The sequence below is a fragment of the Mytilus galloprovincialis genome, chromosome 8, assembly GCF_965363235.1.
Source record: "Mytilus galloprovincialis chromosome 8, xbMytGall1.hap1.1, whole genome shotgun sequence".
NCBI lineage: Eukaryota > Metazoa > Mollusca > Bivalvia > Mytilida > Mytilidae > Mytilus > Mytilus galloprovincialis.
The window spans coordinates 48,700,936-48,773,024 of record NC_134845.1 but is presented as its reverse complement, the minus strand read 5'-3'; the positions used below and the strand labels follow the sequence as shown (position 1 = coordinate 48,773,024).

The 72,089-nt window shown below is 33.0% G+C and overlaps 3 protein-coding genes across 4 annotated transcripts; all 3 read right to left on the bottom strand.

The window, feature by feature from the left end:
• Window positions 1-4,538: 4,538 nt before the first annotated feature.
• On the bottom strand, window positions 4,539-16,409 carry LOC143042111 (uncharacterized). Its single transcript, XM_076214368.1, has 7 exons — window positions 16,105-16,409; window positions 13,137-13,263; window positions 12,551-12,778; window positions 11,708-11,833; window positions 8,161-10,535; window positions 5,702-5,865; window positions 4,539-4,844 (listed from the first exon to the last, which is right to left on the bottom strand). The coding sequence occupies exons 2-7, from the start codon at window positions 13,219-13,221 to the stop codon at window positions 4,589-4,591; spliced, it is 3,234 nt and encodes a 1,077-aa protein (XP_076070483.1). The 5' UTR covers window positions 13,222-13,263; window positions 16,105-16,409; the 3' UTR covers window positions 4,539-4,588.
• A 6,473-nt stretch (window positions 16,410-22,882) lies between these two features.
• On the bottom strand, window positions 22,883-27,831 carry LOC143042110 (perivitellin-2 67 kDa subunit-like). The gene is made up of 4 exons (XM_076214367.1): window positions 27,548-27,831; window positions 25,918-26,498; window positions 24,273-24,432; window positions 22,883-23,748 (listed from the first exon to the last, which is right to left on the bottom strand). The coding sequence occupies exons 1-4, from the start codon at window positions 27,770-27,772 to the stop codon at window positions 22,984-22,986; spliced, it is 1,731 nt and encodes a 576-aa protein (XP_076070482.1). The 5' UTR covers window positions 27,773-27,831; the 3' UTR covers window positions 22,883-22,983.
• A 16,928-nt stretch (window positions 27,832-44,759) lies between these two features.
• On the bottom strand, window positions 44,760-57,218 carry LOC143042109 (uncharacterized). Of its 2 annotated transcripts, none has more exons than XM_076214366.1 (5): window positions 57,011-57,218; window positions 48,373-50,035; window positions 47,895-48,000; window positions 46,755-46,931; window positions 44,760-45,314 (listed from the first exon to the last, which is right to left on the bottom strand). In XM_076214366.1, the coding sequence occupies exons 2-5, from the start codon at window positions 49,501-49,503 to the stop codon at window positions 45,016-45,018; spliced, it is 1,713 nt and encodes a 570-aa protein (XP_076070481.1). In that variant the 5' UTR covers window positions 49,504-50,035; window positions 57,011-57,218; the 3' UTR covers window positions 44,760-45,015. The 2 variants fall into 2 exon arrangements, with proteins under 2 accessions (XP_076070481.1, XP_076070480.1); XM_076214365.1 differs by having other exon boundaries at window positions 48,373-50,021.
• Between the last annotated feature and the right edge of the window lie 14,871 nt (window positions 57,219-72,089).

Below are 72,089 nucleotides of genomic sequence, written 5' to 3'. Positions count from 1 at the left end.
TGTTAATACATACAACAAATACAGGCAATGCCTTATTGGTATTTTTAGTCAAACTGTTTATGCAATTACAACTTTTATTTGTTTCTAAAATATGGTATCTTTTTACTTCGACGTTTCAAACGATTAAAAAATATAATAAACACTTTTACGATATTTTATATTTGCTTTGGTTAATTTACTTTGTCACATTTATCGAAAACACGATAGCTGACCTTACGTCATTTCCAAATATTTTTTCATTGCTCTAAATTTATGTTAAAGACGAAAATGTTACATCAAATGTTATCTTACAATGACAGCACATTCTATTCTGATTGTCCTTCCCATTTAAAAGTTCTTAATTTTGCAACAAATTACCGTTTTACGGTGGGGGTTTTTGTTGACGTTAAACTTCCAATTTTAAGTGACTGTGTGAACTTAAATTTTACAAACATACATGTTCAAACATGTAAACATAAGAAATAGCGTCGTTCTTTGTATCATTGTTGAGAATATTTGGTCGAATCCAATAGACTGTAGACATGTTCTAAATTTATATTAATAACTAATGTTAAATGGTTATTACATTCCAGCAAATCTTTCGCATAACGTTGAAATTTTAGTTTTTATCTGGTAAATCTATTTAGGTATGCAAATTGTTTTACGATCTTTAATTAAAATATTTTATCGGAATAAGGTTTAGTACGGAAACTACGGAAGCCCATGTTGAACGTCCCCAAAAATATAATTTGAATTTCATATCCCAAATTAAAATTGTTGTCACGAATTGTAGAATTCGTTATCACAGATTGAATTCGTAATAACGAAGGTGTGTTATGTGGTATTTTAGTTATTTTTTTTTTTTGTATTATTCTTGATTATTAATTAAATTCGTTATCACAGATTTTTTAAATTCGTGTATACGGTTAAAAAATCGTTGTGAACATGTTTAGTATTGGCACAAAGTTGACCAGCTTCTAGCACTATTAAAAGTTGATGAGCATATACTCAGTCTAGAAAGTTTAGTAACTGGCTATAAAATTGAATATGAAGATTATTTTGATATGAACTATTTTTTAACTATAATTTACTTTTCAATTTATAAAGCATATTACATGTCTGACAAGAAAGACAAGGTCATTGATATTTTTAAAATATTCCAAAATGAAATCAGGGACATAATTAACATAAATAAAATTAGAGAAAAAAAAATAAGAGAATCATACTTAAAACTTTAGAATATTTCGAATTTCTATAATCAGATAATTGCGAAGCAAATTCAAGCTGTCACCTAGTAACTTTTGTAGTTCATGACGGCACATGAAATGTGTCCGGTCAGGAGATATGAATCAAATGAAACTCGCTATTATACTCTTTTGTCATGTTTATATATAATTTATCATATCTATTATAGCTACACTGAATTAGTATTGTTATTAGTTTACACAATACAATGATTGGATACTGCATTCATGTATCGTTAATTATACCACGTGTACTTTCGATCTTTTTTTGATCTTTGGTTTGATCGCAAAAAATACTATTTACTGAAAAAAAATTATGTTGTTTATATAATGCGTGAAAAAACAATTATCTTACCTAATCATTTAAGACTCATATTCACAATTACACGGAGTAAGGGAGCTACCATTTGATTTTTATGGGGGGCTAGGATGAACAATTTTGTCCTGCTTTTTTTTTAGCTGTAATCTCTGTCCTGCCTTTTTATTTTTCACTCTGTTCGGTCCTGCCTTTTTTTTTTTAGTTTATCCTGACTTTTTTTTTACCTAAATTGCATCGTTAGTTTTCTCGTTTGCATTGTTTTAACATTTGCAAGTCGGAAAATTTTAATAACCGACTATAAGGTATAAGGATTTCCTTGTTGAAGGCTGTACAATTTCTTACACTAAAATGTATGAAAGACATGAACCTAGGACAACCACATTACTTCAGGCTCATGACTTGAGACAGGCACATACAGATTTATATATTAAAGGCAGTTGGTTATGAAATAGCGAGTACTCTTATTTCAGTGCTCTCTGTATAATATGCACAACAAATACCATCTTTATGATATTTGCTGACATAATCAAACGCAGTTTGCATAATTAAATGTGAAACGTTTAACTAACTGAAAGATTAACAATAAAATAATATGCCTCATATTAATATTACAGGAACTGGTTCAACCTTTACTATCTGGGGACGGAAGCAATGTCCAAATAATACGGACACAGAACAAGTGTACTCTGGTAAAAACAAATTGGGTTACTTCGAATTTAAGACACAATGAAAGCAACATTATTTGAGGTCGGAAATTTACATATCTTCAGAAAGTTACCATTAGTTTAACATAAGTTATATATATAACTTGTACTTTTATTATCTATTTGATTATTGCATTAAATTTTAAAAAAATACTACAAATAAAACATGCCGAAAATAGGTGTCCAAATACAAGTATTATAGGGCTTCATAATATTTTAATTTTTTTAAAGAAAATATGCTCACACAGGAAACCCATTTATGATAATCTCCGCTCTGTTAAAAAAAATGAGGTCAATGGTTTGTTTGTTATTGTTATTAATTAGGCAAAGTTGCGCCATCGGATATATTAGGCTATTGTTCTAGGTTCTACTTTTATGTATAGCACTTCACGTGCTTTGAAACTTATACAAATTGGGTTTCAAATATTTGGCTTTGAACATTCCTGATGACAATCTTGATATTTTTTTAGTATTATAGTACCAATCACAACTTTTTGCTTATCTGTGCAGTATCGTCCATCATTCTTAACGATCCGATTCATTTTATATTTGCTGGTTGCTCTTTTTATAGACATACACATATAGTTTTGTATTTGACATGAATATTGATTTATCTTTTTAATTTATGAATACATCTTAACTTGCTTTTCTCAGTCCTCCTTTGAAATCTTACTCAATTCTAGGATATGCCGGCGGTGGATTATTCAGCCATTCAGGTTCTGCATCAGAATATGTTTGTTTGCCTCCAGACTTCCAAAAACAAGTGGTTATAATGGTGGTTATATGTATGGTGCAGAATACGAGTCAACCTTTTTCAGTACCCCGAATGAAGATGTTCCATGTGCTGTCTGCAGAAAAACACGTTCAATTTCAATCTTAAGAGTTAAGGTATGACTCCAATAAGAAGTTAAAGACGATTTCTGCGATGAAATTTTATTTGTAGATGCTGTCAAATATAATGCAAAAAAAATTTAAAAGGGCAGTAATTCAATGTTGGATGGAATACGTCTTCTGATTGTCTGAAAGTTATATATATTTCAGCTCATATACATAATTTTGGTATGTGATCATGACATCATCAACGATATTTCATCGATTATTCCTTCAATTCGAATTTAGAATTTAAAAACCTGTCTATTCGAAACAACCTTAGTGCAAACTTATAAATTTCAAGTTACGCGGGTTCTTCAGTGTGCACCACATTTTTCATGTTATTTCTTCATAGACAGGATATACTGTCATTTCTAAGATAACTTGAAATAAAGTCTTCAAATGATTTGGGCCATGCTTACTAATTTGAAGATATTATTTTACCGATCATGGTTTCTTATTTAAGTTTCTATCGGTCTATTTTAATTTTTCAGATATAATGCAAATTAATACACAAAATCATAAAAATCGTCATTAAATGTCATTTACTCCAATATGGAGTTAACTTAGGATTTGGGTCAGGTATGATATTATGTGTAGATCGTCTTTTCCTGATAATTTTATGCCAAAACAAAAAACTGTTTTTTAACTCATCATTCTACACCAATAACTCCTATAAGAAGTCGTCTAACAATGTAAATAGACAATACATAGATCTCACAATTCTGAACATTTAAATACCTGTTTGATCTTCATCTTTGGATAGATGTGATAGTAGTTTTTAAGATATAGACTAAACTTGCATTTTACTCAAATGTTCTAGTTTTAGTCATATCGGTCATGTTGGGTCGCAGATGAAATCAACTAAATACCCTTATTATAAGTGTGGCAAAGTTTATAAACATTTGGTCTAACAGATTCATATCAGAAGACCGACTACGCAGACAAACTACCGCGTTGTCGACAGATTGCGGATGCCAAATGATCAGAAAAATTCACTTGCTACTTTGAGCCGGTTGAGCTAAAATGAGTGAAGCAACAAATGATTTTAGTTTAACATAATGTATCTTAATTATAATCTACTTATACATAACAAAATAATGTGTTATCATAACAAAGACAGTAAACAAAACATGGCGATTTTACACGACATAAAAATTGATTATAAATATGTTTATTTTGGAAATTTTTGCAATTTCTTTTTTTTTAAGAATATATGTTGCTGAACATGTTTTGCTCAGTATAAAACAATGTTGTGTATATCAGTTTATTCATTTTTTCATCGTTCAAAAATAAAAGACTGCTTAAAAAGAGAAAGAATCCAATCATTTTCATATTATAAAGCTACATGGTAAATAGGTGAAGTTAGGTTTTTTTTGGGGTGAGGATAGACTGGATAAGCAAGATTTAAAAAAAAAACAATTTAATGCTATCAACAGATTATATTTTGGTAATAATGGACATGGCAGGTTTTATGTTTTGTTGCCTTTGTTCGACAAAAGTCGCACTTTTTCTTTGTCCAGTTCTAATCGTTCTTTCTCCACTTCAAGTCTTCTTTTGTCTACATCAAGCCTCTCAATTTCCACCTTAAGAAGCTTCTCGTGCATCTCTTCGATTTTAGCTACAATATTCTGTTCAAGTCGATCAAGTGTTGAAAGGATTTGTTTTCTTTCTTGAGATTTCTCTTCCATAGCCATATCGTCATTTGGTGTTGTAACATAGTCGTCCCTAAATAATGAAAATTTATAAACATGAACCTTACTGGACCTTCTTTTACTTTAAGGGTCCCCATACTTTAGAGTAAGGGTTCATTTATGGTTATGGTTAGATATGGGGAAGTTCTATGTTAAGGTAAGGTTTTATGGTTAGTGCTAGTTTTAGATTTAGGTATGGGTTAGGGTTAGGTTTGGGGTTAGGGATAGTTTGGTATTGCTCTATACGGGTTGGGACCCCTAAAGTAAAAGAAGGCCCCTTACTGGGATAGTATTTCTATTCCGCAACAGGAAGTCCTCCAGACTGGATATAAATGATTCACTAAAATTGAATCTTCCAATACTTTGCGAATTTAAAATACGTTTTGCCTCAAACATTCCAACAGTACACATATAATATATTAATTGTAAAGACAATGAAAATCGTCTAAGAAAAACATTGTGTGCAATGCCAAAATATAAATACATAATATCGACTGGATTATAAGTTTTCATGTTTTAATGTTGAATTGTTTATCACTTGATTGTTTCAATATTTTAAAAATATCTGACTAAATGTGTTGTATTTAACCGTTAGCAGTTGTATATTCATGTGTGTGTATGTTTGTTGTATGGTAATCAGGTTTTATAGCAGTATTTTTTTTTTCATTTATTTACCTTTTATTATGTTGTATTGCTTTTATTTCAATGGTTTTATTATTTTTCAAACTTGAACGCGATCATGGCGTTCAGGGCTAAGAATTGTTTCTTTAACATACTATAAATATAAATATTTACTGATTAATATAGTAACCTAATTCCCATCCTTTTATTCCTGCTATTAATTCGCTTAAGTTAACAGACTTCACTATTAAAGAAACTTGTGCACATTACCTCACGCTACTGATAGTATCTGTGGAACTTTTTGCTTTGTCGGACAATTCTTCAACTTTTTGTTCATCTTTATTCTCTGTCTCTGTGTCCTCATTACTTGAATATGTACTAACATCGCAAGTGGCCAATTTATTGTCGAGACCATCTGAAAGTCGTTTTGATTTCTGAGAGAGAGAAAACACATTTTGCCTTTTTAATACATAGTTTTTCAAAACAAATAAATGTGGTATGATTGTCAATGAGACAACTATCCACCAAAGTTAAAATAATGTAGCTGTAAGCAGTTATATGCAACAGTACAGCCTTCAACAGTGAAAAAGTCCATACCGTATACATGTAGTCAGCCATAATAGGCCCGACATTAAAAATATGAACCAATTCAATTGAGAAAACTACAGGCCTAATCAGACATCAGCCGACAACAACCACTGAACTACAGGCTCCTGACTTGAGGCAGACACATGCAGAATATGGCGGAGTTAAAAATGTGTGTGCACGCTCAACCCTACTACGAGGCAGACAGAGTTGTTACAGCCCAATTAAGAACACGAATTGAAAATCGTTGCAAAATGCTTTACTGAGCAAATCGATACAACAAAAAACATCAAACAAAAAGACTGACAGAACGTGACATGGTATATCTCTCCCCCTCATCTTAAACAAAAAAAGGAAAAATTTGAGAGTATTTGTAGTTACTGACAGCTAGTTCAAAGCCAAACACAGTTAGTAAAAACCCATGTATCTCAAGACTAGTCTATTTAAACCAACGGTGTGGGGAATAAAAAGAATAAAAAGAACAGATTAGAAAAATTTTTAAAAAGATCTACAAAGAATAACAACGGAAAATCAAAGCAAATGATAAGAAAGTCCCGCAGTAGTAGTTGAAACGCATAACACGTGCTTTTTAAAGAAAATAAACCTTTGAGGAGATTGCACGCTTAAGAAACTCAAAAACATAAAGTGTTTTCAAGGATAAATACAAAAGGTCATTAAAAGAACAGACAAAACTCAGATTTTGCTTCGTTTGAGGGATTTATAACCACAGCTTTAGAACAGTTACGTCATTTTATGAATGGGAAATTCACAATCAAAACATATCGTTCTAATTATGCTAAGATCGTAGCACTTGTTACCTTTCTGTTGAGGGGAGCGTTTGACGTCTTCCGTGTGTGCAGGTCAATTCATTTTCGTTTCTTTAAGTATTATGATTTAATGATAATATTATGTGACAAAGTCGATTTTTCATAGTAGCTTCTTTGAGAATCTTCTGATTAACTTCAAGTTATAATAACAGACTGCTGTTAGTCACCATTAAAAAAAGAATTGTTATGAGCAACAAGACGGGTGTTATTAGTAACAGTATATGTTTACTCTTCCGGAGGGCATGATATCAACCCTGGTTTTAGGTGGGGTTCGTGTTGCTCGATTTTTAGTTTTTTTTTGTGATTTGTATACTGTTGCTAATTTTTTATCGTTTTGGGGGGTGGTTTTTTGTTTGCCATGGAATTGTCAGTTTAGATTCGACTTGTATCTTGTGTCTCTCTTTTATTAGGAAGCGATGCAAATTATTCTCATAATTATTCCATATATATGAGATACTACCGATAGGAAAACACTATCCAAAACCATGTGCACTAAACGTATTTTCATTAACCAGTAAACAAATACGTTATAGTGACAAAAATGTATACAGCAATGCATGGCGTTGTCAGTTTATTTTCAATTGATGAGTTTGACTGTCCCTCTGGTATCTTTCGTCCCTCTTTTATCTAAATATACTACTACTTTTTGAACCACAAATACAACAATTAGAAAAAAAAGTACTTATCATTTCATGACAGTGATAACTTTAGATGTGTGTAAAGTATGAGTGTCGGAAAACTTACAGTTTATTAGATTTTCAAAAATAAATGCCGCAATAGCTGTGGTATTAGCGCACATGAGACAACTCTCAATCCACGTCATAATTTGTAAAAGGTAAACGATTATAGTTCAAAGTACGGCCTTCAACGCGGAGCCTTGGTTCACACCGAACAGCAAGCTGTAAAGGGTCCTAAAACTTTAATTTTCAAGTGAGGCAAAAACTTCTGAATGTTATCAGGTTTAATATAGTTCTTGTGTGGCGTAAACTAACCATTTGGAAAACATTGAAAGTCAGCTTGTAACAAAGAATCATCATTGCTTTGAAACAATTCGGGACCATTTCATTTCTTTCGACTAGGTTTTGTGACATATAATGTATTTTATCTGAATGAGATACTATGAGATCTTTCGTTATTCTCTGTTTAATTAGCTGTAAAACGTTATGATAAACTAGTTTCACGTCGCAGAGTGAAAGATCTGATTTTGATAACTTTGAAATAACGACTGAAGACACAAATTTGTCTCCTGCTGTTTCGAGAAATTGTTGGTCATAAGTTATAGTACTATATATGTTTTTTGAGTTTAATCATTCTTACCTCTTTACGAAGATTTTCAATAGAGTTTTCTATAAACTTTTTCTGTTCATCTTGAGTAGCTTGCCTCAGTACCTTTTGACTGAAATGTTCTGCCAATACAAAGTCTTCGACTTCACCTTTTTGATAACAAAATCGAACAAAGCTTTTATATGCTTTAAGTTTGTAGCGGGTTGGTAGTTCTTGTTTCTCAAAGGCCATTTTGAAATGATGTTTTGCCTTTTCGGCGCGCGGTGATACCACTGTCATGTACGTTTCTGCAATGTCTAAATGAACGCTTGTTAAAGCTATCCAAGGCTCCATTTCCGAAAGGATAGATTCCATTTTATCACAATGGAATAATGCTTGATGTATGTAATGTTCTTTTTCAGTCGGTACTTGCTCAGATAGAACCAGATTACTCATACGTAATATATTTTGTATCATACATCTTTGATAAAGATCATAATTCTTACACATTTTCAAAACCCCGAAGTCAAAATATAGTTTTTCACTACCAGACTTTATCATTTCATTTAAAGTTTCGATTACTTCAAAAGTTATTTCTTTACTTTTCAGTCTGCGCATGAAATAATAAATACCACCTCTTTTCGTCAAAATATATCTTACAGAATGAAGATTCGTACTAATTTCCTTGATGTAGTCATCAAGTTTTGCGGCAATGTTCAAAGCATAATGATATTCATGCAAGGCTTCCCTGTTAACCCTATATTCAGGCGTATGTGTTTTTGAATTAATTGAGCTATCTTCATTTTCGTCTTTTGCCTCATCAATAAATACCATATTTTTACTATGGTTATACATGATTGTTGCGAATAACTCAGCAAGAAAAATTTCTTTAACATCTTCTAAAGGCAGAATAACTTTGCAGTCTATGAGTTTCTGTAAACACTGCTCAGGAATTTGGTTCTTAGGAATATCTGTTTCACTTAGTTTACCATATTCCCTTAACAATCTAATATCTCTACAGCTTCTATATTTCATCAGAACAAATTTCTTTATCATATCATCAGGAATTTCTCTTGCTTTTCTAGTCAGCGTCCGAAATAGTTCATTGGATTTTGATTTGATCTCATCGTTGCCTCTCAGGAAATTTTCAACGCTTGACATATCCACGTTACGTTCCTTTAATCCTTCGTATATTTTGAGTTCGTAAGGAATCAGTTTAAGCAAAAACATTTTTGCCTTTTTGAAAAAGTAATCGGCAGATACTTGTGTGTTTCCATATAAATGAAATGTGACACCCACGCTGCAACACAGGTAGCATTCAAAAAGTTTTGTTTCAAAGCAACTATATCCGCCATTTTTCTCAAGACTCCTCAATAAACAACATGCATGCTCAAGAAACTTTACATTCCGATTCATTGTTTCTGTAAGTCTCGCATCATTGTCAATATAATAACAAAAATGTCGCAACAAAAATAAACGCTCTTCTTGTCTTTCGCTCTCAGATTTACGCTTGTCCAAAAACCAAACTGTAACGCTATGGAAAGCTATGATACGCGTGACTCCTTTTCCACTGATGGCTGCCAGTGAATAGTCATGTAAAGCAGCTAACAGGGTATTTACGTCGGTCTCTGTTGATGAAGAATCATATTCTAACAAGCTTTCTAACAATTGAATAGGAATGGTGTTGTTGTTTAGATAAGGTATGTATTGCAAAAGGTTTTTGGAACTCTCTGGTAAATCTTTCTCTAGCTTTTCTAACGTGAGAATGTATGATGCATCAAACTTCTTACCCTCTGTCGAAATTTCATGTGCTTGTTTTTGCAGCTCCGACCAATTTCTGTTGTATTGACCAATGCTTGTTTTTGTAATTCGTATGTATGACGCTGCTAGAGCCAGACACAATGGTAAATAGTCCATTTTTTTCGCTAATTCCTTGATTTCGTTTATATCTGTAGGATCATTAGTATTATTGTCCAGTTTGAATAATTCTATTACCTCATTATCCGTCATTTTAGAAACTTCTGTTCCGTATTTGTACGTAAGCATTGGTGAATACCGATGTTGTGACGTGCCTATGACATATATGTTTTTGGCAATAATGAAATATTCCATCATCTCGTGAACCTCTTGCGCAGTTTTGGGTGATTCCATATCGTCCATTATAATCAAATGTGTATGTTGTGTGTACTCGTCTTCAGTTAACTTTTTATAAACCCGATCAAACATCATTCGAATACATTCATTTATGTCAGATTCGCTGTATCTTATGACTTCGCGTATGCCCAGACGTAACATCAAATTTGTATAAGACAAATGCATTTCCCGGGTAGACTTGCAATGTACTCTCCATACTATGGATTGCTGATGTTCTTTTCTAAATTTATTTGCATAGTGAAATGCATTTTGCGATTTTCCTGCTCCAGGTGGTCCTGAAATAGAGCATGCGTAGTGTTGTTATTTTTGGGGGTGAACTCTTTATGGTAAATATTGAACCAACGGTTTCATTGATATAATAATTCAGAATTTAATTAGTCTCATCGGTTCTTTTTTTTTTTGTTGTTTGTTTGTTTGCTTTCATTCTTTTTTTGTTGCTCTGTGGCTTACTGAATTAAAGATTTCACTGTTCTTGTTTACGTTTTTGATGTTTTTAGGGGTGTTGTTTTATTTTACTATAAATAATAACGGGTAAATTTTAAATCGGGAATTTATTTCTTTTTATAGACAATAGTATTAGATGTACATTAAAGGCAACCCCAAAAAAAAAGATACATCGAAAACATTTGTTTTAAACCAAATAAGCATGAAGCATGATGTATATAAGCATTCAAGCATACGAAAGAATTACAATGCTATGCAGTAGCTGATCTAAAAATTGAATATAAACGTAGATCTGATACGTCCAAACGTATAACTTAACTCGGACAATAGTTCAGACCTACGCTTAATGGAAATTTAATTTAAAAAATATGTAGTTTATGCAGAAACTGAAGTATTAAGCTAGTGTAATGCATATGAAACAAACAAAACCACAAGCACAGGTGAAAATTATAACATTTCATTATGCAAAATTTATAAAAGATATGAAAATAATATCTCAGTAATGAATAAAAAAAACTACAATGGTATAGGTTGCACTTTGTAAATACAGCTGTTTCTCAAAACACGCCTCTTTTGGGGAGTAATTGAATATTCATAGAAAATTAATTTTGTTTACATACTGGTTCCCAGTTATGCTCTCTGTGTTCCATATCGCAGAGACAGAACTTGGGAATGTTACCAGTAAATAAACACGTGCATATTGTTTACATTGAAATCTGTGGTAACTTTTCATTCGAGGTAGGGGTAGTTAAGAAAATTAGTGTAAGTTTAAACTCTGAGAAGTTCAGGGCATATAAACGTTGAAAATATGCCGCACAGCCCTATATTTTGACCTTTGAAAAAAATTGTGGTGCATATGAACTTTCAATTCTAGGATAAGATTTTTTTCAAAACTTCATAGTAAAAGTGGTACAGTTTTAGCCGTAAAAGGAGTTCCTATGGGAAATTGCATTGTCAATATTTACAGAAATGCAACCTATAGTAACAATATTTGATTCCGAACCTTTGACAAGAACTGCTCCTTTTCTGTTAATAATTTCCTCCATTCTTCGATAATTCTCCGTCTCCACAAAGTTCTGAACTATGGTCATCGAATGCGTTGCATAATTTCTTGCAATACCTTCAGATTCTTGATAATAAACATATTATAATAAAACGTGTATTGGTTAATAAAAGAGCAGTGATATTCAGTTAAGGCATGGCATTCCGTGTTTAAAGATTTCATTGATCTTCAACTAAAAAAAACACTATTGAACCATGCGAATAAAAGGTATATAAAGCTTTTGAATTTTCTACCACGACTTTATATCAATTGTTTAACCATTTTGTTAGATATTTAATAATATTGCATAAGCAGAATAAGAATAAACGTGTAGGATAGATATGCTTTCATAAATTACTCTTAACACGCCTGAAGCCTACTTGCTTAACTTACTTTCCTCTTTTTAATCTATTTAAGGAATGACTGTAATATTGTTTCTGTCTATGAAGAAATAACATAAAAAATTTGTTGCACACTGAATAACGCGCGTAGCGGGTTATTTACATTGTAACAGAGTGCTCCACATTTTTTATGGTATTTCGAATTGACAGAAAAAATATTACAGTCATTTCTTATAATTTAATTCCAAATTCCATTTTAAACCGTAGAAAACCATGGGAATACGTTGATGACGTAACGGTCACATGACTAAATTATGTCTATGGGCTGAAAACAAAATAACGTCAGCCAATCAGAAGACGTGTTACATCCTAAATTAAATTATTTACAAATAAAAACAAACAATATCCAAGAGTTTCATTACATTCTGAATTGAGTAAGAAAAGAATCATAGTTTTTTTTTACCATCTATCTTCAGCATTCTAGGTATACAATCGTTATACTGTCGTACAACTGTTGCTAGTGTAAACAATTTGACATCAATGAAAAGTTTTTCTAGTTTAGTAACTTCATTTCTGGTAAAATATTCACGTCTCTCCAAAACTGTTACAAGATCTTTTCCGTCTTTTATATTCTCCCATGTTGCTTTTCCTATGTCAGCGCGTAGCAAAAATTTTATTTCTTTTAAATCTTCTGAAAGAATAAATAAAATCAGTTGCGATTAACTTTGAAAAAAATCTTCTTTTTTTTTAGTCCGAAATTGCTTTGTTTATAAAAACTGAAACCAGTTTAAACCTCCTCTTTTAATTTGAACAGCTAAAAAAACATTATCAGAAATTTTCATTTGTTTCGAAACTTCGAAAACCGAAGACAGATTTAAACCAAATAATAAACAATTCAAAATTTGAAATATTAAACTGAATTATTAAGTGTGTTGCTACAAATACGTCATTTTGATGGCCGATAACTCGCGTACAAATCAAAATGCTCAAAAGGATGTCAGTGCACGAATTCTTTTTGCCTATCCAGTAATGTTTGATAAAAGTGTTACCTGTAGTCAGCTCTTTTGCTATTTTATTGCACATACTGTCGTAGTCTATACGAAGTTCGGCATCAATTTCACTGTGTTTCTCCATATTTATTGAAACTGATCAATTATTGTACTGGTCTTCTTCTACCTATGTATAAAAATAAATTAATCAAATAAACAGGAAATTGGAATTTAAATCACTATCCAATGCAAGCTACGATTTTACAACTGTTGGCAGGAACCATGGTGTGATGTAGACAAGGAACTGACCGTAATTTGACCAGTTTGACAATAATATTTGTATACTACGAAGGCATATTGAATATTATTCAGAGATAACCAACCTAGGTATAATGTTACATAGAACAGTATAACAAGTGACAAGATACAAAGGTTATATCAGCCAGTCAAGGTCGTTAAAAAAACAACAGACAACAAGACGGTCAGTACCAAAAATAATGACAAGGGAGGAAAACATCTATATGAAAAGTCTGAACCCGTTTGAAAATTTAGTTCAAATGATATCCCTACAAGACAGACCAAAATTCACCTTTTATTTCGCATTAGAAGGTTTCAAAATCAATCAATGTCTTATATAGATATAAGAAGATGTGGTATGAGTTCCAATGAGACAACCCGCCATACAAGTCACAATTTGTTAAAGTAAACCATTATATGTCTATGTACGGTCGTCAACACGGAGCCTTAAGTTAGTTCACACCAAACAGCAACCTATAACGGACCCAAATGACTAGTGTACAACCATTCAAACGGAATAATCTACATTTATACATACACTTAAATAAGAGAAATTTTTATGTGACACAGCTCATATATATCATATATAAGCATTCGATACGTTACATTTCTACTAATGGTGCAATTTTAATTATTCTAACTATCAAAATTTATAGAGCAGTATTTTGATTGGTTGTTTTTTTACGTCGGTTTAAAGAATTAAAAAGTTTAAAGTTCTGACTGAATGCGGCTGGATTTTATAGAAATTACTTTAACATTGTGGTATGATTTATGTCCTTGCTTGACGTTTAAAAGAACTTATGCTGTAATCATTAACGATCTATCATACCTTTTTAATGGTAATTGTAATAATGAGTGTTCTACTAGCTAGTTTATTTCGCCCACAGTTTTCGGCAAGTTTGGGTACCCTTTATACATAGACGAGTATATAACATTTCCATTTAAGATAGCTCGATCAACGGTGTTATTCAATAAAATTAGGGGATATTTAGATAGCTGTGACTTTGTCAGTTCAAAAATTAGATATTTGAACAAATAGAAAAACAATATTGAAGAACAATTGATACGAGAAAACAGTAATTTTAAAGCGCTCTAATCTACTTATTTTCTGTTACGTACTCACTCTAGTTCATGTTACGGATATATGTGATCTTAGAATATTTTCCATTTTAAAGAAAGGACATTAAATATTTACAATTTTTTCATTTATGTGTAATTGTAATTGTAAACTGTGATATGTATATATAAATTGTGAATATAATAAAGATAAAAAAAATGTCCATTGATATTTCGAGTTAGATATGATGAAGTTTTCTATAATTTTGATATAATTTGTCCCAAAAGTAGTACAACACACTATAAAAAATATTATTGAGAAAGCGCTTGTTGGATTTTTTTTTTTTTTTTTTCATTTATTCTCTAAAAGAAATACACTACGAAATAACTGTAATCTTGGACCCTGTTGTAGTAATCATGATAGTAAGATTGTCTACAAACACTTCAGTAATCACAATATCAAACAATAAAGGGCTAAATTGTAGCTTATTCCATAATAAAATTGTTGTGAGTTCCTGAAATTTGATTCTGTGTTTTTAATTTTCCTGACCTTATTCTACTGGAGTCGGTTTCACAAAAAAAAAATACAACTAAGATTGATCGTAAGTCATGAACAATTCAGTATACTCTATATTGAGTATAGATATTCAAACTGTTTATGAAAGAGTAAAACGCTCAAAATATCCATTTCTACTCAAACGGTGAAATAGCATAGAAAGACGTTAGACTGATTCCCGGTTCTTTATCTGTTTGGCTCTGACAGATATACAACAAGGGTGGTATAGGTACATGTGTGTTGCACGGCAGAAAACAGCATAGGAAAGGAAACTTTAATCTGGCTGTTGTCTTACATAAATATTTGTGTTTATATCTGGTTATTAATCTTCTCTTTTTGATTCAATCGTCTTTTTTAACCTCGGGCTTACTTTACCGTATAGAAGTTTCATCAATTTTACAGTTACATATTGTAGTTATAATCCTTTTTATTTCATAAGAACTTTCGTGCTACATTATTTAAAAAGGTTTGGATTTAACAGAAGATCCCTTTTAGCATTTATTTGTGTTTATTTTAGTTTTTATATTCAAGTTTCGAAATTATGACCGAATCTCCTATCCTCAATACTGAAGACTATTCAATGAAAGAGGAGATATCTTCGACTTTTTTTTTCCTTTTCTATGTTGTTGTGGAAGAGTAAAGAAGAACTGTCAATGTTATAATCTTGTTCCTTTAGTCCTACACGGAATACCGGATAAGATGGAATAGGTTTCTTGTGGGAATTTTACAATGTTTTCCATTTTCTATTTTTAGATACATTTATACGTAGTAGAGACAAACTTTACCTTCTTCTCTATTTATATTTATGACACAAAATGTTCTGTATAGAGAGGATTACATATTATAATATTTATAGTATTAATTTTTTTATAATTATTATCAAGTTTGTGTAAAATTATTTGTCATTAATTACGTAAAATAGATTTTCATTTTTTATTTATTTAATTATTTTTTTTCGGGGGGGGGGGCAGTGTTTCAAAGCCCACGTCGCAATCGCGAAAATCGTTTTTGAGAGGTATTTTATTATGTTAAAATAACGGAACAAATTAAAGTAAAAAACAAGCCACCCCCGTCATAGCAAAAACAATATTAGAAAACGAACGTTACATAATAGCTTACTAGCACATCTGTTGTATACTTCTTTCTCGTGTAAGTTTCTTTAGAAATTCACACAATGTCATATTTAAACAAAATCTTGTTGTTATACTGCATTGGTAGTATTACACGAAATTTCTTATATCCGCCATGTTTTCTATTCGGTACAAGTCGCTGGTTTACCCAGTATCCTAAGTGTATATTTCTCATGAAGTATGTTCTGAGATAACCATGCTGGAACCAATTCCACAGAAAATATTAATGAGTTACATGTAATATACATGAACAAAGTAATATCAAATTAAATCCCAACATGTCCGATATCCTTCTTCCTGTATCGAATGACATTACATATTTTTATATATATATATATATATATATATATATATATATATATATATATATATATATATATATATATATATATATTAAAGTAAACAACTTTTATACTTGATTGGTCATGAATGAAGCTATAAATATAATTTCTTTTGAATGTTTTTTTAAACGGTTTTCCTAATGGTTTAAATAGAGGTTTTAAGTGTGGTATTTAAAAACTTATTGTGGTGACAAAAGTATTACCTCCCTTTCAAATTTGAACTTTTATTTAATGTTCGTTCCCCTTCTCTACTCTTACAAGCTTTGTATATGTGTTATGAAAGAAAACAAAATGGAGAAAACAATTTAACAAGTGCTGATAATGAATAAAAAATCAGTGACGGACTCAAGATTTTTATTAAAAGGCCGGGACTCAATACGGATATTGTTCGGCTTTTTTTTTTTAATTTCCCGTTACCATTTGTTAATACCAATTCAAAATTTTAAATTTCAAACTTAAACAGGTCGAGAACTCTAGATTTCCAGACGTCAGAATATATTTGCATAGTAATTTCCAAAACACAAGGCCAATGATTGCCTTGAAAAACTGACCAATCGACTCAATGAACTACATTGCATTGTGGGCTACTACGAGTTTACTATCACATGAAAACACGTGGAATTAGTGGAAAAAGTGAAAACTAATATAGTGTCTGGGATTCTCAAAATAAATGTTTTTGTTCTGCGAATATGTTTATTGAAATATATATAACATAATCTTCAGTGTGCATGCTCAGATTAAAAATTGTTTAGGAAGTACACCACTAATTCATGGTCCCATTGCTTTCTATGTTAAATTCCTTCATTTCAAGCAGGCACACCTCCTTCATTTTAAGTTCAAATAAAGTGGCAATCATTGCATGTCAAAGCAACACTTTATGGTGTCTTCTACTGAAAAAATCAACATACCTTTAACGGCATATAAGAAAGAACTGGTTCCCGGAACATCGGATGTACCAAAACAGGTACTTCAGATCTGACAAACAGACAAAATGTATCCTCTTTTTAAAATTTGGTGCAGTTTTTTTAATATTTAAAATTAAAAGTCCAAAATTGTTCTACAATGATCACCAGTCCTTCAGCTTTCATTTGATGCCAAAAATACCTAAATATCCTACATATTTTGAAAGTTACACTCATGCGTAGGAACTATTTAGCGTTAAATATGTACTACTTTCTGGTATGTGCTTTCTGGCCGGGCCCGAATTAGTGGTGTTACACCATTAAGGGCTAAATTCGAAGTGTCACGGTTTCATACTTAAAGTTCAAAGGCAAATCTCGTGCATCTTTCATATAAATACTGAGTCCTTAAACTATTTTATTACGTGTGTATATGAGCTAGACACGAAATTCGAATTTTACCGATGCAAAACTACAAACTCTCCTGAATGACGTGGAAAAAGAGTGAATCTTTGCTTTTTTTGGTAAATTGTCACTTGTTGCAACCAATGGTTCTGAAAAGAGGGATTGTGATGTAATATGCATCAATGTAAAGGAGCTACCATTTGATATTTTAGGGGGTGGGTAAAGGATGAAATTTGAAAAATGGCAGGAAAGGAATTTGAAATTAAAAAAAAAAACAGGATAAGCAACTTTGCCTAAAAAAAAGTCGAATGACAATGTTTGTAACAAAAGTCAGGATAAACTAAAAAAAGAACAGGCAGGACCGAATAAGGTGAAAAATTAGAAAGAAGGACAGAGATTACAACCAAAAGGAAAGCATGGCGAGATTTTTTATCATAGCCCCATCTCTACCCCAACAACCCCCACCCACCCCGCCAAAAAAATGAAATGGAACCTATACATGCCATATTTGTTTATAAAATAACCATCCTAAATATATCCTTAAGTTAGGACCATCCTAAGACCATCTTAAGACACCTAAATTGGTATCCTAAAGTTAGGACAATTCCTAGGACTTTCCTAAGTTGCGACTTGTTTGATAAACCCACTTATGACTAAGATATGTCCTAAGTCTGTCTTAGGACACGTCCTAATCCTAAGAGAATTTCGATAAACAGGCCCCAGCTTATGTAAGAAGAAAGACAACTCTGACATTTTTGTAGTACAACACTGTCTTACGTTTGTTATAGTACTGCAACTGACATCGAAAAAGACGCTTAGTTAACGAGTTTAATGGTCCGGAATAACACACGGCTGCAAATTGTTTTAAATGATAGAATAATATCTATATTCTAATTTCCGTCGGGTCGTAAAAAGTTTCTATGGTCACATTTTTGTATTTTATCCCTTTAATGGGGGTACCCCTCAATTTACGGTTTTGGGTAGTTACCTTAAAATCCAAAAATATATTTTTTGGTTAAATTTCCCGCTATTTTCGTAAATATTTTCTATGCACATATCATCAAGGATCATCGGAATGATGAAGACATAAATATAATACCATCTTCAAGTAAAACTTTTAAACTTAAAGTTGGCTGTTTTTTAGATAGAAATTTAACGCGTTTTTCTTTGAAAACGAGAAAACATGTGATTCAAAAACAGTATTTGACATTTGAGAGGACAAAACATATTATTGCGATACTGCATGCAAATTTTGTTGGGCAAATTCCAAACAATTTTGTCAAAAACTCAAAAATAAAAACATCATTTGTACCTTTTTTAATTACGGAAATTTCCTATCCGTCAATCAGCTCCACCATTTATTTTTTCATTCACAATCAATTTATAGTTTCGATGTGATTATAAATGTAGATTTTGTAGGAGAAGTTAATTTATTTTTGAGTGATTTGAACTTACATTGTATTTAGTAGTTCTTTCGTGTATTTTCTGTAAATAAGTTATATTTTTGTTAATAAAATTTTGACTTTCTATAAAAGTTAACCAAATCCTTCGGATAAGAGGTTTTTCCGGATAATGACTTAGTTGACATTGTGTGAAAATACATTGTATGTCAATGTTTAACCTCAGAGCAATTAATATGCATGCAAGTGGTCGGGGCAAAAGTACTATTGAACTTTCGCAGAGATTTGGTGTTAGACAAAGTGATGCTAAACCAACTTCTCTTGATATTCTGCTTTCCGTGGGCGAATCATCAGTGATGTTATGAGACTTGCACCAGAAGGCAAAATTGGTGCGTCTTTAAATTAGATTGATTGATTGATTGTTGGTTGCTTAAAGTCCAGTGGCAAATATGTTATGCATGTTCAGGACGAGAACAAGCTAACAATAAAAACAATAGGTAGGTTTTGTCATAATAGAGGCCATTCGGGATGATGATCGGGAAAATTTAGACTGCCACTGGAAAATGACGGGATATTGGATTGGGACAGAAATTTTACATTGCAACATGCCACCTACGGATCCCTCAAAGAGTTGATGCAAAGGTTTTTAACGTGGAAAGAACGTGACACTCCCTTTACACGAGGCATCGGATTTAACGTCCCTATTCTGACCGGACGTGACTGCGAACTTGATACATACCGCACAGCCAAACGGACGCCCAACTTCGTTTTACTGCCGGTCGGGGGAAGACCAAGTGACCATATTTCGTTTCCTCAGTCACACTTGGGGAACTTTAAATTAGAAACAACAGAAATCCATATATGTGATCAAACTGATCGACATGTATCCTCACAACCTGACACTTTTATACGATCTCGCGCTCAGTTTCTTCCTTGTAGTTTGGATATGAAAACAGGGTTTTTGTGTAAAAGAAAAACCTTTAAAAAAAAAAAGAAAACTACACAAAACTGAGTCCTCTAAACGTGTTGACAGTCTTTTAAGTTGTGCTTATTAATGTGAGTAATCATTTATTCATGCATAACCAAGTACTTTTTGAAGTCAACACCTGTGCAATTAAGTAAAACAGTCACTGAAAAATTAGAATTTGAACTTGCTGTCAGTTCATTAATAACGATTGTTAGTGATGTGATTTGTTCTTCCATAAGAAAAAGCCTTTCTCATGTAGCACATCCTCTATATATACCGATCAATTTTACCCAAGATTGTCTCTGATGCTTACCAAACTGCCAAACTCCAGAACTAACTAGATATTGTGACACCTTACAATTCAGACACAGTGGGGCCAAGGGATATGAATTATAGAGTTTAGCCCTGAACTCAATTTAGGGGATGCCATATCTGCTGCAGGGAAATTGAAGTCTATATTAAGATTTTCAGAATTACACCAAGGTGTGTCTGAAAATATCAAGGATACATTAAAAGAAGAACAATTACTTCATCCTGCCACCAGTGCTCTTATGACCCATGTCCTCGTTTTGGTATTTCTATGGAAATGATGCCCGCATAGCTTGTTAATAGATATAGGAAGATGTGGTATGAGTGCCAATGATACAACACACCATCCAAGTCACAATTTATAAAAGTAAACCATTATTGTTCACGGTCCGGTCTTCAACACGGAGCCTAGGCTCAAAAGTTCATTTGATAGTTAATCGATGAAAAATAACACAAAGGCACTTCTGAACCGTATATTGTCCCTAAAGATAACAAAAATTCGTAAATGTATGGCTATTACAAAATCAATCGTTTCTGTAGCAACATTCGCCCCATTACATTTGGGATTGGCAGTGCAGATACATCATGCATATGGGAATATGGGTCACGAACATTGATCGAAACTTTGTACTCACATTTCTTTTGTGTTTCCTATGCAAAGGTAAGACCATATCTGACGAGTTTGACCAAATCATGACGGTATTTACGCTCCAGATAGCATTTGTACTAAAAAAACAAAATCTGTCCTGCGCCGAACTTGTTCTTATAAAAAAAAAGGGAAGTGTCTTGTAATACTAATACGCGTACTGAATCCGCATATGATGACTAAGAGATTGATCATTCATGTCCCTATTTTATGAATACTTGAGCTATTGTGTGTCGCTTTTAATAGTTATATAAGGATCATGACTGATTTTGAATTACAACATTAGAAAATTGGCATTGCATTGTATAATTTTTCATCCTTCCCTTAAAAAATTAATGAGTTAACTTTTTTACCAGGATTATCCCACTAAAAGAATGTTCATGCACCAAACTGACTTTGTTTTACACTCAATTTTTTTTTAAACCTCGCATTCGCCTCGGGTGACTATAGTATATTTTGTGTAATAACTGCTCTGTCCAGACTTTGTAAATACACAATATGTATTTATCTATAACTAGATACTAATTTTCACAATATACACAACCTTTAAGATGCAAAATTAAAAACACTGTTTCAGCGCTTGAATTTTGTTTTTTCAAAGATAGAAAAAATATTGAAATAATTTGATAAACTGGTGTTTTATACTTTAGAAAATAATTCTGTAATATACTATAGTGAAATACTATACACAATATGAAAGTTTATGGATGTGAAAAGGTCAAGGCCACTTCTTCTTTTGCTATGTCTTAAATGGAAAAAAAATCAGAAGGTTCCAAATCAACGCCATTTTGTAATGGCAGCTCTTCATATAAGTAGTCAAATTTGTCGTTTTAACATCGTTTATAGCATATGCTTATGATTGAATCGTTTTTGTAGCATTCTATTGAATAAATATCAGAATATTTCTTCTTTTTGTTCTTGTGGTTGAAATATTGATATTTTTTGGTCTGACCTTTGACCTCAATTTCACAAAATTGTGACCACTCTGGATTTTTACGACCCAACTTTTCTTTCCATCGATATATAATTTAGGTGTATGTTCTTCCGGACCATTAAAGTTTTAAAATCATTCAAAAATGACCCCTTTTCCTAGAAATAATATAGATCCGCACATATTACAAAAACAACTATAAGTATTCGCTTACCTTTAAACATGGTGACATTTGTTAGAGCATTGATGCGATTTACAATGCTTTCGGTTATTCATAAAACAATTCATCAAGATGGACATTATAAATTTAAATCAATTTTATATCGGAAGCACAGTTTTGTATTGGGTTTTTTTCGCAGCAAGTAAATTAATTTTGAGTTTGAAAATACCAGATGTAGTAATAAACTATTTGTTACCAAATTTCCGCTTCCATCTTACTTCGCAAACCTCGAAACAAATTTGGTGCATTAAAAAGGGGGTTGTCAGCATTCGCATTGAAACCATTTATGAGATAATTTGCATTTATTGACATGAGCGGGATAACCCATTACATCGATGGGCCAAACCCTTAAATGCACCGCAAAGGTCTCGACATGGCAAGCAAGTCAAATTAGACTTAGAAATTAGAAATCATTTATCTTCGTCTTCAATGAAGAGCAAATATGTCAGTATTTAAAGTTCATCCCGTTATGTTTTGTCACTTAATTTTTTCACTAAATATAAAACTAAGAAGATGTGGTATGATTGCCAATGAGACAACTCTCAAAAAGAGACCACATAACACAGAAACTAACAACTAAAGGTCACCGTACGGGCCTTTAACAATGAACAAAACCCATACTAAGTTGATTTGAAGTTAAAGAAACTGCTTGAGGTCAATATAATTTATTGTAGAAACACGTGGATATTTTTAAAAGATATTTCATGCGGTAATCAGGTAATATATATATTATACATATAATGACAGAAATTAGGACACGACTTTTATGCTCCATCTCATTCGGCACCCTCCACCACGCCTATCAGTATCATCACGGTAAGCTCTCGTGTATGTATTAGCTCTCGCACATAGGAGCCTTGGAGCACCACCTCCACACTGTCCTCCATCACCGTCTGGATACCACTGATAGCACAGCTCAGCATTCTGAATCCACAAAGGAGCACTCGTTGGAACTGATAACTTCCACTGCATTTGACAACCTCCACCTCTTCTATCTGTGTCATCTCTATAGTAACCAGTGTAAGAATTTATATTTGCACAGAGAAGTCTTGAAGCACCACCTCCGCACTGACCACCATCACCATCAGGCCACCATTTATAACAAATCTGAACATTTCTAAACCAATCGTCGTAGCCATTCGACATGATACCCCACCTCATTCGACACCCACCTCCACGTCTGTCAGTATCATCCCTGTAGTAACCTGTCCATTGGTTGACATTTGCACAAAGTTGACGTGCAGCTCCGCCCCCACATTGTCCTCCGTCACCATCAGGGTACCAGTTATAGCAAAGTCTAGTATTACGGAACCAGTCTGGAACAAGTGTTGCAGTCTCTATGGTATTTGCAAGCATCACAACTGCATTGTGTTCTGGTAAGCTCTGTTGTAATAGCACATGTACTTGGCTGTTGTAGTTATTCAGGGCACTTCTATGCTGGTCCCATTTCCCACTTGTGTAATACCATGCAATAATTCTGAGTAGTTCTTCCATGTATGCTTTATCCATATAAACCTAGTAAAAAGAGAAGTACAACCACATTAATATCATGCATAGGACCAGGGGAAACAATTCCTATTAGATGAAAAATATACTAGTTAATTAATTTTTTTTTCAAACATTTTTATAAGCAGAATTAAGAAACTATATTTCTTTATTGGCATTCAGTTTGGTCAAGTCAGCCCAAAAACCTTGGCTTGCAAATTGAAAATTCAACCGTATTTAGAACAGTATTCATGAGAACGTCAAATGGACCATTAGCCGATGACGATTACGCATGTGCAAAACGTGTTTTAAAAGTAAGTTATTAAGTTATTTAAAAAAAGAAAAGAAAAATAAATGTCAATTAGAAAACATTTTGTTGTCTAAACTGACTAAATCACAAACTTAACTAGTGTTTACGCCGACGCCAAATGCTGAAGCAGCACATCTGAGTCGCGAATGGGAGACTTTGTTTGCACGAGGTTGAAAAGTAATATTATAATTGCTACCCAATCTGAATCATGTGACAACAAATATACGAGAATTCATACACGTACCTGTATGGCTCTTTTCATTGAATGTCGTTTGCTACTGTCAGCAATCATTCCAGATATTTCCGTCAAACTCCCGCCAAATAGCCAGGGACTTCCTGCTACAGTAGGTTGCCATGCCGATATTCCGTTAGTTACTATCAAATTGGTACTACCTCCATAGTATCTACAAGAATAATGAGACGTGTGTATAGACAATTGACTTCATATTATTGTTATCTATATATTATGACATTTTTTTTTGGCGTTTATCGTCCTTTTTTTATTTCAAATCTAATTACCTTCCTAAATGTTATGAAAGTTCAATGCCAAGGTAATACGTTTAGTTGTTGAGATATTGTAGGAGTCTACCAAAAAGTCGGATTCCAAATGACAATACCGACCGTGCGAAGACTGTAAAGCCAGTCAATGTCGTTAAAAAATTCCATCATCGTCGATATAACAATATCTTTGTATTCGGAACGTAAAACTGTTTTCATAACAATAGAGGATCGGAATCTAGTGTTGTTTTCGTTACAAGACAGGATTGGAATGTAATGCTTCTTTCGTTACTAGAGACCGGTTACTAGAGAGGAAGAATTTAAAGTACTTTGATGAAGTTAAGCGGTGTTGTACATAACGAATTCTTAATACCGGTGTCTAGTAGACATATACTCAAGACATAACGTTACTACTAGTACCATGTTATTTAAAAGGATACAAGACAGATAAGTAAGGCATGGGATTCCCGCGCCTTTTCCGCTGTTGTAAAGAATGAGGACAACATAAATTTGTCTAGTATTCATAGACTGAATCTCATAACATTTAGATTAATAAGTTTTTTTCTTAATCATTGCAAAATAATGATATTAACCATTTAAAATCTGAAGAAATAATATGATTGTCGATGAAACAACTCTCTTAGCGGGTCCAACTGACGTTGGAGGTATGCAACTGTTAGTCATCGTATGGTCTCTCGAACAATGAGCAGAACCCAAATAAAACTATAAAAGACCCCAAAATTACCAATGTAAAACCTTTCAAATGAGAAAAAAACAGCATGACTTATGCACAAAACTATTAACGAAAATGAAATTTATTATAGATCAAGTACTGAATTACATCCACTATATTGACTGTGATGAGGTAAACACAGAACGTGGCGGGTAAGAGGGTGTGGCAAGCCTCCCCTAACATTGGATAGTGGTGTAACAGCACATGTTTAGAACAAACTACTAGTATAAAAAATCTTCTGAAAAGAGTTTAACTCGTCCAATTGATAGAAAACATAAAAATAACTACTAGTAACAATAAGAAGCTTCGCCATGAGCCAGTCGCTTTTTCAAAGAATCGAGTTCCATTACTGCTCAATTTCATATCAGAAAAAAAACGTTAAGACTAAAGGTAGCTTATTCTTATATATATATATAAACCAGTTACCAAAGTTTCATGAAAACTGCTCAAAGCATTTTTATCAGTATGATTATTATTCAGTATTGTCCGAAAACTTGAAAATCCCCCCTTTATCATGAAAAAGATCAAATAATTATGAAACGTAAAATCTCAAATTGAGTGGGATCACCATTGGTTTTGTAATGTTTCGTTTGTAAGACATAAAACAGACCTTGTGCGTACGTTACTACACAAAAATAGACAATGGCAAGTTAATTACCTAACACTTTTTCTCGTAGCTCTTGTGAATGCCTCATCTACCGTCTGTCTTCCAGATGAACCTCCGCCGCCAAGTTTTATTATGTTAAAGAATGTAGCACTAGCTTGTGCTTCAACTTGACTGTCAGTTTTGCTATGATAGTAGCTTTCGTCCGTAGCAAGAATTAATCTCAGAAGACCACCGAATTTACCCTGGTTGAAGTAATGTGTTCCAAATGTATCAATAAATCTCATATATTGCGAAGTTGTGGTGTCATTAAAAGTTTTTGGAAGGAATCGCTCGATGTACATTTTTGCGACTCTACCAAATTCTAGTGCCCAATCAGGCATCATGTTAATCTTGTACCCGGATGTATATGACGTCACTTCCTCTATGTACTTTGATGAGTTTGTGATGTAATCTTGAACTTTCTTGTATGATCCACTCGCAGAAAAAATGCCTTCTCCATAACCAACATCCACCTTTCTGCCCATAGATTTTTTAACAGCATGGCTAGTTTTATGGATTTCAATATTTGAAGATAGCCATCCAGTTGGAATGTTCACTACACTCCAAACTTGGTCTGGGATATTATACTGAACCTAAATTTTAATTTAAAAAAAAAATGTAAATTACATTTATATAGGAACAGCTAGTATAAAGGGAAAATGGAAATATCGAAAGATACAACTAGATAACAAACCTACGAAAGCTGAAGAAGAAACATTATCATTAAAAAGGGTTTCTACACATCTAAGTTAATAGAAATGTATTCATATTATTATCGCGGATATAGAAACTGGATATTTAAACATGTTATATGTGTCACTAACTGTCGACAACCAACATTGTATGCAGTTACAATACGTCAGGCACATCTCAATATGTATGTACATAGTTACTTTCTTGACACATTTCCAATTTTTGCTTTGCATAAGAGTTTAAAGGATTTGTTTTAAATATGATTTATATAATAAGATAAATAATTATCCCCTTCGAAAAGTGGTTTCAAATCGAGGATAAAAGGGTATTCAAACGCATCAATTGTCAACAACTGTATCCCCGGAACCTACCCCTTAGATCCTCCACTGCTGCGGTAATATTATCAAGTAATCGAGAAATAACGGGTTAAACATTTTAGATTGACATACGACCTAGTTTCACTCAATGACTGTTTTGTAATAAAAACTCCTTCATGCATTGAAATCATATTGAAGGCGGCAACGGTAATATTTTCTTGAACAGTTAAAGACCTTGGCTACGCCTTGGGCTTTAAATTTTAATTAACACGACCAACTATTGTCTAACCTATACATAGAGAATACTGGGGTGCAAGCTTATAAAGAATAGAGAAAAATTGAAATTAAAAACATCAAGAATGGAGAACTACTTTGAAAATAACAAAAATGAGGGGAAAAAACGTGGTAAATAAATGACAATTTGTTTTAGAATAAGTATTCGATGGAATCAAAGAGCATTATTAATAATTTGCGTATTTCCTCTTGTAGCACTTATTCAAAGTCGAATTAATCTTTTAATCGGTATTTAATGCACGTTACACACACGCAAAAATTGTAATTATTATAATGTTCATCCTACACAATTTATTAAAAAAAAATGAACATAGAATAATTGTTATGTTTATACTTACATTATTAATAGTTCTCGTCGTTTCAAAGTCACAAGTGAAATCAAAAACAGGATTTTTAAATCCATCATTGGCCCCCAAATCTAACGGTAACAGGTCGAGTTTTGTAATGTCGACTCCATCTCGCAGACGACTTAAAAATGGTGGAACATTTCCACAATTTTTAGCCAACAAAATATTTGGTAGAACAGTAGCAAAGAAAAGAAAACTAAGTCTTCGAATCTCCATCCTCTTAAACGAAGAAGATGGGTTAAAAGTACACACGTAAAAATTGAAGTTTGTTTATATATCCGGATGTAAAGGAAGTATATTGAACTTAAACAATTGAGACAGAAACACAATACAACTATTGGACAGCTATCAATTATAAGTACACACCTTTTCATCACAAGGAAGTGTTTACTATATTCTTAAATAGTTATAACTTGAAGAAGTTGTTACTTTCTGAAAATAAGTAACCACGCTGAGGAGAAAAATTTTACCTACAGTTTTGTTATTTAGCGACGACAAACCATCTATATCAGCCTTGTCTAAAATTTAGATAAGGAGTTTAATACAATAAGAATATAAAATTAATCCAGCTGTGTTATAAAATTGAGAATGAATATGGAGAATGTGTCAAAGAGACAACAACCCGACCATAGAAAAAAAACAACAGCAGAAGGTCACTAACAGGTCTTTAATGTAGCGAGACATTCCCGCACCCGGAGGCGTCCTTCAGCTGGCCCCTAAACAAATATATACTAGTTCAGTGATAATGAAAGCCATACTAATTTCCGAATTGTACACAAGAAACTAAAATTAAAAAAATACAAGACTAACAAAGGCCAGAGGCTTCTTTCTGACTTGGGACAGGCGCAAAAATGCGGCGGGGTTAAACATGTTTATGAGATCTCAACCCTCCCCCTATACCTCTAGCCAATGTAGAAAAGTAAATGCATAACAATACGCACATTTAAAATTCAATTCAAGAGAAGTCCGAGTCTGATGTCAGGAGATGTAACCAAGAAAATAAACAAAATGACAATAATACATAAATAACAACAGACTACTAGCAGTTAACTGACATGCCAGCTCCAGACTTCAATTAAACTGATTGAAAGATTATGATTTCATCATATGAATATCAGGCACAATCCTTCCCGTTAGGGGTTTAGTATCATACCATCATAACATATATGAGAAGAACATAACCCGTGTCATGCCAACAACTGTTTTTTTAATAAATGTGTTTAGTTCCGATGCAAAGACCCTATAAGTGAATCAATATTAACGCCAAAATAAGCAATCTTTAGTGACCTGACAACAGTATCGTAACTATATCCCTTCTTGATAAGTCCATTTAAAGGTTTTGTTAGTTTCTGAGGTGAATACTGACATTTTTGTGCTTTATAAAGAATATTTCCATAAAAAATTGGATGTGAAATACCTGAACGTTTAAGAAGTCTGCATGTTGAGCTATATTTACGAATGATGTCCTTATACCGATGATAAAATTTAGTAAATGTTTTGACTAGTTTGTGATATCGAAAACCCTGGTGTAATAATTTTTCAGTAATACATAAATTTCTCTCGTTAAAATCTAAAACATTGTTACATACACGAGCGAATCGTACAAGTTGAGATATATAAACACCGTAAGATGGTGACAATGGAACGTCACCATCTAAACATGGATAATTAACGATAGGAAATGAAAAATCATCTCATTTATCATAAATTTTAGTATTAAGCTTTCCGTTAGTGATATAGATATCAAGATCGAGGAAAGGGCAGTGGTCATTGTCAGTATTAGCTTTATTTAAAGTAAGTTCAACAGGATAAATTTCTTTAGTATTCATACTTAAGTCGTCATTATTAAGAGCCAAAATGTCATCCAAATATCTAAAAGTATTATTAAATTTGTTTATCAGATGTTGTTTCGATGGGTCTTTGCTGATTTTTGTCATAAATTGTAACTCATAGCAATACAAAAACGGGTCCGCAATAAGTGGTGCACAGTTAGTCCCCATTGGAATTCCAATAACCTGACGATATACGGAATCTCCAAAGCGAACAAAAATGTTATCTAGTAAAAATTCAAGGGCATATATAGTATCAAAGCATGTCCAATTGACATAGTTTTTTTTTTTTGTTTATTGCTACTAAAAAATGACCTAAAAGAGTTTGAAAATATATATTCACATTCTGACTTTTTAAATGCCCATTTAATAAGGTGGGTGAATTTTTTCATAATGAGAATGTGAGGCAATGTGGTATACAGGGTAGAAAAATCAAAACTTTTAACAGATTCAAAATCACCAATATAAGCATGCAATTTATCAAGTACTTCCAACGAGTTCTTGACACTCCAAAAGTAATTAATTCCACTATTTTCGAAGGCCTTATTTGAACAATTTATTATCAGGTTTTTGATTGTACTAAGTGTACTGGTAAGAAGAATAGACAATTTAGTAGAACAATGGCTTGAAGACGAAATAAATCTATATTTGTAAGGTGTTTTGTGTAGCTTCGGAAGCCAATACATAGTAGGGACTTTCATTGAATTCGGTTCTGCTTGTAAAGCGGTGGCTAAAAGTTTATGTTTGTTACAGATGTCGATTTCTGAAAATGGAGTCAGTTGGAATGTTGGTGAATTGGTAATTTCTTTTTTCAGAACCTCAATGTAAAATTTACGTCAAACAATAATAATATTATTAGCAGCTTTATCGGCCGGGACAAAAACAAATTCCTTGGCTAGTTCTTTTAGTTTATGTTTGATACGAGAAATAGGTTTATTGTGGTTATTGTTAATAATAAAATGTTCTTTAAAATGTTGAATACGTATATCAACTATGTGCATTACTGAATTAAAGAATGAGTCCAAAGATTTTTTGTCAGCTTTTTCCCGTTTTATCCATTTCAAACAGTAAGTACGGAGTGAGTCGTGGATGATATTACGACACTCATTCCAATTAATAACTGACGGGGGACGATATTTAGGTCCTTTACTGAGAAATGATTTTAACTCTCGGTCTTGAACGATGTTAAGATCTCCTGTTATAACATGGGAAATGGGTCCATAAATGTATGCGGAATTACTACAATTACATGAAGTAGGTGTATTTTCACTGATATTAGCATCTTTACACATTGGTTATAATTAAACACAAATTTCCGGGTAGATTTCTTGTAAATATAACACATAAGAGGGAGCTCAGTATTCTCAAAATATCCAGGAATTTGTTATTTAACAGAATGGTCGTTAAATATACCGGCAATATTTACAAAATCAAAACCTTTATTGACATACTTTATTTTAATAAAATGTTTTTTATGATCTTCAGGGCGATCAATTTTTGGAAATAGTTTAGAATAACAATATGCCATAATAATTTGAACTATTTCATACTTTGGACTGTTGTATGAAATTGTGTTGCAATCCTCCAAAATTTTATTTAACCTATTAACCGGTAATGAACAGAGCTTTGTTAACAGATAATGTCTGCCGTTGTTTTTTGAAATAGAAATTAAGTCCGAAATATTGGTATGATTGGTCCGAAATTTTCTTTGATTGCGATTTTTTCTAAGACCGTGAGAACGGTTTTTACGAACAGGTTTAGAAACTATATCCAAAATGTTAACGGAATCGGTTCTTGATATATTACCAATTCCCATGATATTATCATTAAGACCGAGAGGGTAGGCTGTCTGTAATTTTTTAATCCAATTTAATTCAATTATTTTCCGTGATCGTACAAACTTTGAATGAGATTAACCAGGGGTGGTGTTCTCGAAGCTATCTTAGGACTAGGACGTGTCCTAAGTCCATCTTATGACAGGTATTTATCCTAAGTCGTGTTCTCGAAGCTCTCTTAATTTACAATTATATCTCAGTTTTCGTCCTAACTTTAGGACACCTAATTAGGTGTTTTAGGATCATCCTATCTTCATCCTAACATAATTAAGTTTGGATTTCGCTTTTTGTTCACTTTTTTACCTGAAGATTAACCTGAAATGAAACGCACCATCGGTTTTGACTCGTATATAAAGAAATAATGCATGATTTTAAACTTTGAACCTCGTTTTTACGATTACACTACCAATTCAATTTTCATTTCAAAACAAGTTGTTTTCCAGTTTAAATTACAATCCTTTTTGGTATAATTTTAGTATTACATTTAAAATCATGGATTTAATTCTTTAATTGTAATTATAAAATTCCTAAACAATTTTATTAATTGGTTTAGTCATTATTAAATGTTTTATCAAAAAATAAATTTGACAATTTAAAATTTCGACTTAGGATATCTTTATGACGTCCTAACATAAGATACGTCTGAGATAGCTTCGAGACACAACTTAAGAGTGTCCTAAATTGATCCTAAGTCCATCCTAAAATTGGTCTTATCTATGACTTAGGACGAATCTTAGGATACTTTCGAGAACACCACCCCTGGTTGCTTATTTACTACTTATATATATCTTTATTCTCATAAAGCCAATGCATTACATCGGTACAGAGATAACAGATACAACAATAAATATTTACAATATGTACAAAACAAGCGAGAGAGGTTACAAAAGTTACAAGCCAGGAGTACAAACACTAGTATTTATATTTTTTATAAAAGAACAAAGCTTCTTCAGAACTGGTTTTCTTGTACTTGACATAAGTTCAGAGAATTTAACTGTATTTTGCCGTTTTGTAAAATATTCAGTTAAAAACTCTTTGCGTTTTTGATGGAAAAAATTGCATTCAAATATAAAATGATATTCGTCACCTATTTGTCGATTGTTACATAGACTGCAAAAGCGGTTTTCTCTGATCACGTTTTGCCATCTTCCTGTTTCAATCGGCAGCTTAGTATTAGTCGTTGTAAATCGACAAAAAACAATAGCGTCTTTGAAGTCCAAAATATTAAAATATTCTTCGAATTCCAAGTTTTTCTTAAAATTTTTGTAGTTAATACCTTTTGGTGAATTTTGAATGAGGGAATTCCAGTTCTGAATATATTGATCTAGCAATCTCTGCTTTATAACAGTTTTTAACCATTCTTTATTAACAAAATTTTGTGACTCCCATATGTATGAGAAACCACAATCTTGAAATATTTTTTGTATAAACAGGATCCATTTTATCTGGACATTATGGTGCTCGTTCATATGACGAGAAAGTTGATATAATATGAAGGAAAACTTTGCTTGTTTACCGGGATATCAAATTTGCCCAGAATAGTACTGTTCGAACTTTAATATCTATTTCGATCGGATGACGACCTAGTTCCCCGTAAACCATATAATTTGGCGTTGAGGATTTCAAGTTTCTAAAGGTTGAACTGCTAAACATTTAATAGGATGATTGTGCTTCTTAAGGTGTTGATAAATAATACTTTTGAATTTATTGGGTCTTTTAAAACGATACAGATGTTCTTGAGTTCGTTTAGATTAATATCTCCCAGTTTCACCTACGTACTGAATACCACATCCCGGTTTGTTTCATGTGAGTAAATAAATAATACTGTTTGTTTTTCAAGTTATATCAGTTTCAAAATTGTCCTAAGATCGGTCATAAGAATTTCCTAGGACATAATTTAGGATAAAGTTAGGACCGACTTACGACACGTCTCAGCATGCACATTGAAGCTATCTTAGGAATATCTTAGCTAGGACGTCCTAACCGCTGTCCTAAATATTGGCGGAAAAGAAAATACAAATTGAATATGAAAAAAATAAAATATGATATCATATTTTATCAAAATTTTTATTTTCAGATATGGTTAATTAGAAACTAATAACTAGTTTTAAATTAAAGGTATTAAATAATTTTTGATTAATAATTGTACATTTAAACTGTATGGGAAAAAAAACATGAGACAAAAATAGTAACTACGTATTATATAAAAATTTAACAAACTAATTGTAAACTAGATAAATAATCCTTAAAAATCATAACATGTTCTTGAGTCAGTTGAATTCGAAGTGTCACAGTTTCATCCTTTAACAGTTCAAAGGCAAATCTCGTGCATTTTTCATATAAATACGGGGAATTTCAACTATTTTTACTACTGCTAAAAAAATAATACGCTTGAAAATGATCAAAAGACGAAATTCGAATATATCCTAAAGTTAGGACCATCCTAAGACCATCTTAAGACACCTAAATTGGTATCCTAAAGTTAGGACAATTTCTAGGATTTTCCTAAATTGCGACATGTTTGATAAACCCACTTAGGACTAAGATGTGTCCTAAGTTGGTCTTAGGACACGTCCTAATCCTAAGACAGCTTCGATAAACAGGCCCCAGAATATGAACCAGCATACAATAAATTAAGTTATGTAAAAATGATAAATCTGTTCGGCTAAAAATGTCAAACGCTATTAGTATTAGTGACCCGGAAAAATAGGGTATATCAGGGTAGCGACTGACGGCTGACTAAATAGTAGAATGGGGCTGAATATTGAAATACTTCTTTTTGATAAATATTCCTAAAGTAATGAACTAGAGAAGTTCTCGCTCGGACACACACTCCATAATCTAGTATATTATAAGAGCATAAACCTGAAGCACGGGGAGGCACTCTACTGTCTCCACACGGCACTAAATATAGTATCTTTAAATTAGAAATAGTGATTATTGAAAAAAACTAAAAAAATAAAAAGTCTGGTTGCTAGAAACTGAATTTTCAGAGTTCAAATTTACCCCTACCACAATAATAAAATATATATAGATTCCACAATGGGTAAACATCAACTTAAAAACCTTAAAAACTACTTTAAGATAACATTGACTTCTACATCGATACGAAAAGCATAAAGCAAATGTAGTTCGTGTAGACCATCGGACTCCGGTGAAGCTATCAACACATAGCGTCACAATGTCGCCATCGAACTTTAGCGTGATCAAAAACGCAAAAACGCACGCAAAAACGTACTGGCATGAAAATACGGATTTTTTTGTGTTATTAAAATTTGCTTTTACAAAATGTTAGAAATTATTATAAATTAAGGAATGTATCTCCATCATGCAAAGCTCTAATTCCTTTCACGGGTTTGGCTATACTTTTTGGAACTTTTGGATTATTGCTCTTCATCTTTTATATAAGCTTTGGATTTCAGAGCGTTTTCCTTCTTTTTAATAGCTTCTACATGTAGCTTGCACTTTAACTTTCCTGAGTTTATAAGTATTAGTCTCGCTATTACAGTCACGGGTTTTGTCTTGAATTATCTTTCGATGGTTACTTTCTATTCTGCTTTTAAACAAAAGGTCATGTTTTTGTCCCAGAACATCCGATATTGCTTAGAATGGTTTGTTTTTCAGATAGAAAAATCAGCAGCATCATAAACGGATTTTTTCCATTAACCCCAAAGAGTATTTATATTAGACGTTATTTTTCTGATAGGCACTGATGCGTTGAAAGTTAGATTTAGGGTTGACCGACAAGTGTGCCTATCAGTATTATCGTTAATTTTCCAAATGAAAGCAGTTATTTATTATTTTTATTCTTTATACTACATATTTTTACATTTAATTCAGTCCGTGTTATTATATACATATATACATGGACACTTTGTAGATCGAAAATACTATCTTCATATATAATAACACGTGTAACGTTGCGACTAATGTTGAATGTGCGCCTTGTCGGACTCCAACAAGAGCGAAATATAGTCCTATTAGCGTTCATTCGAGCACGTGAACAGTATAGGAACGCCCGACGTTGGTGGGTTAAGCCATGGATCGAACGGCGCCTGATGTTTGGGCAGTATAGTTCACTGATGCAAGAGTTGGAACGGGAGTCTGCCTGTGATTTCGTTAGATTCATGCGGATGGAGCCTGACATGTTTAAAGAACTTTCGCTGAGAGTCGCCACTCGCATCACAGTTGCACAACCGTCATACGACAGTGGCACGACAGTCACACGCGCATCCCAATACATGAAAACCTGAAAATAGCCCAAAACAACTCACGATTGTCGTACGACTTGCGACAAGCACACACGACAGTACAATTACATATTTTTGAATGTCTTGTACCCATCGTGGAACAATCGTGGGCATGTCTTAGCTAATTTGACCACTCGAAATATTATTTTGACATCTTGCACGACAGGGCAACGACAACTATTTTATAGATCTTCCACGACAAAAAGTCGTACGATCTGTTGTGACCGGGGCTTAAGCTAGGTTCGCACTGCCGATCAGATCAACTCGACCAAGCCCGATCAAGACAAATTACGTGATCGGGAGACTGGTCTGACTCAATCGACAAGGATGTTCGGGATAGTCTACCTTGCTCGTCATCGATCTGAATTTCTGGTGTCTTCCCGATTGTCCCACTTTTTGAAATTACAGGTAAAAAAGTAATGAAATTTTGTGGGAAAATCGGGAATATGTTTGTGGGACAATTGGGAATTGTTATATGTTAGTGATTAAGTTGTTTTTATAGTGTGTTGCATTTAATTAAAGGTTACTTATCAATGTAACTTATAAAATATGAAAAAAAAACATAAACAAATAATAATATTTACATATTTTATTTTTCACATAGAAGGTGCAATTGAAGTATATCATCAAACATGGAATATAATATAAAAGTCATAAAATCTTAGTCTTATTTGTTTTTAATTTGTTTTTATTGGATTTAAACTAGCTTTCAGTAACTGCGAGTACTCTCAGATCTTAGTGTCTGTGTTGCCTTGTGGTGATGTATTAGCAACCGTCCACGTTTATTCTTATGTTGTACTGTTAAAACACTGTCCCATTGGGAGGGTAAGTGCCTTCAAAAAGTTTGACCCCACCACATTATGTATGTGTCTACCCCATGTCAGGAGCCTGTAATTCAGTGGTTGTCGTTTGTTTTTCATTCATTATTTTGGACATAAATGATTCCATTACTTTTATCGTTTGAATTTATTTACATTTGTAATTTTGGGGCTTTTATAGCTATGCAGTTATGCCTTTGTTTATTGTTGAAGGCCGTATAGTTGTTAATTTGTTTCATTTGGTCTCTTTGGAAGAGTTGCCTCATTAGTAATCATACCACATCTTCTTATTTTTTATGGAAGTTTGGTTTTCTTTAAAGTTGATGAAGAGTCCTGTTGACCACAGACGCATTTGTCTAAGAATTTGTTCCCCCTATATACCTTAATATAACACGTGTTATGTTAAGGTAATTAGTACATTTTTTCAGAGACAAGTGCCTGTGCTGTTGACTGCAAAAACAATGGGAATATTGGAAAAACAACCTTTAATTAATAGTGATTCTTGGAAAGGCTGATCTGGCAAAATTCTAGACAGCAGCTTTGTTATCAATAAAAAATGTTGTTGTCTTTAGGTGCATCTGACGTTTGTTGTTAGCAGTCTTCAATAGTGCAGATAATGTTGTATATAAAATGACCTCTGACTTCCCTAGTTAAAATGGAAACATCTCTATCAACGAGTAGAGTGTAGAATGTAAATGATTTTATTATTTTAAATTGCATGCATTATTTCTATATATATTTAATAACTTTACAGAGAAAAAAGTACTTAAAATTAAGGTATTGACATTTGTTTTATAAATAACGTAAAAATAACATTGTAGATATATTTCATATATCAGAATCAATATATTTTTTAATAAAAAAAAAAGTGCATTTATCTAATGATTTAAAAAACTTTTTTTATATACTTTTTTAAAATTCATATTAAATGTACAATAATTAGTTCTTGTTTATTTAGCAAAACAAACAATAGTCTTGTTTATCTAAGAACATTTTACTTCATAAAATAATGTGGGACAATCAGAACTTTTCATGTGGGACAATCAGAACTTTTCATGTGGGACAATCAGAACTCTAAAATTTTAAAAAGTGGGACAATCGGGAATGACATGTCAAAAACATTCGAGTAAGGATTGAGAAGCAAGTCACTCGAGAAGAGATCGAGAACTCGTCGAGTAGCGTTCGAATTGATCGGGAAAGGATCGTGTAGAGATCGAGTTTGTTTGGAATTCAAAAATTTTACCAATCAGTACTCGATCATTTCGACCTTTGCTCGACTGATGTCCGATCATTTCCATATTAACTCGACCAATGTCCGATCGCTTTCTTCCAGATCACTGCGACTTTTATATTTATAGTATCCCAGACTAAATCGACCAATACCCGATCCCTTCGCGACCACATTCGACCATTCTTCGATGTCTACTCGGCCATATACGAGAACACATGACTGCTACACGATTCTCTAAAAGTGTGTGCAGATCTGATTAACTCTCATAACTCTGCTTGCGTAAAAATATATTGGCAACATTATTTTTAACTGTACAAAAATTCCTCCATGTACAGTACGTGTCTTTTGTAAGGAGAGGTAACATTTTAAAAGAGAGACAAAAGACACCAAAGGAACAATCAAACTCAGAGGTCGAAAACAAACCGACCAACCATAGCGACAAAACGGTAACCGACGAGAAGACAAACAGCAGTCAACATAACATAGAAAACTAAATCCTTAGCAACACGTAACCCAACAAAACCTAGGATTATCTCAGTTGTTCCGGAAGGGAAGAAAATCCTGCAATTTTGGCACCGGCGGATTTTCATATATTAAAGTAATTGTGCAATGATATTAATTGTAAGACTGCTGATGACTAAGTTATCTTTCAAAGTTGGTTTATAAGAACATCAAGATTATATTTTACCTGTTTTATGGGCTATTTTCTGTTTTGTCTGTCCGGAAACTTTTGTTGCATAAAATAAGAAGATGTGGTACAATTGCCAAGGAGACAGCTCTTCACAGAACACCAAATGACACAGAAATTATCAATAACAACTATACAGGTCACCTTACAGTCATTTTTTTTCATTCGAACTTTTTGACGTAATTTGAATTTCACACAAAAATGAGACGAAAGACAACTATTTATTTGGTGCGAATCTCTTAATTTCTAACAGTAACGATACAAACTGATCAGCGAGCACACGTTTTGGTCAATTGTTTCTAACATACTTTTGCAAAGTTTGCATAAACTTTGACAAACTGTACACTCGCTGCAAATGCGTCTATCGTTCGTCGTTTGTTAGTTCAAACTATGCATTTCTTTCTAACTTTAACATTAAATCAATTATCTAAACGTGTTCTTGCTTGTCATCACTCAAAACATTGTCTAAAAATACTAAAAATTTCAACTATTTTACCAAACTTTGGTTAGAAAGAAATGCACTCTTGATCTTTAGCTTGATAGATATATGTAAAATTGTAAACTGTTTCAGAAAATGTATCACTCCAGGGGATTGAAATTCTACTTAGGGTCAAATTTGGGGAAAATATGTCTTTGACCTCTGTTTGCAATATTTTTGGGCAAAACATACAGGTTGTTGCCATACAGCAAAAAGAAAATAAATATATTTAACCATTCAACTACTGGATATCAAATCTATGAAAAATACTGCTTACATACTTATGCACATACATTTGACAAACAGTACGCTTTTATTTGTAAGAAAGCAAGGAAATGGGGATGGTAAAGTTTATGTATATTGATATCTAACATCTCATTTTGTGGCGTCATTTCCAAAAAAGAGCAATACAACTACTATTACATATCAGTGTCCACTATGAGGAAGTTTTTATAAGCATTGGGTTCCTCTTTGTTGAGTTAGTGCAAGTCTCTTAAAGTGGCCGTGTGTCGTGTCAGCCACTGCCTCACCTAGATTTCTCGGCGCCTGTTGCTGTCTACACCATCTTCTTCGTCTTCTATGAACTCTACAAGCTCCGTCACAGCTATTTACTTGTCTCTCTGAGCTCTTACCACCTTGCCCACAAATCTAACTGCTTTATTTCTATGTAGATAGTTTAAATGTGTGATTTTACTCGGACCTTCTACTGAATATAACCAAATAAACGGAGAATGTCCTTGGGACACTAATAATGCCCCAGCTAGCATATATAACATTATAAAGGGCCATGTTGGGACGTACGTACGTATTGACGGACAAGAATAACACTTAATGTCCACTCCGAAGCGGCGGAGAATAAAAAAATTCGGAGGTTTTAATGCTTTAAATGTGCATACCCGACCAATTCCCGATTATCCATACGACCCATATACGATCAGGTCGATTTGGTCTGGTCGAGATCAGGCTGAGATCGTGAATAGTTGATTTGGTCTAGCTAGTCGAGTAAAGATCGTGTAAAGATCGTGAATTGATCGGAATTATCGAATGTTGTCGTGATGGAGTAATTAAGGAGTCGTGAATGGTCGATTTTAGGTCGGATTGCGGTCGGTGAGAAGTCGTAAACAGGCCCGATCAAGAATATAGGTTGAGCTTGGTCGTGGATATTTGGACAATCGGGATCATCGAGTTGATCTGATCGGCAGTGTGAACCTAGCTTGAGGGCTAGAATTTGTCTCCTGTCATAAATACTTAAAGATTACTTTTTATTCCAATGGTAAATTGATTTCCATACACATATAGAAAACATTTTAAGTGTACAAGCACAAGATTAAGTGTTCTTAAAAAATTTAAATATGTATTGAATAGAAATTATCTTGCTCGTATATATTCAACTTTTATAAGACCCATTATGGAATATGCATGTGAGTTAAGGGATGGTTGTACTCAAAACGATTTCGACAATTTAGAACATGTTCGGTTGGAAGAAGGAAGATTAGTAACTGGGTTTCCCGTGTTTGCTAGTCGGGAAGCTATATATTTTGAAACTGACTGGCAATTGCTTGCGGACAGAAGAAAGTCCAGAAAGCTCAATATGTTTTAAAAAGCTTAATATGTTCTATTCTTTACATAATTGGACTGCCCTTGATTATCCCTGCGATTTAATGCCCCACTTGTTGGTCAAATATCGAACTACGATTTACGAAACAGTAATAACTATGCAGTACCTGCTTATAGACTTGACATAACCAGAAAATCCTTTTTTCCATCTACAATGTACTACTATTGAATGGAAAAGCCTTAACTCCGACATACGTACGTCCAAAAATATAAATATTTTCAAACGAAAGATGAAGTCCAAATTACAGCCACCTACCTATTTCAGTTGTGGTGATAGAAAACTTATCATTCATACACGTTTGAGAAATATGTGTAGTTCTTTAAATTCAGATTTACATCGTGTTAATATTAAATCCAGTCCCGCATGCAGCTGCATATAGGCCACCCTGTTGAGGAAAGTATACACTATTTTTAGTGCGCTTTTCACAACTATCGAAGCAAAAGAAATATCGTTTTCAAAATTAGAAAGATATGCTTTATCCATTGAGCTTTTATTGGCTGGTGACGTAGACCTTTCTTTTCAGCAAAACAGAGACATTTTTGAGTCTGTACAATCAATTAACATTCTAAATTTCTACTTTCCAACTCTTCACTCCAGTTTTTCAGTATTATTCCTTATAATTATTATATTGTATTTTTTGTTTTTATTTTCGTTTGTAGTATGTATTACATGCATTCCTACTATGTTTTTTTCGTCATCATCTAATGTACTTACGTTTGTTTTTATATTTATATAGGTAGAGGACATCGCTGATGTGTTATAACTTGTGTAAAATCCCTTTTGCTACTTTTGTAAAAAAGAATATCTTTAAACTTAAACTAAGGGCTTCTGAAAAAAGAACATAGTCTATCGCGGATATAATCCTTGACAAACCGAGAGGCAATTAACAGCACATAGCTCACGTGCTTCTATAAACTGATGAAGCCGTTTTCCATTATAATAAAAAAAGTAAAATCACAAAAATACTGAACTCCAAGGAAAATTTTAATCGGAAAGTCCGTACTCGCATGACAATATCAAATGACAAAACACATCAAACGAATATACAACTGTCGTATTCCTGACTTGGTACAGGCATTTTCAAATGTAGAAAATGGAAGATGCCGATTCATACATCATCGGATATTAAAATAATTAATTTGACACTTCTCGATACATTTTCCGTTAAAGTCACCCATCAGTAAAATTTAAGTTTTCAAGTAATTCGAACATGCTTACCAGATATTACTTCAGCTACACACTCATTGAAATCGACTGTAAGCAAATACCTATACCACGTTTATCTTTTACTGAATTCCTGCATTTTCCGATCGATGTATATATATCATCATGCTTAGCTAGGTCTATAATACGTTGATTTCTTTAAAATTTTAGTTAGCTCTTTACTTGGTCTTACATTATTGTTACATTATGTTTAGTTGAGTAGTAAACTAATAAAGTAAAGTACACTAGAAGATTCGAGCCAATTCGATGTTTCAGAATCTAATGCATTCTGGGTAATATTTTCAAAAGTGTACACCAACACGTCGTGATTGGTTGAAAACGTTCAAAAAAATGGAAATTCAACCAATGCCGTGACGTTATTTCCATTTTGCGGTACGACCAGTAGGTCATTTCTGAAATCATGTCTTTTACCGGAAAAGATCGTCAATTTCGCACGCCTTTGTGACGTCATTTACCAGATAGAAGGCGCGTCTGTATCCCTGCTCTATTAAAGTTTCCGGCACTTTCATAACCGTTATTCTGTAGGGTAGTATAGACATAATTAATGTTCCATAAGTACATAATCGTGATTGACGTATGACTGAAGGAGGGTGACAATCCTTTCAGATTTTAATTTCCCAGATATTGTGTGCAGTATAAAATAAAACTTTTTCATCCGCTTGCTCAACATGTGTTGGAAATTCCTTTGCATTCATTTTTGTCACGTGGTGATGGAAGTCACATGACAGATTCGTCTGAAAACCATATCCCGGAACTAGCCTATACGCATAGTCCTTTAGATTTTGAAACGGCCAATTGAAAAAGACGGGTGTGCTGCTAAACGACTATTCCTATTTGTGGGAATCACAATGTTTAAAAATCTCGCCAAGTCGAGAGACGCTTGTTGTTGAATGTAAATAAAACAAGAGTGCTTGCACTGGAATGTCTCGCCTGTCTTACTGACCATTGATTTTATATTTAGTCTTAAATATAAGGTTTACTTCAAGTATAACATAAACTTAAGAGGATCCATAAAAATGAGGTCAAGGTCAGAAGAAAAAAAATTGCAAATACAATTTTGTACGTGCACACCTTTTTTAGAAACGAACTAAAAATTGACCAATGAACCATGCCACCAAAACTTATAATCAATCTATCATATGATTTCAATAAAATTTTATATAGTCAGACAAATTTCTTGAAGTATCCAAGAACCAAAAATAACTTTAAAAACTTAACATTGCCTAATGCACCATAAAATGTGGTCACGGTCAGATGACGATTCCAGACAGACAAATACACCTTACAATCATTTGATACACCATGCACGGCTGGTAATCTACACACGCAGAACAATTGGTTCTGCAATGAAAGACGTGAGAGGATTTTCCGGGTGTGCTTGAGTGGAACAATTGTCACCTCTTCTAAAGGTATGTACATTTCTAAATCGCAACATGCTATGCTGCGGTGAATACTTTAACGAAGAGATACATGTATCATTGACTGTTGTACATGGAATTAAACTCCTACAAAATCAGTTCCCCACGAGAAATTGACGAAAAAAGAAACATTTAAATTTTGAAATGGTTCTGTTAACAGACCTACAAGTTCAAATTTAGTTGTTGTTGGGTTTTTTTTGTCGATGGGTATGAATGTCGTTTTGGGCGGTTTTTACGCTGTCCGAAGTTGATAGACGTCTTAATAAATCTGAAAACTACAAATTTTCATTATTACATGCGTGAGTGGATCGGTTCTGATTGAGGATATCGTGAATGCGGAAACATAAGGCATATACATAAAAAGAATGCAGCATCGGTGACCAATAGTTCCTATCATCCACGTAATATGAACTATGATGGATATAGTTGTCTCAATGGCCAGCATACCACATCTCGGACTCCTGTTTGATATAGTAATTGGATATTTAATGAATCAAATATACTTATTCCTATAGACCAACCCTTGTGTTCTTAAGGTATATAATACTTTATTGTTATGTAACATCTGTAAATTTCACAGATGACGGCAGATATGTTCGTATAGTCGTTATCTATAGCCCTCTTTTCCTTAATTTAAAGAAGTTTTATTACAACTATTGACCGAATCTCACCAAATATAAAGTTGTTTCTTGGGTGCGCAAAGACTTTTCTAACCTATAATTTACTAAAAATTTGATGAAAAACAAGGAAAATCAAGAAATTTTACAAAATGTGCAATTTTTATGCCCCACCTACGATAGTAGAGGGGCATTATGTTTTCTGGTCTGTGCGTCCGTTCGTCCGTCCGTCCGTTCGTCCGTCCGTTCGTCCGTCCGTCTGTCCGTTCGTCCGTCTGTCCCGCTCCAGGTTAAAGTTTTTGATGAAGTTGAAGTCCAATCAACTTCAAGCTTAGTACACATGTTCCCTATGATATGATCTTTCTAATTTTAATGCCAAATTAGAGTTTTTACCCCAATTTCACGGTCCACTGAACATGGAAAATGATAGTGCTAGTGGGGCATTCGTGTACTGAGGACACATTCTTGTTATTGTCATGATTTGTTGCCATGGTAACTCATTTAGTGTGAAATTGTTTTTATTTTCAGAATACCTTAATTGTACCCAAGTATAGTTTGGAAAAATTAAAGAATATGTATGATAACTTTAAGATTTGCAGTTACAATTTGGCCAAATAATGACCTTATTGCACCTACCCCTTTAACGTCACTGCATTAAACTAATAACCGAGTGTGTACATGTACCTACACGAGCAACAGATGCTACATTGGGCGCAGTATGTGCCAATCTTTGAGGTACACATGATAACATCCACAGTTTTTGATTGAGTGTTATATACCTCTATTTGGTATTTCTGGTTACTGGAAAAGTAGGACATAATTGAGCCTGTTTATGCTATTCTACGGGACTGTATACCTTTTTATGCTTGTCGGCGGCGAACAGATAGCGTCGTCTGTCATACATGTGCTTGTTTCATGGCTGTAGAATAAACCTTAGATATCGAAAAGCGTGACTTCAATCTTGTAGTCCCAGACAACCAGAACCTAAGGATTGAGGCCCACGACATGAGCTCGTGTCACTCAGTATGTTTTTATATGTTGCGTTTGTGTACTGTTGTATATTGTTTTCAGTGGTTTTTTTTTCGTCGGGTTTTTTTTTTCCTTTTTCGATCATTAAACTTACGAGGGTTAGAACAACCATGCATTATTATCTTCTGTGCTTCTTGTATAACAACAAAAAAAAACGTAAAAAATACACAGTTTTCATATTTTAATGGTGCATGCCCATAATGAAACAGCATACATGGAATTCAGTTCATTCAAGGATTTCATTCATGATATATCTTTATACATATAAACAGAGAGCCCAAGGTTATGTATTGCACGCCATTTCCCTTGAACTGTCAAATTTAGCCCTATTTTTCATACAAACGTATTTCAATTAATATACAACAATGGGACGGAAAATAAATAATACTTTGAAACAATAACAAGAAACAAAAATATACAAAAGTTAGTGTCTTAGTCGTAAAGGCGAACCAGCGGGTCTTCCATTTGCCTGGAATTTGAAATGTCTTTTATCATGCGGTTTGGAAAGCGCTGGACAGTTAGGATGGTGATCTTTCAAATGTTTGAAGTGAACTTCCGGATCCGTTGTAGAATGACCACAATCCTCACAAACGTACGTTTTGTTGCGTCGCTGTTTGTAACCAAAGCTAAGTTCCATACTGTGTACCTTGCGACTGTGCGATTCCAATGAACATCGCTGTGTGAACGCCTTCTCGCAATGCTCGCATTTGTATGGCTTTACACCTGAAATAAAGAACATAGTTATATCATGCTTACGTATAAATGTGATAGTGAGTTAAAAGAAAAAGTTCAAGTTGTTAACTTTGGTTAATTGAGTAAAAGTTTGGTTTGCTTAAAACCGCACGAGCGCAAATTGATTTATCGCGTCGATATAAACTTTGATTGATTGGTGATTACTTTACACCATACTAGAACAAAAGGCTATATCGCGGCGATGTAAACTTTTGTTGATTTGTGTAGTCTGTATGCCACACTAGCGCGAAAGGTTATATCGCTGCGATGTAAACTTTGGATGATTTGTGTTTGCTTTACGCCGCCCTAGCGAAAAAGACTATATCGCGGGGATGAAAACTTTGATGGATTGGCGTTTGCTCTTCGCCGCAATAGCGCAAAAGGCTATACCACGGCGATGTAAACTTTGATTGGTTGATGTTTGATTTACGCCGCACCAGCGCATATAGCTACATCGCGGCGATGTAAACTTTGTTTGATTGGTGTTTCCTCTACGCCGCACCAGCGCAAAAAGCTAAATCACGGCGATGTAAACTTTGATTGGTGTTTGTTCAACGCCACAACAGCGCAAAAGGCTACATAGCGGCGATGGATACTTTGACACGTAAACCTCATATGAATTTGGATGATTTGTGTTTGCATTACGCCACACTAGCGCAAAAAGGCTATATCGCGCGGATGAAAACTTTGATGTATTGGCGTTTTCTTTTCGCCGCAATAGCGCAAAAGGCTATACCACGGCGATGTAAACTTTGGTTGGTTGATGTTTGATTTACGCCGCACCAGCGCATATAGCTACATAGCGGCGATGTAAACTTTGTTTGATTGGTGTTTGCTCTACGCCGCACCAGCGCAAAAATCTAAAATCACGGCGATGTAAACATTGATTGGTGTTTGTTCAACGCCACAACAGCACAAAAGGCTACATAGCGGCGATGGATACTTTGACACGTAAACCTCTTATGAAAACAACCATCATTTAATAAATCGTTAAAGAGAGTTACTTTGATATAGTATAAGGCTACTCGTTTTATTGACCAGTGTTTTATTGCGTATGTTTAACAATTTCAAATAAAAGAGTACACATGAATGTATTTATTATTATCATTAAGCAACAGTTCGTATTCCTTTTTAAAATGCCGACTTATTGGTTGTAGATGATTACAGACGCAGAACCTGTATACTCTTCAAAAATATGTTTTGCTGATCCGAAAAGTGTTAGTTCTATGAAATTGTAAGTGTTCTAGATTTATTTTATTTTACGAGAACTGATGCTATAATACACGATTTTGTACGAACGTGCTTAAACAGATATTATATTAGAACACCTCAGTGAAGCACAGTTCGGATGTTTGACAACAATACAACTGATTATTTGAAGAAAGTAGTTGTTATGATTAATGAATATCAAATATTTATTACTAGACGTACCTGTATGAATACGAGTATGTCGTTTCAAGTCGAAAGTGTCGTTGAAACCTTTCCCACAAAAAGTGCACAAGTATCTTTTAGCCTCGCTATGACATTTAAGATGGCGGTTCAGCAACCGTTGTATGGTAAATTCTTTACCGCAAACTTTGCACATAAAGCTTCCTTTTCCGTTTTCGTCTGTAAAGATAAATAAACATTTTATATACAAGTGGAAGTATTTCTGAATATCACTAAAATTTACCATATCGATGTGCATACACAAATGGAATCATAACGCGATATGTGTTCGTGGATTCTAGTACTTTCACGAAATTTTCTACATTAATAAAAAAGTAGTCGCTTCTGCGCCCGCTTTTGGCCTCTACGAATGGCAGTAAAAAAATAATATTTACAAAAGAGTGAAAATAAAGTGGTATTGGGAGATTACAGGCAACCGTATGGACTTCAACAAATAGAAAACCCCATACTGGAAACTCGACTCTAAAAGGCCCCGATATGAGAGTAAAAATTCTAGTAGTTTACTAAAATTAATATTAAAGATATTTAGCGTATTTTAGATCTTTAAAAAAAGAAATGAAAATGTTTTATTGTAAAGTGCCAATACACTATCCAATACTGAACTAATGTCAAGTTATATAAAGTTCACATCCTACAAGGCGTATTTAAATTTTACATAATTGAATTGAAATGGACACTATTCACTCTATTGTATAATTGTACAATTTGTAACCTGCTTACCTACGACCAGTATCGCACATTAATCTTTGTGAAAAGAATTTTATTGATCTTTATTGACATTTTACAGATTTGTAAATAAAGTTAAATCATAATGAAATTTGTCAAGTGGCAACTTTTAACGATTTAGTCATTTTTAATCAAACATTTAAATAATGACAAGGAAATGTTTAATTATGAAGTAAAATGTGAACATATGGTCTTTACTCAGGCATCTTAAGATAAGAAAACAGCGCGAAACTGTGACGGCTAAATTGTCTATTTAAAATACGACACACTTCAGTCTCAGTTTGCGGCGCGTGCCAAGTACTAAACAACGTCACCTGGTGACTGAAAGTGTTGTAGACATGGAGTGATGTCCCATGGATAACATTTTTGTCTTTTGTATATCTTACAAGTACATACCTTGTTGTATATTTGTGATATCAGCAGGTTTTGGCGGCACAAATGACGGGTTCTTTATTCCGTAACCTCCATTTATCACTTCAAATTTCTGAGGCGTCTGCTGTGTCTAAAAATATATAAAAATTGAATCAAGTCATGTTGCCATAAAACAATGTCATACATATTTGCAACTAGAATAAAAGAGATTGTATTATACAATATTTCAGTGGTTTTGGTGGAAACGAGTCAATTTTTGTATTTTACATATTTTGCGTTAATATTCATTCAATTTAACACTCTTTAAGTTTAAAAGATTGATTCGTGTTTGAATTCCCTAAAATCCAGCTAAATTGACCCTTATGAAATTATATGGAAGGGTTCCGGAAAAAAACGGTCCAAGAAGATTGAAGAACAATTTGAGAAATTTTTTTATAATGTTCTTACTTAAACTATTATTATTTTCACCGTTTAAATATATAGAACACAAATGTATGCATACCTTTACGACTTTCAAAACTCCGTCTTTGGAACTCTGGTTTGGTATATTTTCTTTGGAGATAGACGATGGTGTCAGAATAGGAGACCCATGCTGCAGTGCTGCCCTCTGTTGTAGATGAGTGACTGGTGTTCTGTTCACCGATGAATTCTCCTGGTTTTGACTAGCGTTGTTTGTAATGACTGGTGTGCTAGAACATCGGTACGGCAAATTCTGAAAACAATGGTCAAAACTTTGCGTCGGACTTTCCTTATATATTTGGAATGGAACATTGTCTATACGTTGTCGTTTTGGTGTTTCAGACACTGGTGTACAAGGACGTTTCTGTGCATTTGACATATGAGCTTCTGGTATTGAACGAATCGGTGTTGACGAAATTGGAGTAATTCGATGAATTGGCGTTGTCGGATGTGGCGTTATGCTAGGAGTTGAGGTTCTCGAAGGTTGCACTGTACTTGAAGAATAAGATTCGGGCGTGCAATGGGTCCTGTACGGTAAAAATGGACTAGGTATTCTTGGTGAGAAAACAGAATTTAAATTCTGAGAAGCGTTTATCTGTGGAACCGTTTGAAAGGAACTACCTGGTTCCCGTAAGAACGGGGACCCAGTACTGTACGAGTAGTTGTAACATCTTTCAGCTTCTGAAATACGTGCTTCTGGTGTTCTCATCTGAGGTGAACCCAGTCTTTCTGAATGACGATATGAATTTGCAATAAGTGGAGCAGCATAATTAACAACAGGTGGAGGCAAATATGGACTTCTCAAATTATTTACAATATGACTAACAGGAGAGTTAAAAACAGGTGAAATCGGAAGCACTTTGTTTGTTTTTGGTGTAGATACATGATGGAAAGGGTTCCATATTTTGGGAGCACTTTTTATTGTTTCTTTTAAATTGTCTTTGATTTGTTTTTGTTCTGAAGTTTCGGATTTCTCCTCACTTTTTTCTTCCGCTAATTTCACTCTCGTGTCTTTTATTTGTTCGTTCACACACTTTTGATTATCATCTGTAAGTCTTTCATTTTTATATGAGCACTGATCCTGATTATTGTTTAATGGAAATCGAAGAGGAAGTTTCATTACTGTTGTTGGTTGTGTATCCATGGTAACTGTCTCCTGTAATGTTTCACCCATTGTTTGTCTAGATGATATAAAAACGTTGTAAGCCAGAGAAGCAAAGGGAGGTAATGGCTGATGAGGGGTTATCAGGGGAAGCGATAATGGTGCAATCCTTCCTTGAATATGTTCTTGAAAACTCGATTCTGAGATATCACTGTACGTGTTGCTATGGAAAACTTGACTTCCGGAGCTTTCCACCGAGGATATGCTTATAGGTCTAGAGCATGTACTATTGTCATGTGTGGTACTAGAAAGTGACCTGTCAGTATGATAGGCTACTTCAGCGTCAAGTTCCGGATCTGGTATCTCTGCCTTAATGAAAGTGTTTACCGACGAGGTCTTATTTTCAATGGCTCCAGTTACCGAGTCTACTGTAATAACCTTGCTTATGGCCCTTGAAAGATAGGTCGGTGATTTATCGCACGATACCACTGCTGGTAAATTTGAAGCCTCAGATTCGACTTCTACTTCTTCTTCCTTCACTCTCGGTTCTACCAAAAGAATGTCGTGAGAACTTTCAGGAACGCTCAAATCTGAAAAAAGAAATCTAAAATAGAGAAGACGGCTTAATTATTTTGTTGAAACGAATACAACGAAATCACTTAAAGTTACACACATTCAAGGGGCTAGACAATCTTCTGCGTTTGTTACAGTATACATGTATCTGCATTCAAGGAGTGTCTTTTGATATATTTACCCTTGATATTTGTTGAAGTTGAAGTTCGTCGCAAACAACAAATTGAAACACATTTTAGATTTAGAAACTGCAAATAACGACGTGTATACAATTATATATTTATTTACCTATTTGATATTTATTTGGGAAAGCTGTTATTTATCGATAATTTAGTTCTTAAAGGTATAAAAATATATTAAATTATAGCATTTATTATCAATTTGCCACAGCTTGATTTTTTTATCCTTTAAACAATTACGAAAAATGACCGTGGCAACATGTTGGTCAGATCGCTTTACAGCTGTCACTAAGAATCAACGTGTTGCATTTCTTTGACTACTTCACAACAGGTCTTGCACTTTAAGGAATTATGACATTTTAATAGATATGGACACTTGGAAATTGTTTATCTATGGTGATCGACTTGGTGATCAGTGGTGGCCGTTTCTGAATAAATCGCCTTTCCTTCTAACGTCAGAGGTTATCCATTGAATACTGTATTTGGCGTTATGTTTTGTTTTTGTTGGGATTTTTTTACCGGGCGAGGAGGGGGGGGGGTCTTGAAAACGAAGTTTTGTACCGCTATAGTTGTCCTTATGCAATTATTTCAATATTTGCTTTCTGTGACCATTCTTACGCAATCAGGATGGTTTAAAAAGAAAATAATTTAGTTTCTTCTGCTTGTGTGATAACTGAAGCAAAATTTGAAAATCATAAATTCAATGCAGTTATCAATGAAAAAGTATGGATAGCTTAAAATTCATTCACGAGACGAGCACGTGTGTCAATAAGTCAAGCATCATCAAAAATAAATTTGCGTAAAAAGTTATAACTTTTCGATCTTAACTTTAGAATGATATGCCTGAAGGAATGCTTGTAGGACCATGATTGGGAAATATTTAAATATATCACACAATGTATTTGCATTTCCTGTGCATTCATTTTAACAAATCTTTAATTTTAATAATAATGGGATGTCAAGAATAAATTATCCTTAGTGTACTCTAGGGTTTTGATTTGACCTAATTTAAAAGATATTACTTCTTGACATAAGAATGACACTGACCGGGATTCACTACCGGCAGATGTTCAAATTACTTGACTTTTTCTTCTGGCCAAAACATTGCGAGTGTTTTTTTTTTAAAGAAGAATAGATACTCCCTAGACTCCCCGCGGACCACCCCTCTGACCCTCATAAGAAAGGTGTCACATCTGTCTTTGGATGTTTATAACGACCAAACAATTTCTACCTGTCAGGTAGAGCGCAAGGTGCGACAGGTGGTAGAAAATAACAAGTTGGTCATACCGTGGTTCAAGGTAAAAATGTTGAATGGAATTCCTTTTAAATTAACGGTCATCTCGTCGCGATGATCTCCCATTCATTCAGAATTTTCAATGTGGGAACAAAACCCTGCATTCCAACTTCCCGTTCAATGGTGTATTGGGTTATCAAATTTGAATAGTTTGTAAAGACTCCTGCTATTTTTATAGGTTAACTGTTTTACATTTTAACTGTTCCCTTAACAAAAGGCCATAATTTTTCGTATTTGCTCTGTACTTCTCAAAATCTTCAAAATGACACAAAAAATTTAGAAGGGTCATTTTTCTTCGCGTGTCATAAATCGATCGTAAAAAGTTGACCGCTGTCAACCTTCGACTATGAAAAACATTACAAAAAGTTCTTTCATATTAAAAGTTCATAAACTTTATTAAAGTGTTTGCTTTGTAATATTTTGATCTTTGACTATTATATAAAACATGAACATTTCACGAAGGATGACTGATTATTTTCCTCTCAAACTAACTTAAAGTCAAGGTCAAGAGTTTGTATCTTTCTGTGCGCGCTTGTGTGACAGATTGTTATACTAGTAAGATATGGTCTTATTCAATACATAGAGCATGTAGAAGTCTTGCCCTCGCGCAAACTCGCTCTGATATGACAGTATACTCATACTTCTACTCGGAACTTAATCATTACACTGATTATAAGAACTCCTCAAAGTCAATTTAAAGATAATAATATCATTGTGCACGTCCCACGAGACTCGTCAGCAGCGCTCAAATCAAAATAGTTCGATTCTAAAATCAAACTATAATTTATATACGACCATCTATAGTATAATTGTTCATGTTTCTACTGCCTAGATGTCCCAGACCCAATTATTGTTGTTTTACGAAGTTTTCTACATGTTAATCTCAGATGGAAAGATTTCGTTCACTTCGTGCATGATCATATATATTGATATAGATATACTGTTCCGTTTGGGTTTTCATTTTTTTCGGGGTTTGAGAGATAACAAGTTCAATTCTACGGGAAAATATCATGTCTGGGATTTATTAATGCAAATTGGATAAAACTTTTGGTAATTGCAAGTGTCAGTAAAATCGAATGGATATTCTTATCAGACAAATAAATCACCGATCATTTTAATTAATTTATCGCCGTTTAAGAAGGAAGTGCTAAGATTTCAACAAATACCACAAATAGATAACGGGCAATAATTCAATAGGTGTTACTTAACAAATTTGATTAGGAAATATGACTAAGCAACCGTTGTAGGATAAAATGGAATTTTCACAACGAAAAGCGTGTATAGTGTTGACATCTTGTCAATTGAGAAATTACTAAGTGTGTGTGTTATTCGACTAATCCCATAATAACACTAACTTTGACCGAAACAAAATTGCATTGTTTATCCACCAATAAGTCTTAGTGTCTTGTTTTTTATTGACGCTATAACTAAGGATGTGGGACTTCGTTTTTTTATATTTATGTATAAATTTATTTGCTTTCTGACTGTTATATAAAAATGTAAAGTGAACGGGCATCTATCTATTCACTTGAGTTTGTTTCTGTCTGTTTATGTTAATTCTGTCACATGACCAAAAAATTTTACGTACATATATATATATTTTTTGGTAAATAGAGGCAGATGTTGTTCACATTAAGAATCTTGTATATGTTTTGTCTTTTTAGAAAAGGGCGGGAGTCTCGTAAGATTACATGTCTACCAAAATGATAGCTACATGTAGCGTTTTATTCACAGTTTGGAAGCCTCTTATTGTTATCAGTGTAAAACATTTATTTCGTTACGCAAGACTCGCCCCATTAAATGATCGAGCCGTCAAACTGTTACCAAATTATCTTGATAAAGACCCATTTTTTACGACTATTTTTACTTTGTATCGTAACGGGGAGATCTTTAAATAGTTTAAAGCCAGGTGAAACGTACAAGAAATACAGTTACAAATAGAATACATAGAAGGTGAAAATAACATTATAAGCTCAACTTTTTAAATTTTACCTGCTGAAAATATGTTTTAATTAGTACTTTTATATATTCTGCTATACATCTGTCGCTGTTTACAGAAGATTTTTATTTTAACTACACAGATGTTTCTTAATTCTTATTTAAAACAGAAGATATAATCAAACAAAGGCATATTTACAGGTAAAAATCGTCATACATGAACTTTAATTCGTGTTCATTTTAATAATTGATATCATTTTGAAAGATTGCGATACTAACCCATGCGGAAACACAAGGTGTATTGAAAGTGTGTCTGTATTTTTCTTATTCCATTTATGAATTAATTTTGTGAATTTAGCCTGGGACTATTATTCTAGTTAGTTTAATAGTCCAAATTTTAGCTTATTTTTATTCTTTTTTTCATGCAATATGTCATTCCATTACAACTACCTCAATTAAAGTCATGCTGACCTTTGACATATATAAAATTAACTGTTCCAAGAAAGAGATTTTTTTATTACGTATTGGCTGCAGAAACGTTTGGTTAAGAGCTCTATATACGTACGATCAAGATTGTAAAGCAGAGTGAGTTGTCCTGTTCCTAGCTAACTACCGATAAGAAAACATATTCTACGTTTATATATATAGAAGATTCCTGTATTATTTGTAGCACGAACTCGCCTTTGCTCGGTTACTTATTACCCGAAAATCAGTGGATTCAAACCGATTCACAAATATGTATGGAAATCGTTATCCACTTACATCATGGCGATTATAATGTAATGAAATAACCAAATACCGGTATCAGTATGTAAACTAAGAAATAATCCCTTTATCCCTAACTGTATCGTCCACGGTTTTCTCTGGATATCGCGTATTAGTTTCCGGGATTACCTGCATATACTACGGACCACCGTTGTCACAACATACGGGGTACATATTGTTTTCACTCTAATCATAATCCGTTACCGTAATCCAAAAAGGCGAAAAAATGAGATAAAAACGTCTTAATTTTGACACGTTTTGTGTTAGAATAAGAGATATTTTAATACATTCATAAACGGGTATTTATCAAAAATGATATTAATAAAAGCATAGACAGTTTCTTTGACAACATAGATATTACAGTATCCATGTATGAGAAAACGTTTTAGAGAATTGTAAGAATACATGAATGTATACGGCATCCGAGTGTATAAAAGATGTATCCGTCAAATAGCGCCAACTTTAAAAATCAATTGTCTGTGAAGCAGAAGTCTGCTGCACGAGATTGAATATCGTCAAAGACCTTTCTTATTTGAGAAAATTTCAATACTCCGCAGCTGTTACAACTAGGTACCTAAAATAGAGTCATTTTCCTGATTTCAATCGTTAATCATTGTGTAACGCCATCAATATGCTAATAGAAAAAGGTTCCTTAAATACAGCTCTCTGGCAGACGACCGTTATTGATCATGAAGACAACCAATCCCAGAACGAGGATACAGCGCCTGGCTAATGAAAAATATCCAAAATCAATATTGGAGCCTTTACGAGATTACTAAAAGACTGCAATCGACTGTCAGTGACAGATGCTAGATGCATGATGAAATTTAATCAACGACAACCGTTATATTAATTATTCACGGACATTGTAATTTGAATTTTTTGGCGCGTTCCGATGGGTTTTAAATACCTCTTGAAAAACATCTTTAAATCGTTTTAAAAAAGTTTCTTTCTTCAAAGATGTTAAATCTTTAATGTTACCGAATAATTAATGACTTTGAAATGATTATTTGTTAAATTTTTGAAAGAGAAAATTTAAATATAAAATTGTATGTGTATATTTATTACATGCCTTAAGCAATAACATGACAAATTATATATTTATATTTGTTATAAAAATGTAAGGACAATGTACAGAAGGTATATTTATATAGAAAACACAAACATCTAATTGCCGTATTTTGTAACAGACAACGGTTATCAAACAAATTAATCTATTTGACAACATAATTATATAAATAAAGAAATACAATTTTCTTATCTATTTTTTAATTTATAACCTGCGGTCCCTTTAGGGTATGATAACTTAATCAACTTCTAACCGGTCTTCAAAAGTTAAATTGAAGTTTTGAATTATATGAGTGTGGCGGTATAATCTTTAATGGTGCAGGGTTCTAACGGTGCAGACAGTTCCACAGCCGAGGCGACAGGTGAATTCGCACTGTTGAGGTGTAAATCTTGTTTGAATGTCGGAATTTTATCGATTAGGTTCGCAACGTGGTTAATTACAATAAAAACTAATTGGTGGGAACTTTATTCAATCCTATGTGTTAATGCATGGTAATTAAAGTTTCCCAGACTTTATGGAAACTTAGAAATCAACTGTAAAAACAGTATAATCTGTATGTTGTCATTGCCTAATCAAGGTCTTTATCATTACCTATTGAATAGTTTGTAACATAAACACTTCTCTAACTTTGATCTAATAAATAATACATTAGTACATTAGTCTCAAATGTCTTACTAAAAGTGGACACTATAACGGTCAAGAGTAAGTTCTTGTAAATGGTGTATATGAATTTGAAAGAAAAAGATAAATGTGAGCTTTGACTGTGTGACACTCCAATTGTATCTATAAAGATCGTATAAACCATTTTACCAAAATCATCAAGTAAAAAGGAACACTAATAATTTTTGAAATGACTTCAATATGGTTTCTGTCTATCCAAGGATTTGTATAGTTAGACTGTACAAATCCTTGGTCTATCCGAAACAGACAATTTCAAATCTTTCCTTTATAGAGAAATACTTGTTGGGAATAGATCCTAGATCCATAACAAAACCTTCCTCATTTTTTTTTTATATATTTTGCTCGTTGAAACTTTGATTATAATTCTAAGTTAACATTTGAAAATGAATATATGAATGTATCTATAAAGTTATTAAATAAATGAAATGCTATAATTTTAGACCTTTTGGTTTAATTTTTACATAACATAACTTCGGATTGGGAAAAGCGAGGATTTGTAAAGTAAGATCTTACAATACAAAGTTTTGGTAAAAGTCTTTAAAATTATTTTATCTATATCATCAAATTGGGTCTGAAACAACACATCTTAATCACATGCCTACAAATAAACAATCTTCTCCCATGTGTGGTTAACCTTCATTAATTAACCATTCTGACATTTATATTAACAGTAATACACAATTCTCATGATAATACACATATACACGATGATTATAAGACTAGTTTAATTAATTAATAATACTCATTTGTATCTGACATGGCAATAAACATCCCTATTTTATCAAATAAAATCTCTAGACCAAGGATTAACTTGACAGAGATAACATTGATTTATTACAATCATAATGAACGTCTGCAGTTCTAACGGATGCTGACAGATGCCCGTCGGATACAGGTGCTAGATATTTTTGTTAAACAGTTGATAATTTTGATATTTTTACCTTTTTAACAAAAACCCGTTATATTTAAATAACGGTATTACTTTAATAGAATTTTAAAAAGATGTTTAAAAATCTAAATAATAAAGAAGATATTAAAGGCCATCATTTTCATGCTTGATTACATATGAAATAAACATACCTTTATTATTGTGGTTCACGTGAAGTTCAGTAGAATTAATTTCACTATCGTCTTCACTTTCTGTTGATGATGGAGTCTCAAATTGTAATGCTGTTCTTCGGACTAAAAAGGTCCTGGGCATTTTGTGAACTGTCACATTGATATAAACTCTTTTCCTACGAAATGTCAATTTAACACTGAAAACATGAGGATTTTGTGGTTTGTATTAAGCGCCGTTCAGCTGATCAGTCGTTTCTGCGCAGGCGCATCAAAACTAGCCATTCAGTGATCGGGAGGTATTGATATGCAAATTAGTTATTGTAAATAGCGGTATTTTCAAGTGTGAAGAATTACCTCGTGGAAACCGTTGAAATGAATGAATGAAAAGATTAACAATAGAAACGGTAACAATTGTAACTTGAATTGTTATCGCGTTTATTTTGTAAATGTACACACAATAATAGATTATTTACCTGGCTGATTTTTTATTTACATAGGTAATGCAACGGCCCAAAAATTTCACAGGTTTTTTAATTGTTACATTTCTTTAATTGGATAAAGTAACCTTAAATCAATTTTGAAAACGGAAAGTCATTTTATTTCTTTTAATATCCACAAAAAAGAAGTAAACATCCTTATAAACAAAGTTAAAGGGCAAACTTAGGTCAGTAAATAATGCTCTCTTCAGGGAATTGTTTGTCAGTCAGGAAATGAGAAAAATATCATGGGACTTATTGAATCAAAATTGATTTCTTTTGTAGTAATGGTTTCCGTTTAGAAATTACTATAATTCTATAAACGTTACCATGGTATTCTGATCAAAAGATTTGATAATTTTTACACAGACACATTAAGAAAAGATGCTTGTTATTACGAATTTGTTTTAAAATACAAAGGGATATACCATGTAAATTTTATGTACATTAAAGATTTTTTGGGGGAAGTAATTGTAACCCTCCTGACCGATCATATCCCCATTTATAAGAACATTGGAGATACGGTTTATTAAACGGTGATGGACGGCTTCCTCTGTTTCTAAACGGGGTCTTGTTTTAATGCGGACATTATGGATTCAGAAATTACCAAATGTAACGGCTTGATTTTATATGTTTGCTCGTATCTAATTTATTAAGTTTTTATGTCCATTCATCATTTCCTAACGAGATTAAATCTTTTCGTGCACGTTGACTGGTTTTACACTTTAATTTCTCTTGGATAAAGAAGAAAGAAAACAATCCAGTTAAAACGTCTTTGCTCACCATCTATTTAGGTTTTTATATAAACAAGATTCCTTCCGAAATTATTTACTTGCAATACATATTATTATAATTAATACCATTTTTAAGTGGTCTGATTTTACGTAATTAATAAATACAAATTGCTACATCTCCTTATTCTTAGATCTTTATTTGGGATGTTTTTTTACTTGTATTTTTGTTCTCTCATTTTTTCCCCATGATAGACTCTAAGACTGATTTATAAAACAATTTTAAAGTTTTAAGTCGCTTTAACTATTGTTCTAAGTTTTCATATATAAACCTAAAAGCCCGACTTTATTCTTTTTTAATACACACACTCTATCGATCCAAAATTCCGTTACTACGGACTCAATTCTATGGAAAACTTCAAAGAAAAATTTCAAACTTTCGTTAATGAGTCAATTTTTCAAATTTTATCAAGTGATTGTTCAATATTTGAGTAATTTCAGATCGATCAGCGATAACAATACTGTAAATAAATTGATTTATGGACTTTGTATACAATCAATGATTGCCCGGTAAAATCAAAGTCCCGGATTGTAAAATACCCCTATGTCCCCTGGTCTTAATAAACTGGTTAACAACTTGTTTTACAATTTAATTGAATTTTCGTAGATATTCACTTCTGAACCCGTGGGTTAAAACAGCGAGAAGAACTTGATTTCCTCTGTAAAACACGAACGATAAACTGTGTTTTGGTCGTAAACTTTAAACACCCTATTGTTACGCTGTAATTTACATATATTAAGTTGGAGTAAAATTTAAATTTTATGGTTTGTTTAATCTACATCAGGGTAAATTACCGTGAAATGATTAAAATTGTATCTCATAATTACAGAAATTTGACGATAATTTTGGCAGCTATACATTAATTCGATTTTCCTATCTTGAATATAAAATCTGTACTTTCTGGGGCCACTTGTCTCCTATTTATTTCTTCGATGTTTTATAACTTAAATGAATTGTAAAATTCAATTTGAACGTTTATTGAATTTACTAAATGGGGTTATTCTGTTATTAGAAGTATTTGAATATGGGAAGAAAACTGAAATACAGTTCCTATGGTTATTAACATCTATAACATTTGATCCCTTGTGGAGGCATTAGCAACCATACCACATCTCTTATTTTTATATATCATTTCTTGTTTTGGTCAACGATTCCTGCATTGACTTTTGTTTGATCTAAAAGTCATATATTTATTTTAGCGCTAATATGAACGATTCTGACAATTTTTAAAAACTGTATATGTACTGTCAACCTATTTTTTCCAGACATATATGATAGAATGTAGGACAGAAAGTCACAGGACAAAAAGTCACAGACAAAAAGTCACGGACAAAAAGTCACAGGACAAAAAGTCACAATTCATTTTTTCTGATTATTTTCTTTGAATAAAAAACGCTTATTTCTACAAAAATATTTTTGTATTTTTCTTAAACTATTGTATATAAACCAACTTTTTAAACAAAATATATAAAAAAAATATCAAAGATTATCAAATAATTGTTAAAAAAACGAAATGTCAAAGTGACTTGGCACTTAAATGGCTTCATGGTGCCAAGAAAAACATCTTTTGCATGATTAAAATTAAATAAATCTTCATTTTTCAAGTATAATGACACATTTCCTAAACTTTAATATGAATATATGTATTTAAAAGTAAATATTTCAAGATATATTCTTATATATTAAAAAAATTGTCAATAAATTATTTGTGACTTTTTGTCCTGTGACTTTTTGTCCTACCAAATTTGTGACTTTATGTCCTGTGACTTTTTGTCCTGTGACTTTCTGTCCGTTTACCATATGATATATAAGTCCACCAATGTTCCACGAAAGATTTAATGTTATTTGATTCACGTCCAATGGTAAATATCTCATAATTATCCAAATAACAACAAATACAATATATTTATGTCCTGCAATAGGGGGTCGACCGGGTGGAAGGACGGACAATTTTGAATTTAACTAGAAAATGAGGTTGTATTTTATAGCCGCCGAGACAGAAGTTTGACCTGGCAAACGGACAGCTACGGAATTTTCAAATATTTTTTGCGGTGCTTCTTTAAAGAGCCTGGTAGTCTCTTTTAATTAGGCATCACATTTATCGTTTAAATTCAGACCCTCTAATTTAGTTTTGTAACTTACTTATATATAGTGTAGCTGAACGTTGTTAACATATCCAATTTAAAGAAAAAGTCAAAGGTTTTGTTATTAGAGGTAATTTGTTTAGGCACCAGAGAGAACAAGAATGCAAAGTGCAAAATGTCAAATGAGAAAAAGTTCACAATTCATCTAGAAATAAAGATGTTTTTTTATTACCAAATATTAAAATCTCTATATGTTATAGATACACAGGTTGGAACACAATTATTGTAAAATATTGTGAGGAACAAATAGTTAGTGAGAAAACCTGTCAAAGAGAGGCGAAAAATGGCATAGGGACATTCAAACTCGCAAGTAGAAAATAAGCTGTCAACACCATGGATAAAAAAAGACAAACAGACAAACAATAGTACACAAAACACAACATACAAAACAAAAGACTGAGCAACATAAACCTCATCAAAAACTGTGGTGATCAAAGTGGTTATTTAAAAGAAATTCCCGTTTTAATGTTACCATGAATATATCCTTTGCATTACTATAAAACTTGACGAAGTTCTTTGAATCAAAAAGTTTTCTCACTATAAGTATTTCAAATTTTTAGTCTGAACCCAAAGGAATGGCTGTAGCTTAGACAAATGGTAATCCCTGGGAGTATCCCGACTAGCAGTGAAACCTGCTTAAGTGGCGCGTCCGTTTGGGATAAATACGCAGCCATGTATGATGGAATCAGGATGTTAATTCCAATGCCTCTTTTAGGGAAACTTTATGATTGTCGTTTGCTTTACTTACAGCGGTAAGTAAAACACTGCGAATTTTCGATGACATACATTCTACGTTCATAAAAAATGTAAACTTTTGATATGTCTTTTGATTGAGTGTAGCCATTTCAGTTGCTATTTTATAGTGTGTTTTTCTATGTTGTGATGTTACACTATTGTGTCAGATAAGGGTCAAGGTTTGATACCATTAAACGTGTAAACCTGCTGCAATTGTTTGCTCCTGTCCTAAGTTAGGAATCTGATGTTCAATAGTTGTCGTTTGTTGGTGTGGTTCATAAGTATTTCTCGTGCTGTTATATTGTTGGGTTGATGTTTAGACGAGTTATATATATATATATATACAACTCGTCTAAACATCAACCCAACAATGTTAGATCTGTAAATTTGCTTTCGCAAATTTTTGGTTCTTCCCTCGCCGGGATTCGAACCCATGCTACTGTGATATCGTGACACCAAATCGCCTGCACTGCAGCCGTCCCGCTAGACCACACGACCACCTGGGCTCTAAAAAAAAGAGCTTTCGGTGGGCATGTGTTACCTTTCCACGTCAGTTTTAATCTAGCGGCGTACTACAGTACATGATATATAAGGCATGAAGATGTTTATTGTTACAGATCAGCTAAATTATCTATAGTAAAGGATCCTACAAATTAATGTAAGATACAGTCACAGAAAATAATTATATTCATAAGTACGTCTGAGTCAGTGACAACCCTACAACAGATGTATCCATCGGATCGCCATCAATGATGGTGATACATGGCTGTGTACATAATGTATATACAACTCGTCTAAACATCAACCCAACAATGTTAGATCTGTAAATTTGCTTTCGCAAATTTTTGGTTCTTCCCTCGCCGGGATTCGAACCCATGCTACTGTGATATCGTGACACCAAATCGCCTGCACTGCAGCCGTCCCGCTAGACCACACGACCACCTGGGAGCTTTCGGTGGGCATGTGTTACCTTTCCACGTCAGTTTTAATCTAGCGGCGTACTATATATATAGATTATACTGTTGGTTTTCCCGTTTGAATGGTTTTACACTGTATTTTGTTGGGCTCTTTATAGCCCGCTTTTCAGTGTGAGCCAAGGCTTCATTTTGAAGAACGTACTTTGACCATAATGGTTTACTTTTATAAATTATGACTGGTATGGAGAGTTGTCTCATTGGCACTCATACCGCATCTTCTAAATATATCTATGAAATGCGTTTCAGTTAAAAACTTAATATATTGAAATAGGAACATATAGTTGATTTGGTAAATTTGAATAATATGACTTACTAGTATTTATTAGTTGGTTTTGGTCTTACCAGTGGCGGATCTAGAAATTTTCATAAGTGGGGGCCCACTGACTGCCTAAGAGGGGGCCCACTTTAGTCACGCTTCAATGATTCCCTATATAAGCAACCAAATTTTTTTCCCAAAAAGGGGGAGCCCGGGCCCCCTGCCCCCCTAAATCCGCCTCTGCTTACACATGTTTGACTTTCAGGTGGTTGGATTTGATCTTTTCTGATGACGACAATTCAAGAAATGCTTCGGACGCTACTTTTAAAAAATAATAAAAGGCTGTACTTTGACCTATGATTTACTTTTAACAAATTGTGACTTGGATGGAGAATTGTCTCATTGGCACTCACATCATCATCTTAGTAGATATCTATCGTTCTGTTATTGCAATGTTCTTGGTTACAGAGATGATTTCGCGGATAGAAAACAGAACTTGTCAATTATGCAACTTTGCTTATAATTATATGTTTAGGGATCCACATCATGTTTCACTGCTAATAAGAAGTGCAAACGTATTAATAACTGTTATGCCTTGAAGTTAAGAACTGGGGATCTTATTCTATAAGGTCTAAACTGAGAAAGATTTGATTTTTTTTATTAAATAATAAAAAAAAATAGGTGTTTTTTTCTGAGTAATACATGTAAATGAGACATTAATTTGTAAAATATACGTATATATATTGTTAAGGATTTTATATTCCATAAAAAAAATCTCACCAAAGACGAGAGGTTATAATTTTGTAGAAGGCTCATCATCGACTCTTGAGTTAAGAAAAAGTTATAACCCCAAATAACTTGAGGAACAACACCAAAGAGCACTGAGCCAATTTGAGGATAAAACAAATCAGATTACAATATTTTGTTATCAAGGAGGGTTACCACAAACACAGATACTATGACTTGCTTTTTGTAATATAATAAGTGACTTAGAAGTGCATAGAAAAGGAACATTTGGTATGAGTACCAATGAGACAACTCTCCATCCAAGTCACAACTTGTAAATTAAAGTAAACCGTATTAAGTCAAAGCACGGTCTTCAATGTTCAACATTTTCTCCACATTGCGGTTTATAAAGAGAAAACATTTGGAGCTAATCATTTATGAGTCTAAGAGAGTAAACAGTCTTCTGAAGAACTAGAAAGCATTTAGGAATTGATAATCATTATTCACACAAAGGGGAGATAACTGATAGGTGTAATATCGATTTTGACGCATATATTTTCAATATGTATGCAGATGATTTGGTCCCACATCTTTTGTGATGCGTGAAATTAGGAATCTCTTCCGAGATGCCAGTTTAAGTGACCTTTGTTTTAAGATTCATGATTAGATTTTGATAACAAATTTTGAAACAACTCGTCGCCATTACTATAAGTAGTTGTCGTATATTTGACTAAATAATACATCACAAATAGGATCAAAAATATATTTCTTTTAATTATGTTGTATATATTTTAAAATACGCATGTTTATTTTTCCATATTAAAAAATTAAAAATAAACATATCTTATTTGTAAACATTGATAAAATCATTTCCGGGAAGGAGACAAACTGTACATTGACACGATAATTAAGTCAAAATTTACTTATTAAAGATCCTAACACGATAAGTATTGGCAACTGAAAGATTATTAAAAATTCTGTGTTTTTGGACCAATTAACCGTTATGTTATTGACTAATCGCATCTGCCTAAATGAGTGTCAAACTTCAACAAATATTGGTTTAACGTAATCAATTGTTGTTTCTAATAACCTTGTTAACGCCATACCCTCCGAGGTTTTAAGGTACGAAATCTGATACATGTACAACATGCAATAGATATACAACCTAAATGTTCTCCCCGTTGCGTTGATAATGCTTGGATAATCTTTCCGTTTTATTTTTACTGTAAATGAAATGTAATCATGTGTGTATGATTTTTATGGAAAAATGTATAGTCAGGCCAAAGTTGTGTTAAAAATAGTTCTAAAAATTCTTTCCAGTAGATTTTGATCGTTTGAAGTCAGAAATAAACTAACAAACTTTTTCTGTAAATCAATGGTATTTAAAGACAGTCACACGTTTGAACATAAGTCATATTATATTTTATGTACAGTATATATGCCATATAGACCCATTTCCATTCTCAATTTTATTGGTTAAAAAAATGATATAAGCCCAGTTTACTATATGTAGTTTGCTAAATATATTTTTTAACACAAGTTATCCTGTTGCAAGAACATTTGTTTAAGGTTGTTTGTTATGCTTTTTAAAACCTATTATGGATGTGCATGATTCCAGTTTCATTAAGAGTTTTCCTTTCCTTGCTGACTGGTAAGTTTTGAAAACTTGAGGCTGGACGCAAAACAAATCAAAAGCTCTTCATCTTATAGAATATTCTAAAAATTTGCGTATGAATAAAAACTTCATCCTTGGTTAAAACAAATTTTTAGTTAAAAGAGGTATTGGGTGACATGAGACATGACTATCTCATTCATATATTCACTTAATTCATCAGACGGTACTAGTAAGACAAATGAAATTGAGAATGAAAATTGGGAAAATGTCAAGAAGACTATGAATATTCTATTTTAGGAGGTACGAGATGGTCTCTTTACGCGTTAAAATTGTATATATTTTTAAGATATAAACAATTATAAGAAATAGTAATTAGAATAACGAATTCCAGCAATGTTTGCCATCCGATCGGTGGTAACGTTTTTTGTAAAAATTTCGAAAAACTGAAAAGTCTGATGCTAGAACTGCCTAAGATGGCAATACATTTTTCCAGACGAAATTTTCGATGTTATTTTTATTTAGGATTCCGTAAAGTGCTCTTCATCAGTTCTTTTTGCAACGTTCGCCGCAATTCTCATATTTAAGGTGTGACGACCATGTAAAAAGTAAGCCGACGAACCGACGGACACCAAAAATCAACAATAGCTTGCACTAACTGTTTGAGCCAGATGAGCTAAGGACAGTTTGCTGAATCATTAACATTCTATCTTTCAGTGGATGTTTCTTGTTTAAATTATTAACCGTTATTTCATATCAGTTTGATTGGCCCTTCTTCCTACGTTTTCATTGTATTCGTTATAATATTTAGAAATTGAATGATCACTTGTTTAAAATTATGATTATAATATAAAATTTACGACACCTCTGAAGGATTTGTACTGTTATGTAGAGTGTCAGAGGTTACATATTTCCGGAGGATATTTAGCATAGTTTTGTAGGAAAAGATATGACGTGAATGCAAAGTTGGACGACGGATCGACAGACACCAATTGTTAATTACAGCCGTTACTAACTATTCGAGCCATGCATACAGATGAGCAAATGACAGTCTGCTGAATCATTTACATTCTATCTTGCAGTTGATGTTTCTTGTTTAAATTATAAACCGTTATTTTATATGATCTTCATCGACCCTTCTTCCTATACTTTAACCTTGTATACGTTATGATATTTAGAAATTGAATGATCACTTGTTTAAAATTATGATTATAAAATAAAATTTACGACACCATTGAAGGATTTGTACTGTTATGTATAGTGTCAGAGGTTACATATATCCGGAGGATGTTTAGCAACTTATGAATGTTAAATACTCCAATAAAATAATAAACTGAAATCTTTATTGTTCATCAGTATGTCAAAATTTGTAAAAGTTATGATATTTAACAAAAATAAAGATTTCAAAAAATGATATTAAAATGTCAGTTATGCCGAAACGCAGATTTTAATCGAAACAAAATTTCAATGTTAAAAATATTGCTTTAATATATATAAAAAAAAAGTGTTGTATGTATGTCGTTGAGACAGCTAACCACTATACTCTCTATATATTTTAGCTACCGTTATTCCGATCGTATATATAGTGCGCATGGGTTTTTTTCTATCAAAACTTGCACTAGAAACGTACTATTATTTATACAACGGTAGCGTATAGTAGTTAGCTGTCTCATTTTTTATATCAAGAAATTTCTAAACAAATCTTTCCCTAGAAAGTAAAATGCATGAAAAGATTGGCAGCAAAAAATCCAAAAATAACTAGAAAGAAAACCGAGACCAATTTTGTATTGGAGAGTCTTCACCTATATACTTAATTTAAAATTTTAAAAAAATCACTAAAAAATTCACAGTCCAGATTTATCATTAAAACATGTCAGTATCGAAGCGCAGGACTTCCGGCAACTTGCAGTTTTTATCAGTAGCTAATAGATATAGGAAGATGTGGTGCGAGTGCCAATGAGACAACTCTCCATCAAAATAACAATTTATAAAAGTAAACCATTATAGGTCAATGAACGGCCCTCAACACGGAGCCTATGCTCACACCGAACAACAAGCTATATTAAAAGGGCACCAAAATTACTAGTGTAAAGCCCTTCAAACGGTAAAACCAACGGTCTAATGTCTGTATTGTTATAGATTGGCATATTTCTGTATTTGTTGTCATGTCACATATTGGTTTGAATATTTGGCACGATTAGAGTTTTGTCGTTTAAACTGTAAAATTAATTATTTTCAAATGAAAAAAAATAATTTTAAAAATGATTACTAAACATTTGTACATCAAATATATTTCATTTCCATTAAAAAAATTATTAAACACTATGTTTATAATGTTAATAGAAATACTTTGTAATTCATTTACAAAATTTTAATATGAGGGAGATTAATCGTCCTTTCTTTAATATATCAAACCTATTCAGTTTCCATTATGCTTTCTACTAAAAAGCAACCGAATCTTCACACAAAACCAGCTCTAATTACAATCGTACAAATATGTTTCAGATGTGTAAAAGATTTCATTTAATTCTTTAATTTACTCTTTTAACACGAAAATGACCCTGTTAGTCCACTTAATAAGGAAAATGCAGCTAATTTAAGGTGTAAATTAAAACTTAATTTTAACAAGTTTTGATGGCCCTTAGGAATTCTTAACAATATTTAAGACTAATAAGACCAGGTTTTACCCGTTTAATAGATCAACACCTTTTTTAAATGGCTACTTCAAAGGGGTTTCTGATGATCCTACCTGACAAAAGAAACATTTGTCGACAGGTTTTGAATATTTATAAAACTTCTTTTATGGATTTATATTTAATAATTTTATTCTTTAACATATGGACTTTCTGACTTTAATGATTTAAATATGAAAAAAAGAAATCGAGCAGTAATCTTTGCCAATGGATTAAATCGTATATTATCTGAGGCGAGTTAATCCTATAATTATATATGCACAAGTTAAACTTAGCTCGGCTCCTGTAATTGCCCAACATTGAAATAAGAATCATTTATGTACGATTTTTGTTTGCTTGGAATCCAGTCGCAGATATTTCAAGCACATGCAGGACAAGAAAAATTATATACAAAATATAAAATGTACGTTCATCAAGGGTTTTGTGAACCATGCAGATGAAAGGGCGCTTATTAGTTTAAACATATTTTATTGTTCAAAAATTACAAATGGCTAAAGTAACGTCTTCTGGCGCTTATTTCGACTGCCACAAAAAAAAGCATGTTTGTTATAGGGGGAGGGGGGACTTTGTCTAATGAATGTATGGAAATCTCAATAAGTTGTTGCATCCTTTATCTCTACCGTTAGATATCACATTACACTTTTCCATTTCGTCCGGACATGGCTGCGTATTTATACATCCCGTACATTCAAACACTATATATCAAGGTTTTTTACTGGTAGATTAGCAAAATTCAACTGCAAGGATGAACATATTTCTATACAACCGATCAATTCTTGGGCATATTTCTTGCCATATTTATCTACTTATCTAGGGAGAAATAAACCTATCCCCCAAACATATGATGTTGACTCTAGTATTTTTTTTTAAAATACATATGTACCAAAGAAGCCTAACAATTCAAGTGATGTTTTGCATCTATATAAGAACAGTTTTTCAGTTTTAAATGGTTTGATAAGAAAATGAAAAGAAAAAAAAATCGTTCACGCTCACAATGGCCGATATAAAATACGACCTGGGTAGTTAGGTTAGGGCGACCCCATCTGAAGACATTGATTCAAAAGTTATTACCTTAAAGAAAATTTGTAAAATAATAATGTCATTTTTTTAACCATTTGTCAAGAAGGTTTCTAAATTAATTATTGGTTTTTAAAAGCCAAGGTCATCGCTTAATCCTAGGTTTTATGTAACCTCTGCCCCGCACCTGGTTTCAACAAACACATTAACGAACTCTGATTCCTACAAATGAGCTGTTATGTACTAAGTACTGCAATGTCACAGGTGACAACGTCTTAATCATTGAACCCCAAATACAATTTTGTCACGTTTTTTAAATTGACAAGGTCACCGTTTATCGAGGGGCTTTGGATGCTACCACACCCAATTATCAAAGAATATATTTTCTCGTTGAAAAAAGTCAATTTTGAACCCCCTCCGATTGCTTATCTAACACCCCCTACCAAAAGTCTAATGGCAGCATGAACAGGAAACTACTTGTATAACGCTATACTCTGACAAAAGTGCAGTAGTCAGCCGAGAACCAGCTTAATGACAGCTCTGTTTCATTTTTGTTAAATAAATTTTATTGCGCGTCTTCTATTTATATCCGCACTGGTTACATGATAGCTGATGTATTCCTCTTCTATCATGGAAGGGCATGGTTATTACAACAACTTATAAAGTATAACACCTGATTCTGTTGAAGATTTATGTATCTTTATAATATGACATTTTTATGAAATTTATTTATGGTAATTTTTTTGGTGCTATGCATTATAATTATTCGGCTTTAAATATTTATTAATCGAAATGCAACATGTACAACAGAAATACACTTGACTAAGTAAGGTCTGTTTACCAAACAGTTTCTCCTGTGTATTTAGTTTGAATCATATACATATATATCAAAATCAAACAGTTTCTCCTGTGTATTTAGTTTGAATCATATACATATATATCAAAATCAAACAGTTTCTCCTGTGTATTTAGTTTGAATCATATACATATATATCAAAATCTGTGTATTACTTCCAATGCCATTGTTTCTTTTCAGCTTTATTTCATATGGTAATAGTATTCTTTATTATGTTGATTTCAGCTCCGTATATCTATGAAAAGTAAAATAACAAAAATACCCAAACTTCCTTGTATTTACGTAAACTTCTATAGAAATAATGCTTTGTTGTATTTCGTGCATATTAAACCTCGAGTATTAAACTGTAGACCTGAAAGTTTTCATTTCCTTCTTGGTAACGTTTCAAGATTCCTCGTATCTTAAATAGTTTTATGCATGTGTTTCAATCATCTTAATATTGCTTTACCATTGTAGAATGATAGATGCTGCCATAAATATATTTGTGTTTGCATGTGTCTGTGTTTGTGCACTTTCTTTAATGTTTCCATTTTGCATTGGAACTTTATAGTTTATAGATTTACATCATACAACTAGACAAGGATTCAATTTTAACATTTTTCTATTTAGGATGCCCAACAGAACTCACTATTATATATTCATTCCACTCTCAAGTATAGGGAAGATCGATTACGGTGATGGCCTGAATAAGTAAAGGCAAATGCTAATTTAAGCTACAGCATTTTAAACAAATGAAATCAGTAACTACTATAGTAGAGTCATAGTAGTACCTCAGCAGATTATGAATATCTTGGTCAATTGGGGACTCTTCTTGTGATCGTCATAATACTCAGTTGTTAAAAAGGCACATAAGGGAAACAATACCATGCAAACATTTATATAGTTTCAATAGACGCTTCATACTGCATGATAATGAAATATTTAGCATTTGTCATTTCTGGACCTTTTATAGCTGACTGTAAATATATAGATGCGGTATGGGTTCATTTTTGAAGGCCGTATGGTAACCTATAGTTTTTAATTTTTGTGTCGTTTATGGTCTTGTGAAGGGTTGTCTCATTTGCAATAACATACCACATCTTCTTTTTTATATATACACGTTTAGAACTTATATGGCATGGGCATAGTTTCTCACAAATTTGTACTCTTGATCAGTCTAAATGAACACGTTTATTTTGGTCTATATATACAAATTGCAATAATACAAAAGTAAAAACAAGTACTGAAGGCCAATACCATCACAACACATACATAAATCGAATCATAAGCGATATTTTTTGTGCGTAAACATAGATGAGTCTTTTTGACTCTTAAAAATCATTAACCAATATTAATTTATTATTAACATAGGATATTAAATTTTACTGCTAGTAAATATGTGTTTTTTTTGGGGAAATATTGCTGCATTATATATTAAAGTATGACTTTATTCAAACAGTGGTACAAGAGACAATACAATAGCTTATAGTAATCATACTATTTGATCGTCTTATAAATGTGTATTTTTGTAATATGTGCATCATTTCTTTTTGTTGAAAGCAGTACATTTACATTAAGTGGAGGAAGGAACCCGCGCATGTAGTTCATGCCGTCCCAATAGCATATTACGCTTGCGGCGACGTCAAATAATGTAAACGGACAACCTTGTATCGAGGTTTTAGCATTACTTGTATGATTTTATCGAGGTTTTAGCATAACTTGTATGATGTTTTATACTATTATCGAGGTTTTAGCATAACTTGTATGATGTTGTATAATCTTATTACCTGTATTTCATTATTAAAAGACTTTTTGAAAAATGTTATGTTTTATACTATTATTAACTGTTTTTACCTGTACTTACCTGTAATATTGGCGCAAATGAAAGATTTAGTTTTTGGCGCAATTGAAATATGGTTTGTGGCGCAAATGAAAGATTTTTTTGGCGCAAATGAAATGCCAATTGGCGCAAATGAAAAGCACCGCCTTGTAAGACATTTTCATTAATCCGTATTTTTTTTATAGATAACCCTGTAAGCTTAATACAATTTGGTGTACCAATTTCAACGTTTAAAGTACTTTTAATTAGTATAGTAATCAAAGCTGAAAAATAATGTTCGCGAAATCAAATCTTTGTTTTTTGGCCGTAAAAGTTTAGTGAAGCATGAAAGTTTAACTCGGACATTTCCGCAAGACATTGCAAACCTATTGTTTTGAATTGAATATGTAGCTCAATTTATTTACGAATTTGATTTTTTGGAGCTTACACTTAGTAAAAAGCGATCGTGCTTACAATTTGATAAATTATCTGTCAAATTTGGATTTTTTAACTGAAATGTTTCAAGTTTCCAAACTAAATTTCCCCTGGGACATTTCTGTACATCATATTCTTTTCAAAATATCTATGCAAATTTAAAATGGAGACAGCCTATATATCACGTCATAGAACGTGTATGCAAAATTTCGAAGAGTTGCGTGAACATGTCGCGAATTTTTCGAGTTTTTTTGTTACGAGTTTGTTACATGGGACAACGCTAAGTAAACGTTTTTCTATAATATGTGTCTTCTGAAGCCTATGAATATTATATTCTAATTCTTTCTCTATCATAATGTGAAAATTTAAAACATGCAATCTTTATTTTCATATATAATTTGAAATATTTATTTCAGTATTTCTAAGAAAATTTCCCCATCAAATATTTACTTAGCGCTATTTTTCGTGGTAGTAGCAATATCTAACGTTGTGTCAGTGCATTTTTGAGCTAACTATATATATAGATTATACCACTGTCACTGTGGGTGTCATTTTGGCGGTTGATGTGTACTCAGAAAGGCAA

What these genes read in the sequence shown, in the direction of transcription:
- LOC143042111 (XM_076214368.1), bottom strand. Translation starts at nt 13,221, where the DNA reads ATGGAGAAACACAGTGAAATTGATGCCGAACTTCGTATAGACTACGAC. An exon ending in TTGAAAATCTTCGTAAAGAG is followed by an intron (nt 5,866 to 8,160) that starts GTAAGAATGATT and finishes TCTCTCTCTCAG; the next exon opens with AAATCAAAACGACTTTCAGA. An exon ending in GATACTATCAGTAGCGTGAG is followed by an intron (nt 4,845 to 5,701) that starts GTAATGTGCACA and finishes TTCATTATTTAG; the next exon opens with GGACGACTATGTTACAACAC.
- LOC143042110 (XM_076214367.1), bottom strand. Translation starts at nt 27,772, where the DNA reads ATGGAGATTCGAAGACTTAGTTTTCTTTTCTTTGCTACTGTTCTACCA. An exon ending in GCTACGAGAAAAAGTGTTAG is followed by an intron (nt 24,433 to 25,917) that starts GTAATTAACTTG and finishes TTATTCTTGTAG; the next exon opens with ATACTATGGAGGTAGTACCA. An exon ending in CAATGAAAAGAGCCATACAG is followed by an intron (nt 23,749 to 24,272) that starts GTACGTGTATGA and finishes TCTTTTTACTAG; the next exon opens with GTTTATATGGATAAAGCATA.
- LOC143042109 (XM_076214365.1), bottom strand. Translation starts at nt 57,131, where the DNA reads ATGCCCAGGACCTTTTTAGTCCGAAGAACAGCATTACAATTTGAGACT. An exon ending in GAGTTTTGAAAGTCGTAAAG is followed by an intron (nt 48,001 to 48,372) that starts GTATGCATACAT and finishes ATATATTTTTAG; the next exon opens with ACACAGCAGACGCCTCAGAA. An exon ending in ACATACTCGTATTCATACAG is followed by an intron (nt 45,315 to 46,754) that starts GTACGTCTAGTA and finishes TCTTTATTTCAG; the next exon opens with GTGTAAAGCCATACAAATGC.